General features: G+C 45.2%; 1 protein-coding gene across 1 annotated transcript; it reads right to left on the bottom strand.

The window, feature by feature from the left end:
* Positions 1 to 15772: 15772 nt before the first annotated feature.
* AP1S3 (adaptor related protein complex 1 subunit sigma 3) lies at positions 15773 to 64566 on the bottom strand. Its single transcript, XM_040427999.1, has 5 exons — positions 64440 to 64566; positions 34357 to 34535; positions 25110 to 25218; positions 22429 to 22566; positions 15773 to 16464 (listed from the first exon to the last, which is right to left on the bottom strand). The coding sequence occupies exons 1-5, from the start codon at positions 64440 to 64442 to the stop codon at positions 16429 to 16431; spliced, it is 465 nt and encodes a 154-aa protein (XP_040283933.1). The 5' UTR covers positions 64443 to 64566; the 3' UTR covers positions 15773 to 16428.
* Positions 64567 to 72089: the final 7523 nt, after the last annotated feature.

The raw sequence follows: 72089 nt of genomic DNA, 5'->3' as shown, positions 1-72089 counted from the left end.
GGTGATCAATGACAGGGGGGTGATCAATGACAGGGGGGTGATCAGGGAGTCTATATGAGGTGATCACCCCCCTGTCATTGATCACCCCCCTGTAAGGCTCCATTCAGACGTCTGTATGTGTTTTGCGGATCCGATCCATGTATCAGTGGATCCGTAAAAATCATACGGACGTCTGAATGGAGCCTTACAAGGGGGTGATCAATGACAGGGGGGTGATCAATGACAGGGGGGTGATCAGGGAGTCTATATGGGGTGATCACCCCCTGTCATTAATCACCCCCCTATAAGGCTCCATTCAGATGTCCGTATGTGTTTTGCGGATCCGATCCATGTATCCGTGGATCCGTAAAAAAAACATACGGACATCTGAATGCAGCCTTACAGGGGGGTGATCAATGACAGGGGGGTGATCAGGGAGTTTATATGGGGTGATCACCCCCCTGTAAGGCTCTATTCAGACGTCTATGTGTTTTGCGGATCCGATCCATGTATCCGTGGATCCGTAAAAAACATACGGACATCTGAATGCAGCCTTACAGGGGGGTGATCAATGACAGGGGGGTGATCAATGACAGGGAGGTGATCAGGGAGTCTATATGGGGTGATCACCCCCTGTCATTGATCACCCCCCTGTAAGGCTCCATTCAGACGTCCGTATGTGTTTTGCGGATCCGATCCATGTATCCGTGGATCCGTAAAAATCATACGGACGTCTGAATGGAGCCTTACAGGGGGGTGATCAATGACAGGGGGGTGATCAATGACAGGGGGGTGATCAGGGAGTCTATATGGGGTGATCACCCCCCTGTCATTGATCACCCCGTGTAAGGCTCCATTCAGATGTCCGTATGTGTTTTGCGGATCCGATCCATGTATCAGTGGATCCGTAAAAATCATACGGACGTCCGAATGGAGCCATACCGGGGGCTGATCAATGACAGGGGGGTGATCAATGACAGGGGGGTGATCAGGGAGTCTATGTGGGGTGATCAGGGGTGATCAGTGGTTCATAAGGGGTTAATAAGTGACAGGGGGGGGGTGTAGTGTAGTGTAGTGGTGTTTGGTGCTACTTTACTGAGCTACCTGTGTCCTCTGGTGGTCGATCCAAACAAAAGGGACCACCAGAGGACCAGGTAGCAGGTATATTAGACGCTGTTATCATATTAGACGCTCGCATCTCCAGCCTGCCAGCGAACGATCGCCGCTGGCAGGCTGGAGATCCACTCCAGCCTGCCAGCGGGCACACAATGGAAAAGCCCGGCGCATGTGCAGAGAGAGGAAAGCGGCCGGCTGAGTGCGGGAGCCGGAGCCGGGATTGCGCAGTGACAAGGAGCGCACCGCTCATGGCCGAGACTTGCACGATCCCAGTCTCACAGCAGGATGTAAATCACAGTGAAGGGAGGACGGGTAAGGGTCGGGCTTAGCTTGACTTGAAGCGAGGAGCTGCCCCCTTGACTTCAAACTCTGCTGTTACATAGCACGTGCAGGGGATTAAAGTTCGCTTTTCAAGATTTTGGTGCATCTGGCCGGAGGAAGAAAAGGATCTTTAGGCACATACTGCTGGCTACTTTAAGGTAATGCTGGTGGTTTGGGAGGTGTTTTTTGGGTGACAGGTTCCCTTTAATACCTTTAACTGTCCACTCTGTCCCTTGGTGCTCCCTCCCACACCCCTCATCTCGGCTGACGGCTGAGAGATGAAGTGATAATGTTATATAACTAGATAAATAAATGGACAGATAAGATAGATATGAGATAGATAAATATGAGATAGATAGATAGACAGATAGATAAATATGAGATAGATAGATAGATAGATAGATAGATAGATAGACAGATAGATAGATAAATATTAGATAGATAGATAGATAGATAGATAGATAGATAGATAGATAGATAGACAGATAGATAAATAAATATGAGATAGATAGATAGATAGATAGATAGATAGATAGATTTTTTCTGTGATTTATTTTTATTTTTACATATATAGGGTGTGAGTGCCCCTAAACAATTGGACTTGATGTCTTTTTTAACCCACTCACCATGTAACTATGTAACCCTTCCCAAGGGCTTGTTTATACAGTGTGAACCTATTGACTAAGTCATTTTGTACTAAAATGGGAATGGGTCCCTTTTTTCTCCTACTTGTATCGGTTTTATTGGCAAAAAAGAAGCAAGCAAATACAGAGGCGAACTATACCCATGAAACCAAATCCAAATAGCAGGAAGTCCTTATAAGATATTGTTAAATGCGCAATATTGTAGTAGAAATCGATTTTTAGTGAAGCCATGATACATGCATTGAAGCAGTTTGATTCTGTACTATGATTGCCATGGGCAACTCCAGCTGCTGTGAAACTACAACTCCCAGCATGCACACGTGCATGTCTGTTCTTGTAACTCCCATCGAAGTGAAACGAGGATTCTGGGAGTTGTAGTTTCAGAACAGCTGGAGAGGTTGCTGATCCCCGGATGAGAGAGGTTGTATCAAGATATAAACTTATCCTCTCTCCACAGCACAGGGGATAAGTGATCTATGGGCCCCCCAACCCCCACGTTCAATGGAACGGGGGTTCTAAACCCTCTACGTAATGAATAGAGTGGTTGTTAAAGGGGTTATTCGAAGGGGTTATGTCGTGGAGCAGGTCAGTATGATTCATACAAGGGGCCCAGGCATTAGATCTTTTAGACTTCGGATAACCCCTTTAAACATGTTGCTACTGCTCTATTCCACTCTATAGCAGTCCCCTCTCCTTTCATATGGGGGGACTGCTGCAGACCCTCACAGATAAGATACTTAACCCCAATTCTGAAGATAAGGGGACAACCCCTTCAAACACCAAGATTTTTTTTAGTAATATTGATTGAAACAAAACCTTTACATGTACAGATAGTAGTGTAACACCCACCATTGTCTTTAATGGTTTATGTATGTGCTTACCATTTTGCTGGCAGAACAGAGACACCATGGTAACACTAAACCTGCACAAATCTTCCAAGGTCATTCTATTGACAAGCATTGGTGCTGTCACTGTATACACGTACGCCTGACTCAATCAATTCTAGATTTCTATTATTGCTGGTAACATGGAAACCAATGTATGCAGATCTATTTAATCCGACTTTTCTGTTTAAAATTGACTTTGTAGAAACCATTGAAAAATGAAATCAAATATCCTTTCAATAATAGTAATAACAGAATAAAAAATATTAAGGCATTTACCCTTTCAGGACATATGTAAGACATCATGGATGTAAATGCTTGCCGCACCTAGAATTTAAGATTTGTTCTGATAGCATTTTCCTGGCTGCAGAATTTGGGCAGCAGTACGAAAAGTTTTAATTCCTGGTTGTGGGAGTGTAAGGGAATGGAGGAAGCTGCAAGCGACACCAGGAAAATCCCACCCTGTGCCCCCCTTCCACATGTGCAGGCTCTGGGGACCCCAGGTGGATGGGGAATGGTGGTTGTAGAGGAACTTTTCTTTATGCCATCGCCCCCTTAATCAATGAGAGGGGAAATGTGGTCTTATTTCACATTAGGGAAACTCCTTAGAAGATAAACTGTTGAAAATATAATGACCCCCTGTCATACCATTTGTCCACTCCCTGGATCATAGAGATTTTTGGTACATTTAGGGTAAATGCATACGATCAGTATTGTGTGCAGATGAAGATTTTTTTTCTGCACAGATTTTGACCTACGATGCGGATTTTAAAATCTGCAGCATGTCAATTTATTGTTTTTTTCCTGTCCGGATTTTCTCCATTCACTTCAATGGGGACAGAAAAACTGCATGCGGAAAATTCGCACCAATTGATGCAGATTGAACACACGGATTTCCCTGCGAACACCTGCAGATTTCAGTGCGGATTGTCCGCATGCAATTCTGAACGTGTGCATTTAGCCTTAGGCCACATGTTCAGGTTTTGGAATGCCTATACAGTGGCTTATTCCAGGAGCGTGTCAAAGAGTCTTACATGGTCACTGATTCTTCTGAAACACTGCGGCTTCCCCCAGTAATAACAACAGTGCTTTTCCATGGCTTCCGGGCAATGATTTGATCCATGGGCACTCTCTAAAATGTACAGTTAAAGGTGTTTTCTGGGAATTCAAAATTGATGGTCTATCCTCAGGGTAGATCATCAATATTTAATTAGTGGGGTCTGAAACCCGGCGCTGCCACAAATCAACTGTTTGAAGAGGATGCGGCAATCCAATGATCGCTGCGGCCTCCTCGCAGCTTACCAAGCACAGTGCCATTCAGTGCATAGTGGTTGCGCTTGGTACTGCAGTCCAGTTCACTTGAATGGGACTGAGCTGCGCCTAGGCCATGTGAACGATGAACGTAACGTTACTAGTCTAGGAAGAGAGAGCGCCGCATCACTTCAAATAGCTAATTGGTGTCAGACCACCATGGATGAGATATTGACAACCTATCCTGAGGATAAGCTACCAATATTAAACTCCAAGAAAACCTCTAAAGTTATAGCATATCGCCAGGACACGCCATTATTTTGTGATCAGTGGGTGTCTGATCGCTGGGATCTCCTCTGAGGGGCCTTTGAAATGTTCAATGGGTCCATAAAACATTAAAGAGGCCAAATCGCTAAATCAGTGGTTGGATCTTAGAAATATGGTCTATACCTAACCCGAAACAAAAAACCCTTCGTCCCTTATACTCACAACTTAGTGGTAAAGACACTTTTATTAAGTCAACACCTCTCCTATCCTGGGAACGGGATTTAGATTCTAAGTTCACGCCTATACAATGGCAAGCAACTTTCAAGTATGTTTCGAGCAATATTACCTGTGTGACCCAATATGAATCGTTCGTGAAGACCTCCCTGAGATGGTACTTTACCCCTGAAAGGTTACACCTGATTTACCCGAATGTCTCTTCCTTGTGCTGGAGGAGCTGTGGTAATAAGGGTTCGCTATACCACATACTCTGGACCTGTCCGGTTATTCAGACATTCTGGAAAGAAGTCTTCTCCTTAATCTCCCAAATCACTGACTCAAGTTATTCCCTAAATACCCCCTCCCCCTCCTTAGCATTACTGTTGGTTGGTATCACAGAGGTGCCCATTGCCTTCAGAGGATTGATCTGCCATATCCTCCTTTCGGCCAAATTGGCTATTACCTCAAAATGGAAATCCATACATCCCCCAACAATACAGGATGTAACTCAAAGGGTTAACAAAACATGCCTTTATGAACAAATAATGGCCTTTGCTTCCTCAGACGGTAATGGTAATATTGCTAAATATGAGAAGACTTGGCGAGTCTGGAAGGCGTCACCTTTTTAATTCCCCCCCCCCCCCCTTAACCCCAATACCTGACTGACCACAAGCCTCTACACCATGGGTGTCAAACATGTGGCCCGGCAAAGATATTCATTGCTCTGGTTACCTGGAGGCGGGCGGAGATAAAATAAAAAAGTCAGAGGCGGTCCAGGAGCGGTTGAAGGATGGCGGAGCAGTTGGAGGCGGTCCAGGAGAGGATGGAGGCTGGCAGAGGCGGTCCAGGAGAGGATGGAGGTGCGCAGAGGTAAACGTCACGTCCTGATGTGACGTCATCAGGCTCCGCCTGGAGTTCTGACATGCTGCGGACGGCGCCATTGCGGCTATAGACGCAGGGTACCAGATTCACAAGGTAAGAAAAGTACCGTATTTTTCGCCCCATAAGACGCACTTTTTCCCCCCCAAAAGTGGGGGGGAAATGCCCCTGCGTCTTATGGGGCGAATGCTTCCATTTTACAGCGCAGTTTGCGACGCTGCAGCATCGCAGACTGCTATGTATGAGCCGGGAGAGAGGAGGGGCTGGAGTCCGTAACTAGGGGCGGGGCCCGGTGCAGTCACTGTACTCTTACACCGGGCCCCGCCGCTCACCAAAGTATTTATAAACGTGAATCCTTATCCTGTTATTAAGTTGAACTAACGCTGCCCTCTCCCATGTTCCCATGTTCCCCTGTATCCCCATAGCACTTACTTAAGCTTCAATAGCAGGCAGAGCGGACGGCAGCAGTAACGTCACTCACTGACGTTGAGCGCCTGCTCCGCCCACTTTATGAATGAAGCAGGCGGAGCAGGCGCGCGACGTCAGTGAGTGACGTTACTGGTGCCGTCCGCTCTGCCTGCTATGGAAGCGTGTTCGTAAGTGCTGTGGGGATACAGGGGAACATGGGAACATGGGAGAGGGCAGCGTTAGTTCAACTTAATAACAGGATAAGGATTCACGTTTATAAATACTTCGGTGAGCAGAGGGCCGGTGTATTGGGGGACACTGTTATGAGGGGGATCTGTGGATGACATATAGCAGTGTCATCCACAGATCCCCCCCATAACAGTTCCATCCACAGATCCCCCCACCTCATAACAATGCCATCCACAGATATCCCACCCCATAGCAGTACTATCCACAGATATCCCACCCCATAACAGTTCCATCCACAGATATCCCACCCCATAACAGTTCCATCCACAGATCCCCCACCTCATAACAATGCCATCCACAGATCCCCCATAACAGCACCATCCACAGATCCCCCCACCCCATAACAATGCCATCCACAGATATCCCACCCCATAGCAGTACCATCCACAGATCCCCATAACAGTGCCATCCACAGATCCCCATAATAGTGCCATCCACAGATCCCCCATAACAGTGCCATCCACAGATCCCCCATAACAGCACCATCCACAGATCCCCCATAACAGCGCCATCCACAGATCCCCCATAACAGTGCCATCCACAGATCCCCCATAATAGTGCCATCCACAGATCCCCCATAACAGTGCCATCCACAGGTCCCCCATAACAGTGCCATCCACAGATCCCCCACATGACAGTGCGTCATCCACAGATCCCCCATAATAGTGTCATGCACAGACCACCATTAATTCAAAGCCACCAAAAGCACAACTTTTGGTTAAAAATATTTTTTTCTTATTTTCCTCCTCAAAAACCTAGGTGCGTCTTATAGTGAAGTTTAATATTTGTATATATATATATATATATAGGTCTCACTTGTGTTATTGGGCAACGGGATGTTGGGGGTCAGCAGTCATGAAACAACAATGTTGTTCTATGAAAATGTACGATTTTTTTTTTTTTTTGGATGCGGCCCACATAAACTTAAATTTTGTTTTTTTGGCCCATGTTAGCCTTTGAGTTTGACATGCTTGCTCTACACTATGTTCCCTTCTCCCCCCCCCCTGGTACGTTTGAGGAACTGTTGGTTGTTCTGTAATACATACTAGACGGCTATAACTGTCTGTGTTGTCTTATGTGTTATCTCCCTTGCAAGGGAGTTTAGTTATGTGTGTATGCCTTTATGTGAGCTTCTCACCTGCGTGTGAGGTTTAACTTTGCATGTTTGAAAATTTTTCAATAAAAACTTATTGATTCTAAATCAGTGGTTGGACCACCACAATCACCTAATAATTCAAGATGGAGACAACCCACCTCCTCCACTTTATGTCACACCCACAGGGGTCTTCAAAGAATACTAAGAGTTGTTTGGCAGGGTCTTCAATCTCTAGCCTCCAACTGCAAATTTAGTGAAGATATGACACTGAAAGGGATTATGCCGTTATGTAAAAATGGAAATCAGACATCATATAGCACATGACAGTACCTGTCTAACAAAGCTAGAACCAGCCCTGTACCTCACAGAGATCTCCACATTCATTGCTCCGATTGCTCTGCTAGATTATCTTCAGCTTGGCAGCTCAGGGGGGCGTGTCCTTTGTGTTGCAGCTCTCTTCCTGTAAGGGTCCATACACACGTCCGCAAACGGGTCCGCATCCGTTCCGCAATATCTGGAACGGGTGCGGACCCATTCATTCTCAATAGGGCAGGAATGGATGCGGAGAGCACACTATGTGCTTTCCGCATCCGCTTTTCTGGAGCGCGGCCCCGAACTTCCGGGCCGCAGCTCTGCCAAAAAATAGAACATGTCCTATTCTTGTCCACAATTGCGGACAAGAATAGGCAGTTCTATGAGGGGTTCTGGCCGGGTTGTATTGCGGATCCGCAATACACCACGGAGGTGTGAATGGACCCTAACAGCCACAGCTTCTTACAGAACATATGGCTGGAGGCAGATGAAGATTTAAACTGAACATGTTCGACCAGCAAGAACAAACAGCAGGTGGCGCTATACAGATACATTTTATTGAGTAGTTCACTGGGTATATTACATTTTTAATTGCATGAAATTACAAAAGTATTCAGATCCAGGTGCTGGTTTGAAAAATTTATAATATGTTTCATGACACAACCCCTTTAATGATATAAGAACACTTTTTGGGAGGTTAACAAGTTGCACCCTGTCACACTAGAACTGCAGCAATGATTCATGTACATAAATGTATGTAACGTGGAATCATCTTAGCAGTTAAAAAGCCCATTCCTCGCTGCTACCCACTAATGAGTGAAGGCCTTGATGATATTGCTAAGCAACTGGTATCCAAGCACCAGATCTTCTGCGAGGATAGCGTCTGCAGGAGCCAGCCACCTCGGACAGATCTCGATTTTCTTCTTCTCTGCGCAGGGATTGATTTCTGCCGACTGGACAGGTTTCCGTATGTTTCCAAATGAACAAGTGAATTAAGTTTGCATGTGTTGTGCGCTTACATCAGGAGTGTGAAGCACGCCAGACTAATGATATTATGCAAATCAGACCAAATGGCGCACAGGCCTCGGGTTGTCAGCACCTGCAGTCATTTCCCTTCTGCTGTGAGCGCTATTCAATGACATCCTAACACTGTCAGGGAATGTGCCGTATACGCACAAAATGTTCAAAAGCCAAATCCACGCATTTCCATCCACCGACTATAGGGCCTTATTCACATACAGGTTTATTAAACACTTGACTTTTAAAAAACGTTGTTACATTTGTAACATGCAGGGACGGCCATACCTCCTGTGCAGTTGCATAGGGGCCCTGAAAGAGGGGGGCCCTTGGCTTCTGGGCTCACTTGCTTATCTGACCTGTGGCATGCTTCCTGCAGTATCCCGGCTGTAGGGACCTGCGTGAACCGAGCTGACATTTCCTAGCATCCTATTAGGCGGCAACATGTGACAGAAAGCAGCAAAATGTTTCCTGTCACAGTGGTTGGAGATCGGCATGGACAGAGAGCGCTCAACGGCTGCTTCAGTCAGGGCCTTGATAGGATGAGAGGAACCGTCCACAGCCGCCTGCAAGTGAATCTATCTAAGGGCTGATGCACATGAACATATTGGGGGTCATTTATCAAACTGGTGTAAAGTAGAACTGGCTTAGTTGCCCATAGCAACCAATCAGATTCCTCCTTTCATTTTCCAAAAGAGCTGTGAAAAATGAAAGGTGGAATCTGATTGGTTGCTATGGGCAACTAAGCCAGTTCAACTTTACACCAGTTTGATAAATGACCCCATTTTCTTTCCATGTCCGTTCTGTTTTTTTTTTGCAGACCGTATACGGAACCATTCATTTCAATGGGTCGGGAAAAAAAAAAAATGAAGTTACTCCGTGTGCATTCAATTTTTGTATGTACATATGTCCATTCCGCCAAAAAATAGAACATGTTCCTTTATTGTCAGCATTACGGACAAGGATAGGACTGTTCTGTTAGGGGCTGGCTGTTCCATTCCGCAAAATACGGAATGCACAAGGATGTAATTTGTACTTTTTGCGTATCTGTGTTTTGTGGACCGCAAAATACATATGGTCGTGTGCATGAGGCCTAAGGCTTTCCATTCTTTTGATCCTGCATGCAGGACTTTTTTTCCATGACGAATCAGAAGAATGGAAAAATAAACCGTGATCTGAACTCACCCTTAGGCCTCATGCACACGACTGTATCTGTTTTGCGGTCCGCAAATCACGTATATACACAAAATACCGCCATGCCACCATTTTTTTTTCAAACTCCTTCAGAAATGTCCTATCCTTGTCTGCAAAATGGACACAAATAGGACATGTTTTTGGCAGGGCCACGGAACAGACATACGAATGCGGACAGCACACCATTTGAAATGAATGGGTCCACATCCAGCATCCAATCCACAAAAAATGCTAATCGAATGCGGACCGAACATACGGTTATGTGCATGAGCCCGGAAATGAAAAGATGCAGCAGCAGGCATTGTCACATCTCAAGCCACACCCCTTCCGCATTAAACCACGCCCCATTCCCGCTAAGTTAAACCTCTTGTCAGACGCAGAAAGTGTCTAACACAGATAATATATGTGGTGTAAAACATGTACGCCCTTTTTTGGCCAGAATTCTGGTGTGTTTAGCTTAGTAAATACCCCCCTTATATGTTTTCACCAGAGATTACGACAGTTATTTTGTAAGTGAACACAGTTTTGTTGTATCGTTTTGGTCTGCGTGGCACACTACTGCCTCATGTGTATAAGAAGGAAAAAGCAGATGTCTGAGGTGAATGCTAATGGGAGTGTGGACATGGACACAAGAAAAAAAATATTTATGCAAGACTGAATGAGAACAATGGTTTAAGGCTACATGCATACGACCGTATGTGTTTTGCGGTCCGCAAATTGCGGATCCGCAAAAAAAGCGGATGACTTTCTGTATGGCATCCGTTTTTTTTGCGGATCCGTTTTTTTTGCGGATCCATTGTAATAATGCCTATCCTTGTCCGCAAACTAGAAAAAAATAGGACATGCACTATTTTGTTTGCGGAGCAACGGAACGGACATACTGATGCGGACAGCACACGGTGTGCTGTCCGCGTTCTTTGTGGACCCATTGAAATGAATGGGTCCGCATCCTATCCGCAAAAAAAAACGGAACGGAAACAAAATACGGTTGTGTGCATGAGGCCTAAATGGTAGAAAAATCCAAGATGACTTCAATGTTCAAGGCACAACATTGCCTACAATGGTACAATATGCACCTCTCATCACCCAAAGGTCAAAAAAATTCAAATGGAGGTTACCTAAAATGCATTTTGGTAGTGCAAGGACTTAAAGGGAATCTGTCACCTAGTTTTACCCTACAGACCTGCGGACATGCACGGATAGATCTCTTCTAGCATGTCCGCAATATACTTGTCCCATAGCTCTGTGTGGTTTTATTTAGTTAAAAAAATGATTTTATAGAAATGTAAATTATCCAGTAAGGTGCCCAAGGCATGGTTACTTACGGTTAAGGAGCCCAGCCACGCCCCTGTGAAGGAGCCCAGCACCGCCTGCATCCAGGAATCTCCTCCTTGCTCACAAAGTTACAGTGTCGTATTCTCGCGATGCGCGAGCTAGCACATGCACAGTGCCGGCAAAGTGTTCGTATATTGCGGACATGCTAGAAGAGATCTATCCGTGCATGTCCGCAGTTCTATAGGGTAAAACTAGGTGACAGATTCCCTTTAATGGAAAAAGGTGTTTAGAAAAATTTTAGCTTTTTGATTAAAAGACTCTATTGGGCAATTTACTAACACTGCTCAAAAGTAGGACAGTGTAAACTTAAGCTGCATTTACATGTTCCGATATTCGGGTCGATTATCTGGAACGAGAGTTCCTACAAACGCTCATTTACACTAATCGGCCCGTGTAAAGGTGGCGCATATCACCTGATGAACAGACGAAATGCTAATTGTAGAGGTTAATCACGTACATAATAAAACACAATAAAGTACATATTACAGAATACATTGCCAATATGGCCAATAACACCACTTTATAAAGGCCAAGTAATACCGCTACACTGCTACACCATCCATGACCCAATCATTAATAATCCTGTTTAAGCCCCCACTTAACTTACAAGAGATGTCTTCTCTGGCTGGAGTCATGGTGTCATATTCAACAATAAACAATCAAATATCATAAATAACCTAGTAAATAAAAACAAACCCCATTATGGATGAAATGGCCGCAGTCTTTATTAAATTTTAGGGGTAACATAAACCAAAAGCAAATAAACCATTATAACTTTGAAATACCCATAAATAATAAAGTCCATTACAACTCATCTTTTGTTCACCCAGAAGGCTTGGTGACTAACCCCTCCCAAAATTCCAAAACAGCGACATATCCTTCGGGAGGGTGGACGGGACGAACTTCCAGCTTGAATCTTGACACGATGACTGAATCCTCAATGTAAGTACCGCTCCATAAATAGCCAAAATTCCCGCCACAAAGGGCCCATCACCAATCAAAGTTTAATTAAAAAATAGAAAATATGCCCAGCAACCAAGCAGCAACAGATTTTACCCATAGTAACGCTGGGCAAACTTGCCCAGCAACCAAATTAAACCAATCCTGAAGCTGTCTGACTTGTCACCGGCTTTCTGAAAATCTGAGGAGAAATTAAGAGAAAAATAGGGGGGGGGGGGGGGAGAAAAACCACAAAAAACATCCTATGTTTCAATGACACCATGAGGGGCAAAGCCAATTATGGCCGTGCCCCCAACATTATCTTTCCTTTTGCTCAGTCCTGCACAGATCACCATGATGACATCTCCTGACCACAAATTCTTTCTGCATAATTGAGCACACCTATTTTGTATCAATGCCTCCTTTTATGTCCCTACTTGGTAATCATCCCCGTTTAGGTCCCAGTAGATATAATGACCCCCAGTAGTGCCCTATGTACATATAACACCCACAGTAGTTACCTTTTTACATACAATGCCCCCCAGTAGTTGCCTTTACATATAATGCCCCCCAGTAGTGGCCTCTTTTAATATAGTGTCCCTCCAGTAGTGGCCTCTTTTAATATAGTGCCCCCCAGTAGTTGCCTCTTTACATACAATGCCCCCCCCCCCAGTAGTGACCTCTTTAAATATAGTGCCCCCCAGTAGTTGCCTCTTTACATACAATGCCCCCCCCCCCAGTAGTGACCTCTTTTTAATATAGTGCCCCCCAGTAGTTGCCTCTTTACATACAATGCCCCCCCCCCCCCCCCCCAGTGGTGGCCTCTTTTAAGATAGTGCCTCCCAGTAGTGGTCTCTTTTAGTATAGTAACCTCTCAGTAGTGGCCTCTTTTAATATAGTGCCGCCGCCCCCCATAGTGGCCTCCTTTAATATAGCCCCCCTTTAGTGGTGCCTCTTAAGATATAGTGCCCCCAGTAGTGTCCTAAACCAAATAGAAAAAACAAAACACTGACCTTGCCCCTGCTGTCTGTCCATGTCATTATTCGACTCTGCTGCTACTTCCTCCCCACCTGCCTGCATTACAGCACAGGCACTGTGCTCCGGGTCTCTGGTGGCGTGACCGACGCAAGAGGTCATGATGACGTCATCGCAAACTCCTGAATTTTAGCACTGCCGTCTAGCGGCCTTCAGCCTATGAGGCTAAACAGCAGGGCACAGGAACCAATAGTTGCCATCCTCATCGCTAAACAATGGCGCTCCCCGCGGACCAGTACTAGATGGTCCACGGTCCGATACTGGTCCGTGGCCCAGTGGTTGAGGTCTGGGGATTGCTGTTTTATGCCATTTCCTTAGAGATAGATAGAATTCCAAGAAAGTTGGGATGTTGTATAATATGTAAATAAAAACAGAATGCAATGCAATTTCCAAATATCATAGACCCATATTTTATTCACAATAGATCATAGAACATTTTACCATTTCAAGAAAAAACGTAAAAAAGTTGGGACAGGAACATGTCTACCATTCTGTAGCATCCCAACTTGTAGCAACAGTTTGTAAAGGTCTAAAGGTCTCAGTATGTAAAGGTCTGAGTAATTGCTGGAGTTTTGGAAGAGGAATATTGTCCCATTAATGTCTGATGTAGTCTGATTCTAGCTGCACAATAGTCCTGGGTCTTCTTTTTTCATTTCACAATATGCCAAATGTTTTCTATTGGTGAAAGGTCGGTACTGCAGGCACGTTAAGCACCCGGACTCTTCTTCTGCAAAGCCATGCTGTTGTGATGGATGCAGTATGTGGTTTGGCATTGTCTTGCAGAAATATGCAACTCCTTACCCGAGAGACGTCGGGATGGGAGAATATGTTGTTTTAAACCTCTATATACTGTTCAATATTGATTGTGCCTTTTCAGATGGATAAGCTGCTCACATCATAGGCACTAATGCAACCCCATACCATCAGAGATAGAGGATTTTGAACTTTGCGCTGATAACAAGCTGGAGGGTCCCTCTCCTCTCGAATTCGCAGAACACAGCGTCTGTGATTTCCAAAACTTAAGTTGCCTCAGTCCACTTTAAAAGAGCTTTGGCCCAGAGAAGATGGCAGCATTTCTGGATTGTGTTGACATATGGTTTCTTCTTTGCATGATGTAACTTGTTGTGTATTTTTTGATTGCATAATAAACTGTGTTCATGGACAATGATTTCTGAAAGTGCTCCAGAGCCCATGCAGTGATTTTCAGTACAGAATCATGCCTGTTTTTAAAGGGGTTGTCCGGGTTCAGAGCTAAATCCGGACATACTCTTATTTTCACCCAGGCAGCCCCCTTGATGTTGGCATTGGAGCATCTCATGCTCCGATGCGCTCCCTTGCCCTGCGCTAGATTGCGCAGGGCACAGGCTCTTTTGTTTACAATAACACACTGGCGGGCGTAAGCTTCCGCCCGGCAGTGTGTTCGGTTTTACTGGCTAGGGCTGCGCTAAAGGCCGCCCATCAGTGCCGGTGACGTCACCGGGCTTCCTGGCAGCCCCATGGAGAGCCTGGTACATCACCGGAACTCTTGAAAATGCCTTTGCGCTGCGCGATTTAGCGCAGGGCAAAGGAGAGCATTGGAGCATGAACTGCTCTGATGCTCAAGTCAGGGGGGCTGCCTGGGTGAAAATGGAGGTATGTCCGGGTTCAGCTCTGAACCCGGACAACCCCTTTAATGCAGTGCCATCTGAAGGCACATAGATCACTAGAATTGAATATTGACCGTTAGCCTTGTCCCTTGCACTTGGGTTTCTCCAGATTCTCTGAATCTTTTGATATTATGTACCGTAGATGGTGGGATAGTCAATTGTTGTTCTGAAATTATTCTACAATTTTTAGATGCAGTTTTTCATAGATTGGTGAACTGCTGCCCATATTTGCTTCTGAGATATGCTGCCTCTCTAACATGCTCTTCTTATACCCAGTCATGTGACCTAGTAGCAAATTGCCCCTCCAGTTGTTTTTTCTTACTACCGCTTACGTTTCCGGCCTTTTGTTGCCGCTTTCTCAACTTTTTTTTTCCCGAACTCCTGCTTTTATCAAGTTTTAAATGTGTTAATATTTTTCCTGAAATGGTAGAATGTCTCACATCTGATATAAATAAAATGTGTCTGTGAGATTTGCAAGTCATTGCATGCTGTTTTTATTTACATTTTACAGTGTCCCAACTTTTTTCGGGTTATAGATAGATATGATAGCCAGATAGATATGAATAAGCGCACCGACCTGGTGCTTTTAATCAGGAATATCACAATAGCTGGATGCTCCTTTGACCAGAATCTTGTAGGATACAAGCATGTGTTAGAGTAGGTCCCGTCTGTTAGAAGCCACCTTGCCGTGGGTAGATGGGCCTGACAGATTTTTGATCAATAATATGCGCTAAGAGCTTCTACTTTGTCTCATAGTAAGTATAGCAGTCATGCATTTTACTTTTTTCACATTTTCACCATCTACTTGTGTCTTAGTGCATACAGTGGTGTGCTGCTACGTCTAGTTCTACAGATAGATATGAGAGATAGCCAGATATAAGAAATAGCCAGATATATATGAGAGAGCCATAGCTAGATAGAAGTTCTTCAAAGCACTTTTAAAAGTAAAATACTTGAAAAATCTACAGGTGCAATACACACTGATTATGTAATAACCTTTTCCATTTATTGAGGATATTTGTGTTTTTCAGGATCTACATTAATATTTCATAGATCATTCTACATGAAGAAAGCACTGAGCCTCATTTACTAAAACCAACAGATTCATTGGCCTTCTTGCGTACAGCACCAAATCAGACCTATCAAAGAATAAAATCTGTGCTGTGATTGGTTGCTATGGGCAAGAAGATCAGCCTTTCTGTTAGTTTTGATAAATAAGTCCCAAGATGTCCATTTACACCAAATATGTCAATACGTATCAATATATAAAAAAAAAAAAAAACACATTCCCTAAAGTCCTTGCTTTGGTCAGCATTTTTAGGAAGTCAGTCATTCTGGTAATTACAAGAGCCAAATATACAGTACATAAAAAAATATTTTATTTCTTCTTTAAAAAGCAAGGATTCCTTTGCATATGTCTATTCACTCTGCATACATCTAGGTCCATACAGCTGCAAAGGGCAAAGTAGTCTAGGTATCATGTCCTATTTGATTTTGCGCTGTCCCGTTGCAGGATGGCAGGAGGACCGCCCAGCGGTGCCCTCCTATCTTTTAGTGCAGTTGCCACATCTTCTGCCCAATCAGAAATCTCATTGTATAATCTGCTTCTTCTCCTGTGAATGGAACTTCAAGTAACTCACTTAAAATGTTGGTTTGTTCATGTACTCTTCCATTGTCTAAAAACAGTAAAAAAACAAACATATAAATATTGGTAGTCATTAAAATACTATACTTGCCATAATTCACGTCACAATTATTTTTATCCCCCCCCCCCTATATTTGACACTTATACAGTTCACAATTAATTTGCATATAGTTGCAAAGCGAATTCTACAGTTTGAAGGGCTTTTATTTATTTTTTGGACAATTCTCTTTTGTTTGAATCCCCAGACTATAACCTGAGCATAAGATACTTCAGCAGTACATGTTTAATTCCTTTGCAGGGCCCCTAGAGGAGAAATTAAGTATTATATAGTTCCCAATTAAATCAATGGGCTGTTCAGGTAATAAACCGACATGCTGACTCCTCCAGAACAAGAGATGCTCTTTGTAGTGGCTCTCTCCTCTCTATCAGCTCAGAAATGCCCAATACAATATCTGGAAATTTTTTATTTTATATATTTTTTTTTTTTTAACTCAAGACCTTTAACCCTTTCACTACCGGAGGTTTTTTTCATTTTTCTTCCTTATCTTCCTTGAGCCATAAAGTTTTCGTATTTCCGGTCACATAGCTGTATGAGGCCTTATTTTTTGCGGGACAAGTTGTACTTTCTAATGCCACCATTATTTATGGCATATAATGTAGTGGGAAGCAGTATTTCAAAAGTCCAAATGTGGTGGAATTGAAAAAAAAACAAACCGCAATTCCTCCACCGTTTTATGGTTTTGTTCCCATGGCGTTTCGTTTGAGGCAAAACTGACCCATGCCCTTTATTCTCCGGGTCAGTATGATTACAACGATACCCCATATGTATACGTTTTTTTATGTCTAAATAGTGTAAAAATAAATTTCAACTTTGAAAAAAAAAAAATATGTTTACTGAGCTGTTTAGGGGCTAGTTTTTTTAGGGACAATCTGTACTTTCTATTGATACCAATTTGGAGTGTTTGTGACTTTTTGATAACACTTTATTAAATTTTTTGGGGGTAAGAGAAGCAATGAAAAAATGGGATATTGGCCATTTTGACCCTGGGATATTGGCCATTCGCCGTTTGTGGAGCTTGTGCTCCATCCTCTTCAAAGTTTACCTGCGCGCCATCTACTCTGTAGCAGAGGTGAAGTGTAATTACAACTGCTCAGTCTCATTCAAGTGAATCGGATGAGCAGTTGTAATTACACTACATCCTTTGTATGGGCTCGTACACCATTCTGAGTGGGCTCCCTCAGATATAAAACTAAAGGGACACAGCACCCAGATGTTCCAGGGATCCGCGGGGGTCCCAACATTTGGACCTTCAAAGATCAAAACTTCTGACATACCACTATGACTTGTCAGAAGTTTTTTGAAATGGCAGGTATCCTTTTGATCATTATGTAGATCCCAAAATTTGCACTGATCTCCCACCGAACAAGACTGATAGTTGTAGACCTGGTTTGAAGAGTATTTCCTCACTATTGTGGCCTATCTACTGTGTTCTGTTGCTTCCAAAGATCTCAAATTCAGACTCCTTAGTGTAGAAATTCTTACTCCATGTTAAGCTGGGGTGACACTACCTCTAGCGATTTCCATTGTTCTGCTCCTAGGAAAAGCAGGAAAAGTGCAGGATTCGGCATACTGTATAATGGAACTGAACAGTGCCGAACAGATCCCACTGACTACAATGGATCCAACCGGTTTCTGTTCAGGATGCAGCTTTTTCTTCTGGAGAAAAAAAAAAAAAGTCCTGCACGCAGAATCTGCCATGGAGGCCTCAAATGGAGCTTCTTATTGGCTACAAATCCTTTGAGGCCCAGGGAATTAGTAGTAGTGGTTTTGCTATAGAAGGAAGGATGTATGTTTTTTTAAGTGAAGAGAGAGGACCTTGACCTCCTAGCTCTTGAAAGATGAGCTTTCATCAGTTTACCTGATGGTATCCATTTTGGTGGTCTAGCTGATCTTGCATGTCGATTTAGAGAGACATTTTATCTATATCTTTGAAGAATTTTTTGTTATCTCTGTTTTGTAAACCCTGACACTAATTTTCCTTTGCCTTTCTCCATCCATATGAAAGCTATTTTACCTTGTAACCAATCTCCTCCAAACCATCATTCTTAAAGCCACTGTCCAATCATGGCCTCAAAAATAATATACAAAAAGGTCTATCACAGGCTCACCAGGAAGTCTGTGTATTGAGAGCTAATTTCTTTCACAGCAAGGATTGAATAAAACTACAGATGGATAAACTATTATAAAACTACAGATTACAAAAGAACGAGTGAGACAAAAGACAATTACAGTATACGTGTGTTAGGCTACTTTCACACTTGCGGCAGAAGAATCCGGCAAAACGCATGCCAACTGATTGCATTTTAAGACGGATCAGGATCTTGATCCATCTTACAAATGCATTGCAGAACGGATCCATCTGTCTGTTTGTCATACGGACAAACAGATAATTTTTTCACATTTTTACAGGTCTGCGCATGCGCAGACCGGAAGGACGGATCCATCTTTCCAGTATTTTGAATGCCGGATCCGGCACTAATACATTCCTATGGAAAAAAATGTCGAATCCGGCATTCAGGCAAGTGTTCAGTTTTTTTGCCCAGAGATAAAACCGCAGCATGCTGCAGTATTATCTCCGTCCTGATCAGTCAAAAAGACTGAACTGAAGACATCCTGATGCATCCTGAACGGATTACTCTCCATTCAGAATGCATGGGGATAATCCTGATCAGTTATTTTCCGGTATAGAGACCCTGTGACGGAACTATGCCGGAAAAGAAAAACGCTAAAAGTACCCTTACCTGCCACCCATAAACAGAAGCAAATGCACCTCGGTAAGGGTAACTTGGAGGGTCAATTTATTAATTTTAGATGTGCATGATAAGAAATTTGCATGGGGTAGAAGGTATGTGTCTGAATGTTGGTGTCTCTTTAGGACTGCATTCACATTCAACACTCTGGAGGTCACTGTTAAAGGGGGCAGGGGCCACTATTAAAGGGGCAACTGCTGTGGAGGTCACTGTCAAGGGAGTGGGGTGCTGTGAAACCCACTGTTAAAAGGGCGGGCTGCTGTGAAGGTCAAAGTTAAAGGGTTGGGCTGCTGTGGAGGTCCCATTTTAAAGTGGCGTTGCACTGTGGAGGGGGGTCAGTGTTAAGGGGTGGGGAATTGTGGAGTTCACTGTTAAAGGGGCGGGGTGCTGTAGAGGTCACTGTTATGGGGGATACTGTGGATATCTTTTAACGACATACACAAACATTATAAGAAATAGATGAAATATACCCCCGCGAAGCCGGGTCCTTCTGCTAGTAAATAAAGCATCTTTTTAGAATTTGTTTAGCATTTCACAATTTTGCTAAATGTCAATAAGTATTACTGAAAAACATCAGAGCAGCCAAGTGCATAGTCAGAATTCTAATGCTAGGTGTGGTGCAAGTACGGGAATTCACACTGAATTGTGATTCATCTCTTCTTTTTGAGCAATTTACTAGTTACGCTTTTAAGTCTTCTCTGAATTACTTTATACCAGTAGCCCTCAGAGTGTTGTTCAGATAGAATGTGAATAAACATGGTCAGCAGTAGATGTGAAGAACGCAACGCCATATTACCTCACTACTGCTGAGAACAGGTTGCCCCCAAAAATGGCTGTGGCCTGTGAACTGACAACTAAGGCCCCATTCACACTTCCGCAATTTCGCTCCACGGAATTGCGGACCCATTTATTTCTATGTGCGGCCCGGATCCGGAAATGCGGACCCGCATTTCCGTTCCCGAAAAAAATAGAACATATCCTATTCTTTGCGGACAAGAATAGGCATATGCTATTAGTGCCGGCGATGTGCGGTCCGCAAAATGCGGAACGCACATTGCCGGTGTCCGTGTTTTCCGGATCCGTGGATCCACAAAACACTTACGGACGTCTGAATGGAGCCTAATGAATGAAAGATATTGATGTCCTACCTTCAGGACAGGTCACCAATATCTGATCGGCGGGGGTCAGACTCCTGGCACCCCCGTCAATCAGCTGTTTGAAAAGTCATGGCACTCCAGGGTACAATGCGGCCTCTTCCCAGGCCAGTGACCTCATATTCATTGATCACGTGGCCTATGGGTGCTCAGTCCTATTCAAGTGAATGGGCCTGGGCCACAATACCAAGCACAGCCACTATAAAATGTACGGCGCTGTGGTTGGTATGCTGTGAAGAGGCCTCAGCGTTCACCAACCTCTTCAAACAGCTGAATGGTGGTAGTGCTGGGTGTCAGACCCCCAATGATCAGATATTGATGACTTATCCTGAGGACAGTTAATCAATATCTTAGTGCTCATTCACACGACCGTAGGCCGTATGTGCCTGTATTGCGGACCGCAAAACAACCCATTGACTTGAATGGGTCCACAATCCACAAGATACAGCACGATGCGGAACGGAGGCACAGATTAGAAGCACTACAAATGCATTATCTTTTGCCGTATATTGCGGATCGCGGACCCATTCAAGTCAATGGGTCTGCACCGCAATACGGGATTCACACAGCCGATCCCTTACTCCCAGAAAACCCCTTTAACCATAGCTTTTCTACAGACTCTAAACAAGAAGCTTGGCCTGGACTATCAATCTGTAATGGACAACTAATGTCTAATAAACTAATATCTAAGGCTAGGGCTACACGGCGACACTGGTCTTGCGATAGCTGTCGCGACCAGGATCGCCAAGTAGCAGTGATCCCATAGAAATGAATGGGATCACCACAACAGTCGCAAGAAATCCAACACAGATGGATTTCTTGCGACTGTTATGGCAATCCCATTTATCTCTATGGGATCACTGCTACTCAGCGATCCTGGCCGCACGACCAGTGTCACCGTGTAGCCCTAGCATTAAAAGGGTTCTGCAGCATCTGATCGGCAGGGGTTCGACACCGGGGATCTCCCGCGGATCAGCTGTTTCAGAAATAGCGCTGGCAGTAGCGCTGCGGCCTTCTCGCCGTTTACCTCAGACCCAGTGATGTCACGTCTATTATTACTTGCATGGGTGGGGCTAAGCCCCATTGAAGTAAACGGGGCTTAGCCGCGCCCAGGCCAGCGGTACTAGTCGTGACGTCACTGGGCCTGCGGTTCACAGAGGGAAGGCTGCGGCGTTATATATTTTTTTCCCACTTCATCAAAATGGTGCCCACTTTTCCTATGAAAGTTTTAGCAACTGTAAAAGTAAAAAAATAGAAAACTAGTATAAAACTCAAAAAAAGGAGACCAAACAATTGTATATTTGGAGCCTACAATACTAACAGCTGGGCCTATGCCAACAGCGCCACTGTCATACATAATCCGCATTTTTATTGCATACTTTGGTTTTCAGTCAGGCGTGGTATGTCTCATAGGATATCATGACGTAAATGAACAGGGCACCACTTTGCTAGGACAGGCAGGACTTTAATCATGGCAATAGAAACGCAAAGGATTGATGGCAGAAAAAGACCACAGGATCCATCCAGTCTGCCCTTATACGATTTCATCTTTATCTTAGGATAGATAGGTTTACATTCACTTACTGTAGATTTTCCAGCCACATCTGCCGGAAGTTTGTTCCAAGCATCTACCACTCTATCATTAAAATAATATTTTCTGACATTGGTTCTGATCTTCCCCCAACTCATTTCAGACTGTGCCCCCTTGTTCTGGTGCTCAGTTTCCTGAACCTTATTTAACTTTTTAACATACTTAAAAGGTTTCGATCATGTCGTTCCTTTCTTTACTTAACGCTATCCGAATTATAAGGGTGAAAGCAGATTAACCTGAGTGCATGAGGTCCAAGACAAAAATATCCTACAAAACGGGATTACAGAGGACAGCTTACAGCCTTCTCCGCAGAAGTCCCAGATGGTCGGCATGAGTTTGGTAAACTTAGATATTTCTATAGGTTTCCATAAAGGCCATAAAACAAAATGGTACGGTCAAAGTGTGTAAGGATATCAGTCAGATTCGGGAAGGAAATTACCTCTTGTAACATATCCGAATCTTCAATGGCCCTCACTACAGACTCCTTGGAGGTCTCCTGAATTTCACCGCCCATCAGAAACTCATCCAGTATGAAATATGCTTTCTCAAAGTTGAAAATGATGTCCAGCTCACAGACCTAGGGATAAAAGAACATATAGCAGCGATAATATGAATACTTCTCAGCATTAAAGTAACACACTTTTTCAGAAATACTGTACAGTTAAAGGGGGTTATTCAGACTTTTACTATTATACTGCTATTTGAATGGTTTATGATCCTCAGGCAAATGCAGGCACCTTATTGTTCACAGCCCCTTCAAACAGATGTGCGATAGGTAAATGTGAGAAGATCAAGATGGCAGAGTCTCCAGAATGAAATGGGATTTATGTAACCTTTGCCACTGCTCGGAGATTTCTACTACTAAAATCTGGCACATAATCAAAGGTCTATTTCATTTACAGACTCTTTACTTAGAATCAGGGGTGGTATTACAAATTGTAACCTACACTGCCGGCGGCGGTGTGACTCCGATATGTTAGGCTACTTTCACACTAGCGCTTTTTGCAAAACCGTCATGGATCTGCAAAAACGCTTCCGTTACAATAATACAACCGCATGCATGAACGGATCCGGTTGTAATACGTCTTATATAGCCACGATTCTATTGCGTCTGAGAAAACGGATCCGTCCCCATTGACTTGCATTGATGGTTCAGGGCTCTGCACCACATCGAGGACAGAAAAAACGCTGCTTGCACCATTATTCTGTCCGCGATGGGGACGCAACCAAACGGAACGCACTCTGGTGCATTCCGTTTCATTCAGTTCAGTCTTGTCCCCACTGACAATGAAAGGGGACGAAACGGAAGCATTTTCATCCGCTATTGAGATCCCATGACGGATCTCAATAGGGGAATTGAAAACGCTAGTGTGAAAGTAGCCTATAGCTTACTTTTCACGATTCATAAACTGCTCCACTGACATTATTCTGCAATACCATTATCATTAGCACACATATCAATACAGTATACACAGTGCCCCATACAATGCTCATCTAATACCCCTTAAAGGGGACCTGGCACCATGAAAAAGCTTTCCAATCCGCAGGCAGCATGTTATAGAGCAGGAGGAGCTGAGAAGATTGATATATAGTGTTGTGGGGAAAGGTTCAATGTAAGTTGTATTTTATTCATATAAAGCTCTGCTCTTTCTGTGCTGAGGAGTCACTAAATGATTGGCAGCCGCCCATGTGTGAGCATACATACAGGAAAGGCAGCACCAAGCAGCACTCCCACTGGACAACTAAGTACAGGTTGAGCAGGGATTTCAATCAATTAAAATTACAGGTTTTACTGAATCTTTTCCCATAAAACTATATATCAATGTGCTCAGCTCCTCCCGCTCTATAACATGCTGTCTGCCTGAAGGGGGGTGGTGGCAGGCAATGTTCTCTTAAAGGGAATGGGTCATCAGAAAATGACCTATTGTTCAAATCAAGTGTCTATGTTAAACATTTTTTTTATTTTTGTTTTATATTTCCATATCACCATCTATATTCAAAAAATATCTAAAATGGTGTAGTTTTTGCACTAGCCACTGGATCTAATAGTATAATAACAGTAATAATCTGTATTTATATAGCGTCAACATATTCCACAGTGCTTTACAATTAGGCTACTTTCACACTCACGTTTTGGCTTTCCGTTTGTGAGATCCGTTCAGGGCTCTCACAAGCGGACCAAAACGGATCAGTTTGGCCCTAATGCATTCGGAATGGAAAAGGATCCGCTCAGAATGCATCAGTTTGCCTCCGTTCCGTCTCCCTTGCGCTCTGGAGGCGGACACCAAAACACTGCCTGCAGCTTTTTGCTGTCCGCTTGACGAAACTGAGCCAAACGGATCCATCCTGGCACACAATGCAAGTCAATGGGGATGGATCCGTTCTCTCTGACACAATAGAAAACGGTTCCGTCCTCCAATGACTTTCAATGGAGTTCATGACGGATCCGTCTTGGCTATGTTACAGATAATACAAACGGATCAGTTCATGACGGATGCATGCGGTTGTATTATTGTAACGGATCAGTTTTTGCAGATCCGTGACGGATCCGCCCAAAACGCGAGTGTAAAAGTAGCCTTAGATGTCAAGACGTCCTGTTCTGTACGAGTAACTTTTCAGTAGCCATCATGTTATCATCACAGGCAGAATTATAATGACAAGTAACACCTCTATACAGAGGCAAGTATGCAAACTACAAAATTTTGAATTTTGTTTAAACTACAGATAAAAAGGCACAGAAAATGTTTAGAAAATCTCCAAAAATTCTAAAAATGTTTACCACCCGATTTAAACAGGTCATTTTCTAATGACCAATGCCGATTTCCAGTGTGTACAGCTAAAGGCAATCATCTTGGCATGCACAAGATGAACAAACTCGAATGTACAAAGCCAGTAAACAGGAATAGTCTACAGTATATCCCAATTCAGACAGCACTACCAATGCATCCATCTACTGCTCCAATGAGTCATGCTGCATGTATTATTCTGGTCCTATAACACCGACTAAAAGTTGGACTGAATGTTGTGACTTCGCTGGATAAACTTCAAGCAATCCGACGTGTGAGCATTTTAGTTTCGGACCAACGTAGGAAAAAGATGAAATTATATGCAATAACTTACGTTTCCAAAGTATTTATCCAGTAGCTCCACAAGTCTATGAACAATCTCCAGCGTCAGCAGCTCATTATCTTTATCATCTATGGCACAGCAGAAATACAGACTGGCATACCTAAAAATCAAAAGGCCAATATTAATTTCCTGAACTGCCTTTATTTTGGTATATAAATGTGACGGGTTGGGGGTAATTCTGGCAAGCAGTGTATGTAATGATCAAGAAGGGAACTGAAAACTCTGCTTTGGGCTGCAGTTTTTAGTGATCCAACGCCCCCATCTCTATCCTCCCCCAGGAGTGGGGCTTAGCCAATTGGGTAAAGACCCAAAGCAGCATCCCAAGCTAGCCTTCCTCTGAGACGCCTGGACTCCCCAATCCTGAAACTACCAGTACGCATTCTGGAAAGAGGAGCTACAGGGAATTGTACTTCCCCGCAGCCGCTATCCCCTATTAACCAAACTGCTCCTACTCATAAAGAGACGCGTTTAACTTGAAGCTCCCGGGCCCCAATGATCCCACTAGACATTGGTGTGGCAGAGGGCCATTTGGGATTGCTACCTCTACATCCTATATACACAAACAGTTTGAGACACCTACAGAAGCTTTTATGACATCCCATTCTAAATCCATAGGCCTTAATATGGAGTTGGTCCCCATCTGCAGATAAAACAGCTTCCACTCTTCTGGAAAGGCATTCCACAAGATTTTGGAGTGTAGGGGAATTGTTGCCCATTCATGTGAGGTCAGACACCGACGTTGGATGAGAGAGCCTGGCTCACAATCTCCATTCTAATTCATCCCAATGGTGCTCGATGGTGTCGAGTTCATGGCTTTGTTCTATCACACCAAACTCACCCACTCGCCTTTATGGACCTTACTTTGTGCACTGGGGCACAGTCATGCTGGAACAGAAAAGAGCTTTAAGATTACCCTTGGCTGGATCGAAGGGGCCTAGGCCAACCCCGGAAAACAACCCCATAGCATTATCCCACCTCTACTGATAGCACAATGCAGTCAGATAGGTCACACTCTCTTGAAATTTAAGTAATAGATCCAAAAAAAGGGACGGCTCGAGGTCTGACAATATATGGATGTAGGTGCAACCAACCAACCTGGCTCACCCTGCCAGTATAAATAAAGTTAAGAACAAAAGAATTGTGGGTTAGCACTCAAACTACGGACTATTAAGAGGTCCCCGCCACCACTGACAAGTGAAACTGCTGAACTTTCGGCAGGGAGGAGGGCAGCTTCCAATATCTAATATACGGACATAGAGGTGAGTCCACTGTACCGTTGATGCGGGACGCCGCACAGGAAGATATCGGTACGTAAGCTGTTGTACTCCCTCTTATATCTACCTACATATAGGCTGGCTATTTTATCCATATGGGATTTCATCCAGAAGGAATTCTCTTGAGGCTGTTTAGCCTTGCACATGTTACCAGAGACATTGGGCCATAATATACTACTGCTGAACTCCATGACTAGAGACCTTGTGTTAGCATTCACTAAGATTGGTCCTCACTGACTTTTTGGATGTCTCAAGCAACCTAGTCTTCACATTGCTGCAAGCTTCAGTCCTATTGCTATACTGTTGCAGGTCTTAGTACACACATTGTGATCTACATTGCCTTCAACTTTAGGATTGTACATGTTGCAGGTCTTGATATACATTTTGCCTAGCATACTAGGATTTTATATGCAATATACATGCTATTTGTCCATCAATACTAGGACTGTTTATGTTTGTATTTTATTGTAACATTTTATATTTTATTGACCTCTTAATAAATTGCTTTCTGCCTAGTCCGAAGTTTGAGTGCCCACCCACAATTCTTTTGTTCTCTTGAAATTTACCAAACCCAGACTCGTCCATCAGACTACCAGATAGAGAGGTGTGATTCATCACTCTACAGAACATGTTTTTACTGCTCCAGAGTCCAGTGACGATGTGCTTCACACCACTCCATCTGATGCTTGGCATTGTGTTGGTGATGTAAGGCTTGCATGCAGTGGCTCAGCCATGGAAACCCATCTAATGATTTGTGCTGCTGTTAGTGACAGAGGAAGTTTGGACTCTGCAGTTATGGAGTCAGCAGAGCATTGGTGGCTTTTATGGACTATCCTCCTCAGCACTCGGTGATCCCGCTCTGTAACTCCACTCCACTTCATGACTGACTTGCTGTGGTTCCTAAACACTTCCATTTTACAATAATACCAATCACAGTTAATTGTGGAATATCTAGAAAGGAAGAAATTTCACAACCCGACTTGCTATAACTAGTGTTGAGCGAACTCAAAATTCCGTTATGGTCCATGGTAGCGGAATCCATAACGGGATACTTCGATAACCCGAACTTTAGACGCCGAACTTAAAACACAAGTTCGCTCAACGCTAGCTATAACATTGACATTCTATTACAGTACAACACTGGAATTCATTCACAAGTGTTTGTAATGCCAGACTACATAGTTAGGGGCTGGATTTTATACACCTGTGGCAGTGGGACTGAATGAAATACCCAATTCAGAGGTGCGTCTCTGTTCTAAAAATAAAAATACAGAAACTTGTGTGAGACTTGCTGTACAAGCAATTTATTATTATACAAGTGATGATTCACTAGTTTTACAAGGACCTTAATTAGGAGTATTAATGAGTGCTGCAGATTAAGGTGGTTATTTATTAAGACTGGCATTTTAGACGCTGGTCTTAATATCCCCTATAGCTGGAGGTGGATCCGCTGGAGTTATGTAGAGGCGCCGACCTCTTCACAACTTTGGCGGATCCAACACAGCTTCTAAATGTAAGACAGCTTCCTTGCGGTCTTACAGTTAACCATTTTTCTACACCTAAACCAGGCATAGAAAATGGTAAATGAGATGGACCGCCGTCCCATCCCTTCCACGCCCACTTTCTTAGACCTGGCATGAGGGGGGAAATGTCACAGATTGCACCAGAAATACACCTAATATAGGGATCATAATATATGATCATATGAGTGCAGGACAGTAGTCCCGCAGGCGGCCCGATGCGCACAGTATCATAGTAACCTATGATGCTGTGCGCACAATGTATGTTGCTCCGGGACATATGGCCCGCTCACGGACTGTATGTCTGTCTCAGAGGGCATACGGTCGTGTGCATGAACCCTAAAGGGAATATCTGTAGTGGACTGGGGTGTGGACTGAGAGACTCCCACTACCAACCTGTCTCCCAACCCATACAACTTAAAAAAAATAAAAAATAAATGATCCAACAACTATACCTTGCTGAAGCCATACCATTTCTGGATTTAAGTTCTCACCTAGCTAAACTGAAAAACTGTGTGAGATACTCACCCTCAGCACACCTCTATCATGCACTTCACCATAGCAAGTAAAATACTGTATGTCTTTAGTGCTAGGAGGAGGTGGAAGGGGGGCAGATGGGTCGAGTATTTGCCACATATGCATTGGGGCTTGGGTCCCGGATGTTTTGAGATCCTAGCACCGTCCCTGCCCACAGGCTGAGTATAAGAAGCAAATCAAATGGTTTAAGACTGCCATCTTTAAGCCAGAAAGAAGAGCTGTTCTGTAACGGGAGCTCCAGCTCTAGCAGACCTGGCGATAACTGCTGTTCATTGGGGGTTGGAGGAGCTGTACACAAAACGGACAAACTGATTACCAGACAAGTATCCATTTAAAAGAGGTCATGGATGTAAGTTAAATTGCTTTTTATTCCATTCATATATCTGAAGATTCATAATGAGTTGTATGTGATGTAACCTGCCTACAGAAAATGCGTGCTAGAAGTTTCCCGGGACAATGGGAAGGAATCCTTTGAGAAACCTGTGTGGTCAGGTGGAGATATCAAGATGAGCAATTTCCTGGATAGTCAGTGCGGCACATCAGATCAGTTCCCATGCAGAATTGTTGGCCGTTTCCCTCATCGCTAATGAGCCTTCAAAGTAACGCTTGTTAACGATGAGCTGGCGGTGTAAAAATCCTCGTTTCCTGACATTAGATCATGCTGTGTAAACACGATCTGCAGCCGGCAAACAACGAGTCAGTATGGGGAAGAGCGATGGCATTAGCGATCGCTCCTCTCCGTATTCTGGATTGTCAGGAAGGTACGCTTCCCTCCCGACAATCTGCTGTAATATCTTCTCGTTTAAAAGGGACCTTAAAGGCTATGTACACCTTCAGAGGCAAATTTCGTTTGTGATTGCATTTTACAAATTTTTGGCTAAAAATCATATTTTCAATTAGCCTTTATAAAAAATATTGAGCAGTTCTGTCACAAAGAGTTAACTGTTTTTCTAGCTGTGTGACTGGTACTTTCACTTTTAGGTAGGGTTTTACTTTGTGTCGGTCATCTGATAAACCTCATCTCTGAACTATTAGGCCTCTTTCACACGGGCGTTGCGGGAAAATGTGCGGGTGCGTTACGGGAACACCCGCGATTTTTCCGCGCGAGTGCAAAACATTGTAATGCGTTTTGCACTCGTGTGAGAAAAATCGCGCATGTTTGGTACCCAAACCCGAATTTCTTCACAGAAGTTCGGGCTTGGGTTAGGTGTTCTGTAGATTGTATTATTTCCCCTTATAACATAGTTATAAGGGAAAATAATAGCATTCTGAATACAGATTGCCTAGTAAAATAGCGCTGGAGGGGTTAAAAAAATAAAATAATTTAACTCACCTTAGTCCACTTGATCGCGATGCCCGGCATCTCCTTCTGTCTCCTTTACTGAACAGAACCTGTGGTGCGCATTCATTACAGGTCAAGGACCTGTGGTGACGTCACTCCGGTCATCACATGATCCATCACATGATCTTTTACCATGGTGATGGATCATGTGATGGATCATGTGATGACCGGAGTGACGTCACCACAGGTCCTTGACCTGTAATGAATGCTCACCACAGGTCCTGTTCAGTAAAGGAGACAGAAGGAGATGCCGGGCATCGCGATCAAGTGGACTAAGGTGAGTTAAATTATATATTTTTTTTAACCCCTCCAGCACTATTTTACTATGCATTCTGTATTCAGAATGCTATTATTTTCCCTTATAACCATGTTATAAGGGAAAATAATAATGATCGGGTCTCCATCCCGATCGTCTCCTAGCAACCGTGCGTGAAAATCGCACCGCATCCGCACTTGCTTGCGATTTTCACGCAACCCCATTAACTTTTATGGGGCCTGCGTTGCGTGAAAAACGCAGAATATAGAGCATGCTGCGATTTTTACGCAACGCACAAGTGATGCGTGAAAATCACCGCTCATGTGAACAGCCCCATAGAAATGAATGGGTCGGTATTCAGTGCGGGTGCAATGCGTTCAACTCACGCATCGCATCCGCGCGGAATACTCGCCCGTGTGAAAGGGGCCTTAATAGGTCATAAACACTTATTTAAGCCACATCAGTAAGATAATAACTGAGCTTTAATTAGTGTTTATAAGGTCAGAGAGCAAGGATAAGGAGTCAGTCTTCTCCACAGATGACGGAAAAGACAGAAAATCCAGAGGCAGCTAGTAGAGCATCTCAGCCCTGTACACAAAAAAGGATTCCATATTTTTTATAAAGACCAAATGAAAAAATAAGCTCAAAATAAGTACAATGCAATAATAATTTTAAAAAAACTGCCCCCAAAGGTGTACATAACCTTCAAGTCCTAGCAGGTTTTAAAGGAATATAACTTTGAATGTACATTATATTAGTGATATATTAAAACCAATAAGTTAGCTGTCGCTGGAGATTTCCAGTGCAATATACAGTGGTATCAGATTTAATGCAAGTCACGTGACGAGGAGGACATTAACAGAAGGTTCCCAGGCGGAGGCCTCCAGCTGTCTAATGTAATCATTACAAATCTGAAAAGGTAATTGCAGCTTTAATAGAGCATCAGCAACCTGTGACACTCCAGCTTTTGTGAACTACAACTCCCAACATGCTCAATTCACTTCTATGGGAGTTCTGAGAACAGCCAAGTAAGGGGATATGCTGGGAGTTTCACCATAGCTGGAGTGCCAGAGGTTCCTTATCCCTGGCATAAGGCAAGAGCTACATGGTGACTTTGGCCGTAACATAGTAACATAGTTTATAAGGCCGAAAAAAGACATCTGTCCATTCAGTTTGGCCTGTTATCCTGCAAGTTGATCCAGAGGAAGGCAAAAAAAAAAGCTGTGAGGTAGAAGCCAATTTTCCTCACTTTAGGGGAAAACAAAATTCCTTCCCGACTCCAAACAGAATATCTCCCTGGATCAACGACCACTCTCTAGTAGCTATAGCCTGTAATATTATTACACTCCAGAAATACATCCAGGCCCCTCTTGAACTCTTGTCACAGTCCTGGGGATAAATAGATGATGGGAGAGATCTCTGTACTGACCCCGGATATATCTATACATAGTTATTAGATCTCCCCTCAGTCGTCTTTTTTCTAAAGCGAATAACCCTAATGTTGATAATCTTTCAGGGTACTATAGTCCACCCATTCCAGTTATTACTATAGTTGCCCTCCTCTGTACCCTCTCCAGCTCTGCTATGTCTGCCTTGTTCACAGGAGCCCAGAACTGTACACAGTACTCCATGTGTGGTCTGACCAGTGATTTGTAAAGTGGAAGGACTATGTTCTTATCACGGGCATCTATGTCCCTTTTGATGCAACCCATTATCTTATTGGCCTTGGCAGCAGCTGCCTGACACTGGTTTTTACAGCTTACTTTGCTGTTCACTAAAATTCCTAGGTCCTTTTCCATGTCAGTGTTAAGGCTCGTTCACACGACCGTATGGCTTTTTCTGTGTTTTGCGGGCCGTTTTTAACTGATCCGTTTTTCCGGTTCCATTTTGTTTTTCTGTATGGCATATACAGTATACAGTAATTACATAGAAAAAATTGGGCTGGGCATAAAATTTTCAATAGATGGTTCCACAAAACCGGAACTGATATGGAAGACATACGGAGTACATTCCGTATGTGTTCAGGTTTTTTTTTTACGGACCCGTTGACTTGAATGGACCCACGGAACGTGATTTGCGGGCAATAATAGGACAGCCCTCCTCCCATTCGGCACAGGTGGTTTTAATCACAGTAGCTCGCATAAAGTGGTCATTGACCTGCAGCTCCTGATAGTAGTGGACATGTTGTGTTAGACAACTGTTCACAGTACTGCGTGGTGGCCTTTGTTTTTGTGGCGCTGTGCTGGTGGGTCGGTGGGACCCAGTGCCATGGGTTGCATTGTCAGATAGCAGGGTTGCTATTTGGCTTCTGGGTCCTGCCACCTACTAGGGCAGTGGCGCTTTGTCACCGCATTGTCGCTGCGCCTATTTGTCAGAGTAGGTCCTACTCAAAGAGGCGACCTTGACGTGGTGAGTGGGCTTATGCCTTTTGATCAAAATGTACACTAATACCTCTGGTACAGCATGCAGTATGGGGGGCTGTACACTTCAATATGGCGCTGAGAAGCGAGTTTAATTAGATCATAGCATAGCATTGTGGATGTGCGATCCAGTTCTGTTTTTCTCCCCCTGATAATAATAGGACATGTTCTATCTTTGAACGGAAAAAATGGAAATATGGAAACGGAATGCATACAGAGTACATTCCGTTTTTTTTTTGCGGAACCATTGAAATGAATGTGTTCCGTGACGGAATGCAAAAAAAGTTCGTGTGAACAAGCTCTTACCCAGTGTTTTACCATTTAGTATGTACGGGTGACTTGCATTATTCCTTCCCATGTGCATAACCTTACATTTGTCAGTGTTAAACCTCATCTGCCACTTCTCTGCCCAAGCCTCCAATCTATCCAGATCCACCTGTAGCTGTATACTGTCCTCTTCAGTGTTAATTACTTTACACAGTTTAGTGTCATCTGCGAAAATTGATACTTTACTATGCAAGCCTTCTACAAGATCATTAATAAATATATTGAGGTGAATAGGGCCCAATACTGACCCCTGAGGTACCCCACTAGTGACAGTGACCCAATCTGAGTGTGTACCGTTAATAACCACCCTCTGTTTTCTATCACTCAGCCAGTTACTTACCCACTCACAGACGTCCTCTCCCAGTCCGAACATTCTCATTTTATATACTAACCTTTTATGTGGTACAGTGTCAAATGCTTTGGAGAAGTCCAGATATACGACATCCATTGATTCGCCGCTGTCAAGTCTAGAACTTACCTCCTCATAGAAACTGATTAAATTAGTTTGGCATGACCGATCCCTCACGAAGCCATGCTGATATGGCGTTATTTGCTTATTTTCCTTGAGGTGCTCCAAGATAGCATCTCTCAGAAAACCTTCAAACAGTTTACCCACAACAAATGTTAAACTTACTAGCCTATAATTCCAGGCTCTGTTTTTGAACCCTTCTTGAATATTGGCACCACATTTCCTATGCGCCAATCCTGTGGAACACGCCCTGTCAGTATAGAGTCCGCAAATATCAGAAATAAGGGTCTGGCTAGGACACACAAAAGATAATAGTGGAGCGCTGCCTGATAAAACTGAATGGGTTCACATCGTGACCTGCAAGTTACCGCGACATGACAGCTGAAAGTCCTAACATGCTGCATTTCTTGTTTCAGTCATGTTGTGAACCTTGCAGATCACGGTGTGACCCCATTCACTTACATTAGTAGTAAATCAGGCAGCACTACCCTGCGATCTTTGGCCTCATTGCAGTCATGGGTCTACTGATCAAAACTAATTGGAGTTTAAAAAGGGACATTATCATTGTTATATATGATATATTCGTCCAAGGGAAGGAAATTTCATAAAATAATAAAAGACCCATTACTCACCTGATAAACCTCCTGCCGTTCAAGTGCGAATGCTCTGCAGCAATGACATGCCTGACTACCTATATGATGGCTGCCACCAATCATCAATCTCAGCCAAGCCAACAAAATACTAAAAATCAATGCTATCGCTTATTTTTGGCATCCCCTCCCAATAGCAAATGAATGTAAGTAGAAAGCTTATGTATACGTAAGGTATAGGTACTGCTATAAAGTACATGTCTCACAAAATAAAATAAAAGCCCTAATACAGCTACTTCAATGGAAAATCAAAAAACCTATGGCAGCTGAAATGCCCACAGAATCTCATTGGATCTGTCGAGGAGCCTTGCATCAGGCTGTCCCACCACTGTGCCAGCTTTACCTACTGTTGATGCCGCAGCAGAGATGCTGGCATACGGGGAGAAGGCGGCTGATACTGGTGCATAGGTCAGTGGAAGAAGTTATGTATATGAAATATATACCTTTTGTATACGAGTTTTAAATCCTTCCAGTCCACAAAGCTGCTGGTCTTAGGGCTCCGAGAGAGAATTATCTGCATCAATTCCCGGCTTATCTTGCGTTTCTCTTTCTCTGTCAGCGTTATATACCATTTCTGCAGTCTCAACTTCCCTTGCCGGCTGAACAGAAGAAGGAATCGAATCTACAAGAGAGGTCAGAGGATTATTAAAATAAAAAACCTGAGCCAACCTTGAAGTGTAGTTCATGAAAACGTTGCAGTTCAATACGTTCAGTTACCCATACCTCAGTCAGCCCATCATTTCATTGTATTACAGTTCTCTATTATACATTAGCATTACAGTCTGCCCTGCCTTTCTAGCGCAATTTGTCTATATGAGGATCTGGGGTTGTGGGTCGTATTAATCACCTAGGCAGTATAACGATGGAACTGCCTTTATTCTTTCGTCCACAATTATACAGCAAGTGCAGATAGATGGCCCGGATGAGCTGCACACCAGGACACTCGGACGGAAACCCTCCAAGACCCAGTCCACAATATCCCGACCTGTAGTTCCACTGCCCCGTACCAGGCTCTAACCACCGTCTCCCAACATTTTAGGTTGGCCTACAGCTTTAGTATCACCCGCCGATATATTCTGCAGTCACAGCTGATGCTTATTAAGCACATGGATCCAACTCCAACCAGCAGCACCCCCATCATCCCACCAGTCAGTGTCATAAACACCCTAATGCCGCCCCCTGGTTTGAGCTCATCCCCCTGGGAACACCTCCTCCAATGCTAACTGTGCATTGGTGGATCTATTTCCCTGAGGCAGAGCCCCTCACCTGAGACTACACGTGAGACCCCATGTGAGGACAGCACCACTGGGTCTACCCGTCACCATCTATCCACATAATGGGAGTAGTGGCTGAGAGAACAATGGCTTGAGGCCCTGAGACATTAACAAGGCTAATGGAATGATTATGTAGACATACGGTCCGGCCAGCAGGTCTCACCTCATAACTTCGGGATCTGGAAAAGCAAGGCATATGTGGACTGTGTCACCCACGGCACCCCTCCTAGTGAAGCCAAAGGGTACCGAGGTTGAGTGAGTTCAAGCAGGAAACCCTCTTATCCTCCATTCCTGGTGCACTATCCCAATCCATTAACAAAGTTTATATGCACATTAAAATACCAGAAAACGAATTCACCTTATAAACAACAACAATAAAATTCACTGTAATCGGTGCTTCGTGCTGGAAAACGTTTGCATCGCTTGGAGCTGAGGATTCCACTCTAAGTCCATTGGTCCAGTAATTGTTAGTCCACAGCCAGCTCTCGTAACAGTCTCCATTAGCTTTACTGACTGTTAAAGAAGGTGTCCATTGTCTTCACATTGACAATATGTGAATACTGCAGCCAGTCACTGGTCTCAACAGTGCACCACCTTAAGCCAGTGACTAGCTGCAACGGTCACGTGTTGTCAATGTGAGGTCACCATTGCAGCCAGATGAACAGAGCCCAGCTGGGAGAACCAGAACAGCGTGTGGGATCTGTTATGAAACTAATGGTCTATTTTTTTATTTCAGGCATGCCCGAGTGTTGTCCGGCTTCTCCTTGAAACTGGGCAATCCTTTTACAAGAACAATAAGCCTAGAACAAGTTGGTCAGTCTGCAAGGCCCTTAGGGCTCATGCACACGAACTTATTTTCTTTCCGTGTCCGCTCCGTTTTTTTTGCGGACCGTATGTGGATCCATTCATTTCAATAAGTCCGCAAAAAAAACTGAAGTTACTCCGTGTGCATTCCATTTCCATATGTCCGTATTACCGTTTTTAAAAAAAATAGAACATGTCCTATTATTGCCTGCATTATGGACAAGGATAGGACTGTTCTATTAGGGGCCAGCTGTTCCGTTCCGCAAACTAAGGAATGCACACGGACGTCATCCGTATTTTTTCGGACCACAAAATGTATACGGTCATGTACATGAGCCCTTAACCCCTTAAGGACTCAGCCCTATTTCACCTTAAGGACTTGGCCATTTTTTGTAAATCTGACCAGTGTCACTTTAAGTGCTGATAACTTTAAAACGCTTTGACTTATCCAGGCCGTTCTGAGATTGTTTTTTCGTCACATATTGTACTTCATGACACTGCTAAAATTTGGTCAAAAAAGTTAATTTTTTTGCATAAAAAAATACCATATTTACCATAAATTTTGAAAAATTAGCAAATTTCAAAGTTTCAGTTTCTCTACTTCTGTAATACATAGTAATACCCCCAAAAATTTTGATGACTTTACATTCCCCATATGTCTACTTCATGTTTGTAGCATTTTGGGATTGATATTTTATTTTTTGGGGATGTTATAAGGCTTAGAAGTTTAGAAGCAAATCTTGAAATTTTTCAGAAATTTACAAAAACCAAATTTTTAGGGACCACTACAGGTCTGAAGTCACTTTGCGAGGCTTACATAATAGAAACCGCCCAAAAATGACCCATTCTATAAACTACACCCCTCAAGGTATTCAAAACTGATTTTACAAGCTTCGTTAACCCTTTAGGTATTGCACAAGAGTTATTGGCAAATGGGGATGAAATTTGAGAATTTCATTTTTTTGCCTAATTTTCCATTTTAACCCATTTTTTCCACTAACAAAGCAAGGGTTAACAGCTAAACAAGACTGTATCTTTATTGCCCTGACTCTGCCGTTTACAGAAACACCCCATATGTGGCCGTAAACTACTGTACGGGCACACAGTAGGGCGTAGAGTGAAAGGTGCGCCGTTTGGTTTTTGGAGGGCTGATTTTGCTGGACTGTTTTTTTGACACCATGTCCCATTTGAAGCCCCCTGATGCACCCCTAGAGTAGAAACTCCATAAAAGTGACCCCATCTAAGAAACTACACCCCTCAAGGTATTCAAAACTGATTTTACAAACTTTGTTAACCCTTTAGGTGTTGCACAAGATTTAATGGAAAATAGAGATACAATTTCAAAATTTCACTTTTTTGGCAGATTTTCCATTTTAATATTTTTTTTCCAGTAACAAAGCAAGGGTTAACAGCCAAACAAAACTCATTATTTATGGCCCTTATTCTGTAGTTTACAGAAACACCCCATATGTGGTCGTAAACCGCTGTACGGGGCACACGGCAGGGCGCAGAAGGAAAGGAATGCCATACGGTTTTTGGAAGGCAGGTTTTGCTGGACTGGTTTTTTTGACACCATGTCCCATTTGAAGCCCCCCTGATGCACCCCTAGAGTAGAAACTCCAAAAAAGTGACCCCATTTTAGAAAGTACGGAATAAGGTGGCAGCTTTGTTGGTACTAGTTTAGGGTACATATGATTTTTGGTTGCTCTATATTACACTTTTTGTGCGGCAAGGTAACAAGAAATAGCTTTTTTGGCACGTTTTTTTTTTTTTGTTATTTACAACATTCATCTGACAGGTTAGATCATGTGGTAATTTTATAGAGCAGGTTGTCACGGACGCGGTGATACCTAATATGTATACCTTTTTTTTTTTATTTATGTAAGTTTTATACAATAACTTCATTTTTAAAACCAAAAAAAGTTTTAGTGTCTCCATAGTCTAAGAGCCATAGTTTTTTCAGTTTTTGGGCGATTATCTTGAGTAGGGTCTCATTTTTTGCGGGATGAGATGACGGTTTAATTGGCACTATTTTGGGGTGCATATGACTTTTTGATCGCTTGTTATTACACTTTTTGTGACGCAAGATGACAAAAAATGGCTTTTTTTACACCGTTTTTATTTTTATTTTTTACGGTGGTCACCTGAGGGGTTAGATCATGTGATATTCTTATAGAGCCGGTCGATACGGACGCGGCGATACCTAATATGTATACTTTATTTTTATTTATGTAAGTTTTTACACAATGATTTCATTTTGAAACAAAAAAAAATCATGTTTTAGTGTTTCTTTAGTCTGAGAGCCATAGTTTTTTCAGTTTTTGGGCGATTATCTTGGGTAAGGTATGATTTTTGCGGGATGAGATGACGGTTTGATTGGTACTATTTTGGCGTACATGTGACTTTTTTGATCACTTTTATTACCTTTTTTGGGAAGTAAGGTGGGCAAAATTTCAATTTTCTCATAGTTTTTATTTTTTTATTTTTATGGTGTTCACCGTGCGGGGAAAGTAACATGACCGTTTTATAGATCAGGTCGTTACGGACGCGGCGATACCTAATATGTGTAGTGTATTTTATTTTTTTAATTTTTATTCAGTGATGAATGTTTTTTTTTTTATCTTAACTTTTTTCACTTTTTTTAACTTTTTTTTTGACCCAGACCCACTTGGTTCTGGAAGATCCAGTGGGTCTGATGTCTGTATAATACAGTACAGTACAATATATATTGTTCTGTACTGTATTTTACTTACACTGAACAGATCTATGCTTTTAGCACAGATCTGTTCAGCACCATGGACAGCAGGACGCCTGAGCAGGCGTCCTGTTGCCATGGGAACCCTCCCCGTCTGCTCAGAACTTCGCAGACGGGGAAGGGTAAGCACAGGGCTGAGGGGGGCTCTCTGGGGGCTCTCTCCCTCTCCATCGGGGGGCTGCAAAGGCACAGCAGCCCCCCGATGGAGAGGGAGGGAGCTCCCTGACCGACGACAGTTAACTTTTTTCCATACAGCGGTCCGTACGGACCGCGGTATGGAAAGGGTTAAACGGCTGACATCTGCACAGATGTCAGCCGTTTATACCAGGGTGCCAGCAATGTGCTGGCACCCTGGTATACCCACTAGAAGCCAACGATCATTCATGGGGAGGCGGGCGGGGGATCGCGATCCCGCCTGCCGCACCGCCCCCACCGCATGCGACACCCCCCCCCGCACCACCCGCCGGCATCAAATCGTGCAGGGGTGCAGGGGGGGGGTGAAAAATATTGATTATAGGCACTCAAAAGTTTCTGATCCCCGCGGTCAGGGACCGCGGGCCTCAGAAACTGCAAAAAGCGCAGCAAACCGCAGGTCTGAATTGACCTGCGGTTTGCTGCGATCGCCGACACGGGGGGGTCACATGACCCCCCCTGGCGTTGTCACAGGATGCCGGCTGAAGGATTTCAGCCGAAATCCCGTTCCGTTTAACCCCTCGGGCGCCGGAATACTGAGTTCAAGTTAGGACGTACCGGTACGCCCTGAGTCCTTAAGGACTCGGGAAATAGGGCGTACCGATACGCCCTGCGTCCTTAAGGGGTTAAAGGAACACAGTCAAACATGGATCCTTTGCCTCCTGGTATTCTCCAAGCCGAGCTGGCTCGGTCTCCACTGCACCCCAGGTAGGATTAGTTTCTGCTCCAGCAAGCTGCCTCCCAGCTTCCATGCCTAAGCCTCACTTCCTTTTTCTGAACCTATTGTTCCCATTGTTGTAGTACTGGTGATGAGACTAGAGGAAGGGAAGACCAAACGAATATTGCCAGGGAATTTCAAAGATGATGTGATATTTTAAAACTATAACCCTTTTCCATATGCAACAAGATGAAGGAAGAGCATTTTATCATGTAATTCATCTCTATTAGAAGTCACTTTTTAAACGAATTCTACCCACAGTAAAATGAGCTAGCGCACAAGCACAGGGCGAGGCAGAAACTCATTATCTAATAATATGTTATTAGCTCACACAAGAAACCTCCCATCCTAACTAGAAATTACAATCATTACAGAAGGGAGCTGCAGTCACAACATCAACTCCTCTAATAACTTTCCTCCTTAGATGATCTCTGCAGTCATTTTTCATTTTACTAGGGGTTCACGAGATGCCCAGCACTGACACACTAATTACTTTATAGTCACAGCCACTGGTTCTATTATTTCTAATTAGTGACAACTCCATCCTTTGCCAACATCTCCCTCCTGATGCAATGCAACCAAACCCTCTCTTATTGTTCAGTTTCATTTCATCAAATTCTATATGCTTCACCATTTTTTGTATGTCCAGGATGCTGCTGTCTTTACTAACTCTCATGTATCATCACAGCTTCATTGCTGGACTGATTTCTCCTTCTACAACTCATGAGGGATATCGTCTACCTTGTATGGACAGTCACTGGTGTAAAGGTGTAAGAGAGTCCCCTTTCCAGGGTGCTTTGCTTTCTTACTACACTTATACATAACCTATATTATTCTATACCTGCAAATAGCCTTTTGGGTGATTTCCTATATATCAGTCTGTGTGAGCCGTCTTCCTTGGATGCTTTCTTCCCTCTCCACATTCTGATCTGCCAGGTACAACATCCTCTCCCTCCCTGCTGCTATCTCAAGCACTGAGAGAAGGGAGGGGGTGGGAGCAGAGCTAACTGACGATCAGGAAGAAACAAACAATACTCATTTCCAGTGAATGCCTGTTCAAACCTGCTGTCAATCAGCTGACAACGGAGTGAACGCTAATTTATCCAGTGATCATATCTCTTATGCAGCACTAAAGATTGTAGTAAACAGGGGATGTGCTGCAGACAAAAACTGCATGGGGATGACAATCGTATTACTGATCATTTGTCCCCACATGAAGGATAATTGGTGCCCGAAAATGTAGCTCATGACTGCCAATTGGCATGCTATTATCGCCAACACCGCTGGTTATTGAGCAGAATATCTGCACATGTAAAAGGACCCTTACACACACACACACACACACACAACTGAAATCAGCAAATTCCAGCTCACCTGTGCTGCTACTGGGATGCACGGACATGGTAGTGTTGCATTTTAAACATCAATGGATATAAGGGAAATCCAGCATCTATAGTCCATAGGATAATATCAAGAACTTTATTTTATCATCCCAAAACCATAAATCACAGAACAACCGCACCGACTATGTGTTTCAGACAGCTTTGTTATATTTGAAATGAGTAGGTTATGTGGCTGTTCTGTGATTTACGGTGTTAGGATGATAAAATAAAATTCTTCATCTCATGGACTGTGGATGCTGGATTTTCCTTATATCTATTGACGTTTAAAAGTGCAACACTACCATGTCTGTACATCCCAGTGGCAGCACAGGTGAGCTGGACTTTTTTCTTTATAATTGATTATTTCAATTTTGATTTCAAGAAAAAGCCCCTTGTAGAAAATGAGGGTCAACATCGGATTTTGTGTGTATTATAATGCATCCTCCCACACCCACACGGTGCCAGCCACTGTGCTCCCTCCCACACGGTGCCAGTCACGGTGCCCCCCCCCCCCCAGAAACACAGAGCAGGCCATGGTGCAACCCCCACACAGTGCCAGCCACAGTGCATCCCCCACACAGTGCAGGCCACAGTGCACCCACCCACACAGTGCAGGCCACAGTGCACCCACCCCATACACACTGCAGGCCATGATGCACCCTCCCCCACAGTGCAGGCCACAGTGCACCCACCCCATACACACTGCAGGCCATGATGCACCCTCCCACACAGTGCAGGCCACAGTGCACCCACCCCATACACACTGCAGGCCATGATGCACCCTCCCACACAGTGCAGGCCACAGTGCACCCACCCCATACACAGTGCAGGCCACAGTGCTCCCCCCCCCCATACACAGTGAAGGCCATGATGCACCCTCCCACACAGTGCAGGCCACAGTGCCCCCCCCCCATACACAGTGCAGGGATTGATGCACCCTCCCACACATCAGGCCACAGTGCACCCGCCCCATACACAGTGCAGGCCACAGTGCTCCCCCCCATCCCCCCATACACAGTGCAGGCCATGATGCACCCTCCCACACAGTGCAGGCCATGATGCACCCTCCCACACAGTGCAGGCCACAGTGCACCCCCCCCCCCCCCCATACACAGTGAAGGCCATGATGCACCCTCCCACACAGTGCAGGCCACAGTGCTCCCCCCCCATACACAGTGCAGGGATTGATGCACCCGCCCCATACACAGTGCAGGCCACAGTGCTCCCCCCCATCCCCCCATACACAGTGCAGGCCATGATGCACCCTCCCACACAGTGCAGGCCATGATGCACCCTCCCACACAGTGCAGGCCACAGTGCACCCCCCCCCCCCATACACAGTGAAGGCCATGATGCACCCTCCCACACAGTGCAGGCCACAGTGCTCCCCCCCCATACACAGTGCAGGGATTGATGCACCCGCCCCATACACAGTGCAGGCCACAGTGCTCCCCCCCCCCATACACAGTGCAGGCCACAGTGCTCCCCCCCATCCCCCCATACACAGTGCAGGCCATGATGCACCCTCCCACACAGTGCAGGCCATGATGCACCCTCCCACACAGTGCAGGCCACAGTGCACCCCCCCCCCCCCCCATACACAGTGAAGGCCATGATGCACCCTCCCACACAGTGCAGGCCATGATGCACCCTCCCACACAGTGCAGGCCACAGTGCACCCCCCCCCCCCCATACACAGTGAAGGCCATGATGCACCCTCCCACACAGTGCAGGCCACAGTGCACCCCCCCCCCCCATACACAGTGAAGGCCATGATGCACCCTCCCACACAGTGCAGGCCATGATGCACCCTCCACACAGTGCAGGCCACAGTGCACCCCCCCCCCCCCCCCCCATACACAGTGAAGGCCATGATGCACCCTCCCACACAGTGCAGGCCACAGTGCTCCCCCCCATACACAGTGCAGGGATTGATGCACCCGCCCCATACACAGTGCAGGCCACAGTGCTCCCCCCCATCCCCCCATACACAGTGCAGGCCATGATGCACCCTCCCACACAGTGCAGGCCATGATGCACCCTCCCACACAGTGCAGGCCACAGTGCACCCCCCCCCCCATACACAGTGAAGGCCATGATGCACCCTCCCACACAGTGCAGGCCACAGTGCTCCCCCCCCCATACACAGTGCAGGGATTGATGCACCCGCCCCATACACAGTGCAGGCCACAGTGCTCCCCCCCCCATACACAGTGCAGGCCACAGTGCTCCCCCCCATCCCCCCATACACAGTGCAGGCCATGATGCACCCTCCCACACAGTGCAGGCCATGATGCACCCTCCCACACAGTGCAGGCCACAGTGCCCCCCCCCCCCCCCATACACAGTGAAGGCCATGATGCACCCTCCCACACAGTGCAGGCCATGATGCACCCTCCCACACAGTGCAGGCCACAGTGCACCCCCCCCCCCCCCATACACAGTGAAGGCCATGATGCACCCTCCCACACAGTGCAGGCCACAGTGCACCCCCCCCCCCCCCATACACAGTGAAGGCCATGATGCACCCTCCCACACAGTGCAGGCCATGATGCACCCTCCCACACAGTGCAGGCCACAGTGCCCCCCCCCCCCCATACACAGTGAAGGCCATGATGCACCCTCCCACACAGTGCAGGCCACAGTGCTCCCCCCCCCCATACACAGTGCAGGGATTGATGCACCCGCCCCATACACAGTGCAGGCCACAGTGCTCCCCCCCATCCCCCCATACACAGTGCAGGCCATGATGCACCCTCCCACACAGTGCACCCCCCCCCCCCCCCCTTCCAGGCAGCAGAAGACACAGGTCAGCACTGAAAGCACTCCCAACATGAATGATCTGTACCACATCACTTTTGCTGGGAGTGAGAAGAGCAGCACCTCTGTAGCGCTGTTCATCTCTGCAAAACCAGACAACACAATGGCAAAGATTTATTAATGTGTCTCTGCCAAAAATCTGTCCAAAAAGTGAAGCAAATTAGTTCAATTTGACACATCTAGGGTTTCTATCCTTTTTCCCTGACATCTTTGACAAGGGGCAGGCCTAAGATGCACCATATTGTGCCAAAACTGCAACACAATTCTGGTGTAAAAATCTGTCTCAAAATAAGGCAACCATTAGTTGTTAGAGTCAATGAAAAGTGTCCCTGCCCCAGATGCATCATCCACCCAGTGATAAATCTGGTGCAGGTCTAGACCATTAGGGGGACATTTATTAAGGACTGTGTTTTCTGCACCGGTCTTGATTGCCCCTGCGCAGCCGGAGGATACATTTAATTTACATCTTCTCCAGCAGGCCGTGTGCCAGGCTAGCAGTCATATATAGTTATGTCTTCATTCACGCCAAACATTGGTGTGAATGAAGAGAAAAGTGCCAGGCCAGCTGGCCTCGCTGTCTCCCAGCCCTTGCTAAACCCCCTTTTCAGAAAGTGGCGAGGGCAGCATAGAAGTGCCACTTGTAACAAAATTTTGTCGCAATGGTGTTTTAAAAGTCACAAATAAAGAGCTGCCAACTTTATATTTTTTTTTACGCCAGAAAACTGGCATTATGGGAGAGGGGGACTTTAAATTTCCTCCAAAAAACCAAATCCACCAGGAACGGCAGTGTGGGGAGCTCCTGACTCTCCCAAACAGATGATGTCTGGGGAGACAAGGATGGGGAGAAATTAATATTTTCACCCGATGCTTTTGTTCTTCAGCGAGATAAGTGAACGTCAAAAGCGGCTTTCTCCGATCTCCCCAGGCGAACGTGCATGTGTATAGAGAAGCCGGGAGGGAGATGGGAGAGATAGCCATCAGCCGAGACAGCTATTGAATGTGTATGTCAAGCCTTAAAGGGGTTATCCCACTTCGCATTTTCATACTTGCCTGCTGCCAGCGCGCTGTTCACTTCCTGGATTCATCTTGACTGAAGTCTTCTCCCGGCTGGGCCGCGCGCTGGACTGAATGCACACGCCGCCGCGCAAGCGCCATGGTGACTTATTCCTGGCCAGTATAGTACAGAGTCGGCATACGCATTCGCGGCTCTGTACTATTCTGGCCAGGAAGAAGTCACTATCGCGCATGCGCGGCGGCGTGCACGTTCAGGACAGCGAGCGGCCCGGCCAGGAGAAAAGAAGAAGTCTTCTGCGCAAGCGCGGACACCGGGATTCCGGCGAAGAGCGGTGGAAGTAACCAGGGGAGACCGAAGGACAACAATAAGGTAAGTGGGGATGAATTTTCTCCTAAACGGTGGGAATTGGTTAATCAAATATATTTACAAAAATGATCACTGTCAAATCATTAACAGATTTAACAGCGATCATTATGATGGGTTAACCCCTTTAAGGTGGATTTAGATGGGCAGATGAACAGCAAATGATCAAGAAGGAAGCGTTCCTTCCCGCCCGTAGGCTGCTCATTCAGTGGAGGTGAAGCTCTGCATTTACATGCAGCGATCTCCTTCACAGTGTGTGGACGAGCGGGCACTATTGCGATCCCTCGTTCCCATCCAGCTGCACTGTTCCCGGGCAGCAGATCGCAGTTTAGACAGCACGATTTTGCTGCTAATTTAGGTGCCTGCACGAACAGTTCCACCCGGTGAATGAGCGTTTCGCTTATTCATCGGGCGTTCTGCTGCACCTTTACAAGGCCAGATTTTTGGGAACGAGCATTCGCAGGAACGTTCATTCCTGATAAGCTGCCCAATTATCTGGACGTCTAAATTCAATTTTAGTTTCCGTGCTGATTGTTCATTTTATTTCTACTTGCAGTAAAATAATCAGCGTAACACATTAGATAGAAGTTGGCTGATGGTTGAACAGCAGTTGAACAATCATCTGGTGAACGGTTACTTTGTAGGCACGACCATACCCATTTTAGTCCAAATTGGAGTTACAGTTTTTCAAAATGCCCATATACATTCAATGATAGTGGGCGATGGTCACAAGAGCTTTCTGAGAATGTTCTATCAAAGAAAGATCTTTTGTTCACGAACAATCCTTTTTTGAATGAGCGATCTTTCGTCCAACTATCAGACAATAATATTAAACATGGCCGACTTTTATTCTGACTAGTTTGTCATCAGTCAGCTGAAACGATTGTTCCTTGTTAAATTTCATCCCACAAACGTTCGCTTTGGTTGAAATCGTCCGTTTCGATCAACTTTAGACTAATGTGTATGGCTGAGAGTGACCCGTCCGTGAGTTTACACTGATGGAAATCGCCCATTACACAAAAACATAATTCTACAAGTGGATGATCTTATCCCAAGTGTTTATGGAAACGAGAGCATGTGTCATGTGCTAACATGATAGCATCGCCCGTATTTAAAGACAAACACATGGAAACACAACGTCGCCTTTTGTCACTTGGCTCGCAAAGTCAGCCAAAGGAGAAGTGGTGAAGTATATAAATAGACATAGTAATTATAAAGCACAAAAGGAAAATAGAGAACAAATACCTCCTTATGTGTTCATCCCAGATCTAGAAGTGATGTAGAAACAGGGTTCAGGGTCATTTTGTACTAGTTAAAGAGGTTATCCAATCCCTATAATACCCCCCAAAATGCCGGGCCCCTCATGCTGGTTATACTTACCTCGCTCCCTTGCACCCACGTCGCTTCTGATGCCCACATGGCAGCCAATAGCAGGCCGCGACGGGAACAAGCCTCCAAAGCGCCACCAGCGATGATAGGGAGGTTCAACCCTGTTGCAGCCTGCTATTGGTCGCCCAACCGAACACACTTAATAGATAACACATTTAATAGTAGCAGGTCCTAAGGCTAATTTCACATGAGTAAGTTTTCCATCTGGATGTGTTCCGTTTTGCGAACGGACAGCATCGGACTGAATCCTGACCCAGTCATTTCAATGGGCACATGAGCATCGTTTTTCACTATCATCTTTGCATTCTGAGGAAAAAAATAATAACATGTTCTATACTGTCCGTTTTTCATGCAGCGCTGGCCCCATAGAATTGAATGGGACCGGATGAAAAACGGAAGGCATCAGGGATGCAATGAATTTTTCACTGATGGTTGCTAGGAGATGTGAAAAACGGATGTAAAAAGGATGCAAACCTGATGGAAATAACTGAACTGAATGCAGACAAAACGGAATTGAACTTGCATGAAAAACCATCAATTTTTCACTGAACAGACTTTGACACATTCTGTATCGCTCATGTGAGGCCTTGGGCTACGGCTGCAACAAGACTTTCTCTCTCGATAAATAAAAAAAAAAATTGCTGTCCACAAGTATGAATGTAACTATGTTACTATATTGAATATCTTGAAAAATTGCTCCGCTCAGGAGGGTTGCTCCCCTGTACTTTACACCAAAGCTCTGCTATGCTTGTGTGGAGTTCTCCGGTTTCCTTCCACACTCCAAAGTAGGCTTGAGAGAATCAACCTTTGGATTAGGCCTCATGCACACGACCGTTGTGTGCATCCGTGGCCGTTGTGCCGTTTTCCGTTTTTTTTCGCGGACCCATTGACTTTCAATGGGTCCGTGGAAAAAACGGAAAATGCACCGTTTGGCAGCCGCATCCATGAGCCGTGTTTCCTGGCCGTGAAAAAAATATGACCTGTCCTATTTTTTTCACGGCCAACGGTTCACGGACCCATTCAAGTCAATGGGTCCGTGAAAGAACACGGATGCACACAAGATTGGCATCCGTGTTCGTGATCCGTGGCCGTAGGTTAGTTTTTATACAGACGGATCCGAAGATCCGTCTGCATAAAAGCTTTTTCAAAGCTGAGTTTTCACTTCGTGAAAACTCAGAACCGACAGTATATTCTAACACAGAAGCGTTCCCATGGTGATGGGGACGCTTCTAGTTAGAATACACTACAAACTGTGTACAAGACTGCCCCCTGCTGCCTGGCAGCATCCGATCTCTTACAGGGGGCCGTGATCAGCACAATTAACCCCTTCAGGTGCCGCACCTGAAGGGGTTAATTGTGCTGATCACGGCCCCCTGTAAGAGATCAGGGCTGCCAGGCAGCAGGGGGCAGACCCTCCCCCCCTCCCCAGTTTGAATATCATTGGTGGCCAGTGCGGCCCCCCCCCCTCCCTCTATTGTAATAATTCGTTGGTGGCCAGTGCGGCCCCCCCCCCCCCCCCCTCTATTGTAATAATTCGTTGGTGGCACAGTGTGCGCCCCCCCCCTCCCTCCCTCTATTGTAATAATTAGTTGGTGGCACAGTGTGCGCCCCCCATTCCTCTATAGCATTAACAACATTGGTGGCCAGTGTGCGGCCTCCCATCCCCCCCCGCCCCCCCCCCATCATTGGTGGCAGCGGAGTTCCGATCGGAGTCCCAGTTTAATCGCTGGGGCTCCGATCGGTAACCATGGCAACCGGGACGCTACTACAGTCCTGGTTGCCATGGTTACTTAGCAATAGTACAATAGTAGAAGATTCATACTTACCTGCTGCTGGCTGCTGCTGCTGCGATGTTCGTGTCCGGCCGGGAGCTCCACCTACTGGTAAGTGACAGGTCTGTGCGGCGCATTGCTAAATGAACTGTCACTTACTAGTAGGAGGAGCTCCCGCCCGGACACGAACATCGCAGGTCCCAGGTAAGTATGAATCTTTTACTATTGTACTATTGCTAGTAACCCGCTGCCACCAATGATCGGGGGGGGGGGGATGGGAGGCCGCACACTGGCCACCAATGTTGTTAATGCTATAGAGGGAGGGGGGGCCAATGGGGGGCGCACACTGTGCCACCAACGATTTATTACAATAGAGGGAGGAAGGGGGGGGGGGGCGCACACTGTGCCACCAACGAATTATTACAATAGAGGGAGGAAGGGGGGGGCACACTGTGCCACCAACGATTTATTACAATAGAGGGAGGAAGGGGGGGGCGCACACTGTGCCACCAACGAATTATTACAATAGAGGGAGGAAGGGGGGGGCACACTGTGCCACCAACGAATTATTACAATAGAGGGAGGAAGGGGGGGGCACACTGTGCCACCAACGAATTATTACAATAGAGGGAGGAAGGGGGGGGCACACTGTGCCACCAACGATTTATTACAATAGAGGGAGGAAGGGGGGGGGGCGCACACTGTGCCACCAACGAATTATTACAATAGAGGGAGGAAGGGGGGGGCACACTGTGCCACCAACGAATTATTACAATAGAGGGAGGAAGGGGGGGGCACACTGTGCCACCAACGAATTATTACAATAGAGGGAGGAAGGGGGGGGGGGGGCGCACTGGCCACCAATGATATTCAAACTGGGGAGGGGGGGGAGGGTCTGCCCCCTGCTGCCTGGCAGCCCTGATCTCTTACAGGGGGATATGATATTACAATTAACCCCTTCAGGTGCGGCACCTGAGGGGTTAATTGTGCTGATCACGGCCCCCTGTAAGAGATCGGATGCTGCTAGGCAGCAGGGGGCAGTCATGTACACAGTTTGTAGTATATTCTAACTAGAAGCGTCCCCATCACCATGGGAACGCCTCTGTGTTAGAATATACTGTCGGAAATGAGGTTTCACGATCTAACTCATATCCGACAGTATATTCTAACATAGAGGCGTTCCCATGGTGATGGGGACGCTTCAAGTTAAAAATATACCATCGGATTGGAGAAAACTCCGATCTGATGGTATAAAAGGGACTCCAGACTTTACATTGAAAGTCAATGGGGACGGATCCGTTTGAAATGGCACCATATTGTGTCAACGTCAAACGGATCCGTCCCCATTGACTTGCATTGTAATTCAGGACGGATCCGTTTGGCTCCGCACGGCCAGGCGGACACCAAAACGACTTTTTTTTCATGTCCGTGGATCCTCCAAAAATCAAGGAAGACCCACGGACTAAAAAACGGTCACGGATCACAGTAAAACGGAACCCCGTTTTGCGGACCGCAAAAAAATACGGTCGTGTGCATGAGGCCTTATACTGTAGATCCAAAGTCAATTCGTTCAAATACTTATCCGTACAGCATTAAAATGTATTGGCTCTGTGGAGTCAAAGTTCGTTTCCCCCAAAGTCGTGTAAGACTTCGGTTAAAGGGGTTGTCTCATCTCAGACAATGGGGGCATATCGCTAAGACAAGCCCCCATTGTCTTATAGGAGCGGGTCCCACCGCTGAGATCTGCACCTATATCAGGAACGGAGCCCTGCAGGAACTCCAGTCCAGCCAACACCAAGCGGTCTCCCCATAGAAGTGCATGGGAGCGCACCACACATGAACGGCCAACGCTCCCATTCACTTCTATGGGACCGACACCGCTTTCGGGGCTCCGTTCTCAATATAGGTGCGGGTCCCAGTGGTGTGACCCCCACCTATCAGATATTGGGGGCGTATCCTAGGGATATGCCCCCATTGTCTGAGATGAGACAACCCCTTTAATTCCTACTGTATGCATATCTGTGTATTGAAAAACAATTTAAAATAGCATTAGCAATCCAAACTGGGCTTTGGTACTGGCTGGTACCTCGGTACCAAAGCCCAGTTTAAATTGCTATTTTTAATTGTTTTGCAATACGCAGATATGCATACAGTAGGAATTAACCGAAGTCTCGAGCAAGTTCGGGCGAGAAGAACTTTGGCTCCACGGAGCCAATACATTTTAATGCTGTACAGATACAGCATTTAAATGTAGGTATTAGGGATCGACCGATTATCGGTTTGGCCGATATTATCGGCCGATATTGAGGATTTTGAACGTTATCGGTATCGGCATCTATTTTGCCGATATACCGATAACGTATGGGGAACACAGAACGCGCTGCTCTCAGCGCTCTCTGTGTTCCCTCCGCAGCACAGGGGAGAAGGAAGCAGTGTCTCCTCCCCCTGTGCTGCTGCTGCCGCCAATAGCAGGAGAGGAGACAAGAGGAGGGGAGGGGCTGTGGCCGCTGCGCCACCAATGAAGATAAGCCTTTCATTCATTCATATACAGGAGGCGGGAGCTGGCTGCAGAATCACATAGCCGGCTCCCGGCCTCTATGAGCGATAGCTGCGATCCGCGGTAGTTAACTCCTCAGGTGCCGCGGATCGCAGCTATCGCTCATAGAGGCCGGGAGCCGGCTATGTGATTCTGCAGCCAGCTCCCACCTCCTGTATATGAATGATTGAGAGACTTATCTTCATTGGTGGCGCAGTGCGCCCCCCCCCACCACAAGCCCCCCAGTATTAATCATTGGTGGCGCAGTGCGCCCCCACCCCAATCCCGGCCAATAGTAAAAACATTGGTGGCGCAGTGCGCCCCCCCCCCCCCCACCCAGTATTACTCATTGGTGGCAGTGGCCACAGGATCCCCTCTCCCCTGCTCCTCCGATCGGAGCCCCAGCTGTGTAAGCCTGGGGCTCCGATCGGTTACCATGGCAGCCAGGACGCTATTGAAGCCCTGGCTGCCATGTTCAGCTCCATGCTGCTGTGTGCACAGAGCAGCAGGGACAGTGTGAGCTCCTATTCACCCTGATAGAGATCTATCAGGGGGAATAGGACAAGGGTTCTAGTCCCTAAGGGGGCTAAAAGTTAGTAAAAAAAAAAACCACAAAAATATTAAGTATAAATGAAAAAGACTTATAAAAAAAAAAATACACATTAACAATAAACAAAAAAATACACATTAACAATAAACATATTAATTTTCAGCAGATTTGTGTAGGAATTATTTTTTTTTCTCAAAAATGAAAATTCCCAGATTATCGGTATAAATTATCGGCTATCGGCCTGAAAGTTCACAAATTATCGGTATCGCTATCGGCCCTAAAAAATCAATATCGGTCGATCCCTAGTAGGTATTTGAACAAATGGACTTCAATCCATGAATTGAAGGTTGATTCGCTCAAGCCTACTCCAAAGACATACTAAAAAGGGAAGTTAGATTGTGAGCTCCATTGTACACAGCAAGCAATGATAAGGCCACAGTGTCATGCCAACCCCTGTCTGCTGCCGAAAGCGCCTACAATGGGCACATGATCATCAGATCTGGACAATAGTGCAATGGAAGAAGGTTACCTAGCTTGGTTTATCATGTTTTCCTTAACATTATTTGGGCGGCCGGGTGTGTAGCTTACCTGGAAAAGAGATGGCACCAGGATGAACTATGAAGCTCTGGGTAATGTTCTACTTGGAAACCTTGGGTCCTGGCATCTACGTAGATGTTACTTTGACACAAACTAGATACCTAAATATCATCGTAGACCAAGTACATTTCACAGTAATGTTATTCCTTCATCAGGACAATGCACCCTCCCATGCTGCAAAAATTGCTCATGAATGGTTTGAGGGACATGAAAAAGAGTTCAAGGTGATGACTTGGCCTCCAAATTCCCCCTTTATCAATCCAATCGAGCATTAATAGGAAGTGCTGGAAAAACTACTCCAATCCATGGAGACCTCACAATTTACCGGACACCTTTAGAGGTCTCAGAGTCCATGCTTCAATACATCAGGGTTGTTTTGGCGGCACAAGGGGAATCTACACGTAGATTAAGCAAGTGATCGTATACACAAGCCTGTACAAGGGAATAGGGTTGTCCCCAGCGTCCCTCTTTAATACTAGTTACTGAATCATGCCCATGCACTTTCTACCTTCCCTTTTATATTAGAAAATGTCTTTGATGGACAATTGAACTCTGACTACACCGCACCGTGTGGACAACAGGGCGTGTGTCACTTGTCTGGCGGTTTTTTGCTTCTGATTACTTTGCAAACCTGCATGCACAGGCCTGAGCTTGTCATAATCATCAATTAAAACCCTACCAGGGACATAAAATGCACTATTTCACCAGCAACTGGATCAGAGGTGCAAAAAAAGCCATAAAAATTCGAGAAAAGCATAAAGAACAATTAACTCGTAAGTAATTATTACCACAATAGAGACAGGTCAGTCTGAAGGAGTAATTTGGCATGAGCTGCTCTGTCTTCGGATCCCCGCCGCTGCCCACTGAGGCCATTTCAATAAGAATGAAATATTAGAACCTGCAAAGCCTGCTGTGACACCCCCCACCATTCCAGCAATGTGCCAGCTCTGGCAGAACAAGCAGGAACCGAGCAGGCAGTGGGTGTAATGCATCACCAACCACCACTGCTAAAAATGAAATTTTACACTGAGAAATAAATTCGAACAATTTATCATTTATTCATAACCAATTCTAGCTGTAAACCTGAGAGCAACCCACTGACTGCAGCCGCTGTATGCTGACCGACTCTCCAGGCAAGTGCAATGACCTGAAAATTCCCAGTTAGCACCATATCTTATTATCGGAACAGCTAGTAATTCAAGGGCATTGTTATTTAAAGGGATTGATGGCCTGTCCTCAGGATTGGTCATCAATATTTGATCGGTGGCGGTCTGACTCCTAGCACCGCCGCGACGCTCCAGTAAGAGGTGCGGTCTCCTCACAGCTCACCAAGCACAGCGCCGTACATTGTATAGTGGTTGTGCTTGGTACTGCAGCCCTGGCCCATTCACTCGGTACTACAGTTATTGCGCCTAGGGCATGTGATATCCCTGGCCTAAAAATATGGCTGCAGTGTCCACAGGAGCACCATGCCCTCCCCATACCGCTGATCGTCTGGAGTGCTGGTAGTCAGACCCACCACCAATCAGATACTGATGACCTATCCTAAGGGCAGGCCACCAATATCGAAATCTTAAATATCTAAAGTGAGAAAACCCTTTTGAAGGGTGTACCTCATTTGGAAATACACCCCATTAGGGCAAATGGACATCATACAGGGGCTTCCTTTCTGGAGCCAGAGCAGCAAGCTTCTGTAAAGAAGAGATTCAGCTTTGGCGCCCACTAATGGGCCTCTAGACGATGCGCAACTGAGAGTACAATGGAGCTGATGTGTTGCCTATAGCAACCAATCATATTGCAGCTTTTGTTTTTTTAAGAGCGGAATGTGAAATAAAAGCTGAACTGTGATTGGGCAACATTTTCAAAAATCCCCCCCCCCCCTCCCCATTATTTCCAAGTTAGACTTTATTCGTGACCAGGTCTATGACAGGATGGCCATTGCTTTCTCCATGAGGGTGTCTGTGGAGGGTTACTAGTTGGTCCACATGTCCGTTTTTTCTGCTCTATGTCTCATACGTATTTCAGAGAAAGGGGAATTCCAGAGCACAGATACCATCCATGTTCTGTCACACGTTTTTACGGACCCACAGATTTCGATGGGCATGTTTGGTCTAAGCATCTCCTCTGTTTTTCCACTGACCTGCCATCAGTGGAAAAACAAGGGGTATTCCCATCTGAGACAATGGGACCCGCACCTACATTGAGAACGGACCCCTGAAGATTGTTGGGGGTGCACCGCATATGCACAGCCACTCTCTTTTCATTTCTATGGGGCCGCCGAAAACAGCCGAGCCCTGGCTCAGCTATTTCTGAATGGGAGCGGTGGCAGTGCAAGTGTGGTGCGCTCCCATTCAATTCTATTGGGAAAGCGCTAGGTGGTGGCTGGACCCCAGAAAACCCGGGGTCCTCCAGCCACCATCTTCGCAGCTCCGTTCTCAGTGTAGGTGCGGGTCCCAGAGGTGAGACCCATACCTATCAGACAGTGGGAGTATATCCTAGCGATATGCCCCCCAATGTCCAAGATGGGAATACCCCTTGGGATAATGGGAATACATAGACAGCACACATCCGTGATTCACTGACGTGTAAATAAGCCCGCACTCAGCATTTTATGTAGATTTTAACTATGAAACAGAAAAAGTGGAGTTTTCTTGTGGGATCACAGACCTCACTAGCCTGCTCTCCCCACATACTGTATGTAGGGCACATCTCAAGAACATTTTGATATGATATCTCCCCCCCCCCCCCCCCCTTTAGCAGATACCATTGAGTTTTCTGAGGTTACAGATGAAAAATAAGGCATGATAACGTCTACTCAGAAATTAGTGAATCATGGTGATAGTTAACCTTGGGGTTCTGCCTCAGTTTTGTGTTTTGGGGGAAAAATGCCTCAAAATATGGCTGACTTGCAGGCATTCTTTTATATAATGTGTTTTAAAGGGGTTTTCTAGGAGTTTAAGACCGATGATCTATCAACAGGATAGGTCATCAATATCTCCGACTAACAATTTCTAATTGATCACATGACCTGGGAGTGGCTCAGTCCCATTCAAGTGAATGACCTTGGGCTGCATTACCAAGCACTGCCACTATTCTATGAAAGGCGCTGTCCTTGGTATTCCGTAAAGAGGCTGTGTCGCTCACCGAAATAATGCAGTCTCTTCAAACAGCTGATCAGCAGGGCTGCCGGATGTCAGACCCCACTGATCACATACTGGTGACATATCTTCAGGGTAGCTCATCAATATTTTCCACCTGGAAAATTCCTTTTGCAATATGGAGAAAATACATTGATAAAAAATGCCAACACACATTCCACATTTGTGTTTTTAAAGCTACAGAAAAAAAAGAAATAGATAATGGATGTCTATGGGAGAAAAAACTTCAAAGGGGGTTTTCTGAGATTTTTATACTGATGACCTATCTAGGTCACCAGTATCTGATTGCTGGGGGTCCGACACTCGTGAGACCGCCTTTTCCCTGCTTTTCCTAGGCCAGTGACGACACATTCATCGGTCACGTGGCCTTAGAGCAGCTCAGCTGAGGTGCGATACCAAGCACAGCCATTATACAATGTACGGCGCTGTGCTTGGTGAGCTGAGAGAAGGCCGAGGTGCTCACAGGAGCGCCGGTGCCTTCTCAAACAACTAATCGGCAGGGTTCCCGGGTATCGGACCCCACGATAAGATACTGATGACCTATGCAAAGGATAGGTCATCAGTTAAAAAATACTGGAAATCCGTTTTAAGGACCGTATAGAGGGAGGCTTTTGCAGGCTGAATATGGCAAGTATTCTGCAGAAAAAAAATCACCAGGTGGCTACGTGGAAATTACATCCTACTATTTCAATGGGCGCTTCCGCTGTCGTTCATAGTTTATTGCAGGACCACTCCAAAAAAAGTATATAAATTGCGGCTTCCCATTGAAAACAATGGGAGGCGGTTACCACATGGCCTTCTGGTGGCTTTCTGGTGTGGAATCTGTGCCAAATTCAGCCTGCAAAAAACTACATCTGATCAGTCCCTTAAAGAGGTTTTGCAAAGTAAAAAAAAAAAAAAGACAACACAAAAGTACCTTTTACTGCAGTGACGTATCATCTATTAGTGATGTCACTATAGCGGGCAATGACTGGCTGCACCACTCATATGACATCACTATGGATTACACATCATCATGCAGTAGAGGAAGCAGAGATGCAAAGAAACAGCGGCAAAGAACAGTTAATAATTATAAAAGAACCGGTACAGTGCTTGTCTGTTTCCGTCAGGACCGTAGGCATATTTACAACCATTCGGGGCATTTTAGCTCCCCCAAAGCCCTCCCCTCCCGCCCTCCCTGTCTCACATGCCCTAACCTCAACTTAGCGGAACACCCACTTCTGGACAGGGTAGATTATCATTATCAATTCCAGGAAAACCCCTTTAATCCTGGGCTTAAGGCCTCTTGCACACAACCGTATGGCTTTCAGTATTTTGCGGTCCGTAAAAAACGGATCCACAAAAAATACAGATGATGACTGTGTGCATTCAGTTTTTTGCGGAACGGAAAAGCTGGCCCCTGATAGAACAGTACTATCCTTGTCCGTTAGGCCTCTTGCACACAAAGTTTTTTTTTCCCCGTTTACGTTCCGTATACGGAACCATTCATTTCAATAGAGTCGCAAAAAAAAAAAAAGAACAGAAGGTACTCCGTATGCCTTCCATTTCCATAGTTCTGCTTTTCCATTCCGTTCAAAGATAGAACATGTCCTATTATTGTCCGCATAATGGACAAGGATAGCACTGTTCTATCAGGGGCCAGCAGTTCCGTTCCGCAAAAAACGGAATGCACACGGACGTCATCCGTATTTTTTGCGGATCCAATTTTTGCAAAATACTGAAAAAGCCATACGGTCGTGTGCAAGAGGCCTTATGCGGACAATAATAGGACATGTTCTATCTTTGAATGGAACGGGAAAACGGTAAGTATACCGTTTTTTTTTGCGGATCCATTGAAATGAATGGTCCCGTATATGGAATGCAAAAAACGGAACGTAAACGGAAAAAAATAACTTTGTGTGCAAGAGGCCTAACGGACAAGGATAGTACTGTTCTATCAGAAGACCTAAGCAGTTACTTTGGCCAAGACAAGCATTACTCAACCAAGGGTCGCGGTGTAGCAGCCACACATGGAACTACAGCGCGACACACAAGTTGCTGGAACTCTGACTCCAGACCTGCAGTGTTTTTTTCAATTCTGGAGTTGATGTAACCTGAAAGTCACCCACGACCCCATATACTTGTGAGGCTGCACCTGCAGCACCACACAGTGATATCTGGTTGTGGCTGAAGTTGCCATGTAGCCCCAGCATGAAAGGGTTTTCCTGGACTGGGTAATTGATGGTCCATTCTTAGGACAGGTAATCAACATCAGATGGGTGGTGGTCCAACTCTCAGCACCCCTAGTAATTGATGGTCCATCCTTATGACAGGTCATCAACACCAGATGGGTGGTGGTCCAACTCTCAGCACCCCTAGTAATTGATGGTCCATCCTTAGGACAGGTCATCAACACCAGATGGGTGGTGGTCCAACTCTCAGCACCCCTAGTAATTGATGGTCCATTCTTAGACAGGTCATCCACACCAGATGGGTGGTGGTCCGACTCTCAGCACCCCTAGTAATTGATGGTCCATTCTTAGGACAGGTAATCAACATCAGATGGGTGGTCCGACTCTCAGCCCACCTAGTGATCAGTGGCGTAAACGGGCAGCTGCACTCCAGAGCAAGCACCACAACAGCGCAGCTACTGAGTAGAAGTCATGAATGTATGGTGGAGACAATCTTGTTCACTTAAAACTGGTCATTGATATTACAGTGAATCAAAAGGAAACAGATGAGAAAACGATGGGAACGGATATGATCAACCAGGGAAAAATGGGCCGCGTGTCGGCCGGATCTCCCAGGCCAGCCGTGCTCCTCTGACCTGAACTGACTGCATCATAGTGTATGATGAAACAGCCACTTCATATCTGATCTCTTGTACTGATGATGATGTGAGTACAGTACAACAGATCCACCATCTGATAGGAACAATATGATGCAGTCATCTCAGGTCAGGGGAGCGCAGTCGGTTTGGGAGATGCAGACAACAAACACATGGATCATGTTTCTCGGCCCAAGAACAGTCATGTGAATCAGCCTTAATTCTTACATCTGCCAGTTTTACTTGAGCCTTGAAAACTCACTTCCTAAAGGAAGTCTATGTCACATAGGCATAGTCTCTGGTCTATAGTGGAAAACCGGCACTCTACATCTATCAATAATACTAAAGAAGCAATCTACACAGGTGATAGTAAAAAATATATATTTATTTTTAGGAGGATGGGTTTAAGAATGGGGAGTAGGGGTAGACGTTCTAAAAATGTAGAAGTTCTGAAAAAATGGGATACTCAAGAATAAAAATGATGATCTGCAATATGCGGCAGTGGGGGTGCACAGTGAGAAAATGTGCAAGGTGGGGATATGACAATGCGGTGATTGTCTAGTGATGATTTCCCCCTTTCAATAGGTACAATGAGTTGCTGTGTCCATTAGTATGCAGTCCATAAAAAATTGTCTTTATGTATTACCAGTGTTGGTCACATAGAAAAATATATAATATATGGATAGAACGATAAAAGAATAAAAAGGTAAAAATATATAAGTGGTATATCAGTCGGGTGCTGTACTTAGTGTGGCGTCCCACACATTTAGTAAAGACTGCACCCTGACTGTTTACCTTCTTTGTGGGGTATGGATATCCTGGCTGTTGGAGCGGCCACACAACCCCACAGCAATACCACAAGAGACCCCAACAGGTACTCCCAGATACCGCAACAGCAATCCCAATTACACACTACAGAATACATAAAAACTGGATCCCAATAAACCGCACCCAAAAAGTGAGTACATATAAGCACAACCACACAAGACAACACACGTAGCACCAACAACACATCCCATTCCCTCACTAGCCCCTATCACTGAACACATCACCCCCACGTCACACACCCCTGCCAACATACGCAATAACACACTCTACCCCTATTCAGATACCACCATCCCACAAACACTCCCCAAAAACACATCACAATCAAACACAGTAACACTGCAGCCACAACACAAAAATCACACTAGGCCTCTTAGACACAAAATAATTACCCAAAAAATGTACCACAAAATCCCTAATATTTCCCCAAATACTCAAAAAAAAACAAAAAAAAACGCAGTGCTGAAAAGATGCACCATAAAAAACGCACCATAGAAACGCACTGGCACCGCAGGAATACAAACACATATCTCCAATATGGACCATCAGACACTATATCAGCAATTCTAAATACACATCACCGACAGAAAAACACCACACAAATCACAACAATAGATCCCAAAAAACGCACACAAATTCACACAGGATAACACGCACAGCACCAAAAAATCCTTTCCCCGCTAGCACCCGGGGCAGAACGCACTACCCCAACCACCCACATTATCTATCACCTACGTCACCACAGACACACCCCCCGCTATCACTCAACACAACGCACCATGAAAAAACGCAGCAACACCGCAGGGCAACAACAAAAACAAAAAACCGAAACCACAACAAGAAACCACACAAGGTCTCTTAGATATCAAACATCTCAAACAAAAATACAACACGGACAAAATACCGAAAAAAACCACAGAATCCAGAGCATAATAGAAACCAGCAACCAATAAAGAACAAACCACTAAAAAAACACAGCAGTAGCAGAAGTAAAGTCTCCAAACAGGCCCCAATACAAAAATGCACAACTAGCAGATAACGCAGCGGTACCGCAGCAAACACAGACACTGCAAAAACCGCAAAATCAAAACAGGAATCACAACAAAGCACCAAAGCAATAACCAGCACACACATCATACCGCCAATATCAGTATAAAAAGCAAACAGATACACATAAAAGAGCAAACAAAGGAAAACACCAAAACAGCACTTATCCAGATTTTCGATGGAACCATCACACCCAAAAGTCTGGACCATATAAAATGAGATCCAGTCCAGGTCTTTGAAAGATCCACGGGCAACATAAAAGGCAGTACATCGGCAGTCAGAGGGCTACCACTGATGAAGAAGGCAGCTTAGTCCTTCGAAACGCGTCTGGTGACTTCCCTCTAAAAAACCTGCTAAGAACTTTATTTTGGAAGCGCTTCCACATTACCGATTTCATCCAAGTCCTCTGGACCGAAAAAGACCACCAGCGAAAATCTCAATACCAAATCCGGCAAAGACACGTGAGACGCCAGAGAAGTGACGTCACACACACGCGGCACGCCGAGAAGACCGGGAAAGCAGACACCGCTGAGCGCTGTAAGGCCGCTCCAACAGCCAGGATATCCATACCCCACAAAGAAGGTAAACAGTCAGGGTGCAGTCTTTACTAAATGTGTGGGACGCCACACTAAGTACAGCACCCGACTGATATACCACTTATATATTTTTACCTTTTTATTCTTTTATCGTTCTATCCATATATTATATATTTTTCTATGTGACCAACACTGGTAATACATAAAGACAATTTTTTATGGACTGCATACTAATGGACACAGCAACTCATTGTACCTATTGAAAGGGGGAAATCATCACTAGACAATCACCGCATTGTCATATCCCCACCTTGCACATTTTCTCACTGTGCACCCCCACTGCCGCATATTGCAGATCATCATTTTTATTCTTGAGTATCCCATTTTTTCAGAACTTCTACATTTTTAGAACGTCTACCCCTACTCCCTATTCTTAAACCCATCCTCCTAAAAATAAATATATATTTTTTACTATCACCTGTGTAGATTGCTTCTTTAGTATTATTGATAGAGGTAGAGTGCCGGTTTCCACTATATACCTTTATTGCTATAAACCGCTTTCCTGATTGGGTGAATCAGTCCAGAACCAGAGCACCTACACATTGCAGTGATCACCTAAGCCACCAATAACCCACATAGTCTCTGGTCTGTAGACAGTCTGGCCTGGTCACAAATATCTCCACTTTTCGTGTGAAGATATTGGCAGGATGATGAGGTCAAGCAGCTTTACTTATATTACCTATGTCAAGACAAGAGGACCATCCTTTGGACAAAACAGCACTATGTACCTATTCAGTCACTCCTTCCGCCCCATTTATTTGTAAGGTCTTATGAGGAGGGACTTATCTCGTTTAGGTCACTTTCACTCGGTCAGTACCGTAATTGTAAGCCAAAGCCTACAGTGGAACCTACAGTGAAAAAGTATAATGGAAAGATTGGCGTCTCTTCTGGTTTTAGCATACAAAACACTGATGTAAGATACTGACCATGTGAAGGTGGCTTCAGGCTTCATGCACACAGCCACGTCCATATTTCCATCCACAAACAACAGATCCGCAAAATATAGACAACCTCCATGTTTACGCCACAAATTTCTCACTCCTATCAACGGAAAAGCCTATTCTTGTCCAAGGACCAGAATAAGACAAGTTCTATCATTTGCAGCCTCAAAAAATACGAATGTGTCCATGACCCCTTGGAAAGGAATGGGTAAGCGTGCCATCTCCCAAAAAACTACGGCCATAGGTTCATTGTTTGGATTATGTCATATTACTTGTGCCGCCTCCGCAGTTGTGGAGTATGTTGGCATCACTTATATGATGGTTATCATCTCCAATTGCACACAGCAATACTGATAGAGGGAAACCATCAAAACCAGCGACAAGATCACCCAGCAGGACGCGATTCTCCTGACACTTTCCATCTCTACAAGAAAGCGATCTAGAACAAAGGCCGTCTCCTAAGGGTTTATGGCCGAGCCTCTCGTCGTCGCTGCGGTTGTTAACGTTCATTTTTATTATTATTTTTTACACACAAGACAAGAATAGAGAGATAAAGAACAATCTGATGAATGTAACAATCAAATACTGTCACAAGGACGCGCCGAGCCCCTAAAAAACTGACCCGTGGTGATAATCTCCCTAGAGGACATTGATAGAATGACGGTACTCCGTACGCTGCCATATGTGCCCACATGCCGCACCATATCCTGCCCAAAAAGCCATGCCAATGAGAATTCCTGCGTAATACAGCATCCAATATAATCAGAGGCACAGTCTGGACCCATAGCAGACTGCAGGCGATCTTTACTGGTGCAGAATAGGCCTCTTTCACACCTCCGTGAAGACAACATGATCGGTGGTTCATCCATGAAGATGGCAGTGAAGGATCTGTGTTTCGTCCATGGGCCTGTTTTTCCCCTCCATGGACACCGCTAGGCTGAAAATTAATCCTACCAATGGTTCATGAAAATCGCTGGCAGAACATGGACGGCTTCCATGTTGTGTCTGCAGTTTTCACGGACCCCCAGACTATACAGGGCCTGCTTGTGCGGTAGCCCCACGGACACAGGCACTGAAAGTCAATGGATACCGACCACAGACAGCACACGATTCACTGAGGAGGCCTAATGCTGATCACAGGCACGCAGATGATTGCATCTCCCAGGCAGGGGCGTAACTACCATAGTAGCAGACCATACGACTGCTATGGGGCTCAGGGCAAGAGGGGGCCCAGTTGGGATCATCTCCTCTTCTACTGGGGGTGTAAACCTGGTCAGGACTCTACCCCCTAAAGGAACAACTTTTAGCAAATGAGGCAGCGGTAAAATGGTCCAGGGGTCATTGAAAGGGTTTTAGTCGGAAACCCTTCTGTCCTGTGTGGGGGGCCTGGTTTGATCCTTGCTATGTGGCCCTTACTTCTCTATGGATAACAACCTGTGTGATTACATAACGTAGGAGGGCTTATTTACTACTGTGTACATATGACATGTCTTATTACTATATATGTGGTTTTCATACAAAGATTCAATGTTACAATATCAGGATGATGCAACTGCATTGGATCACACAGGAAAACCAACTGACTCTATGAGCAGCGGTGACAACCAGCGAGCACGTAAACACTTAATAGTATGTCCAATATATATATAGCACATATAGATTGAACAGATCGCCTAGGCTCCGGGGGGGTAACAGCACGGATCAGCCTGAAGTATCAGCGCTCCTATGCTGCTGCTGCTCTATTAAGCCTCATGCACACGTCCGGGTCCGTGCTCAAATCCGTGAGCAGGTGGTCAGTGATGCATCCGTGAAACTGTCTGTGAAGGATCCGTGTTGGGTCCATGTGTACGTTTTTTGCTGTCCATGTTGCATCCGTGTTTTACTGACAGTGAACAGCAGAAAAATCATTTTCAAAGCATCTCTTCCTAATGATCCGTGAAACGCGGATGGCATCCATGTTGCATCCGTGGTTTTCACGGACCCATAGACTATAATAGACGTGATGGATCCGTGAACATGGACAAAATAAAAACACGGACCGTGCTGAAAACACTGATGTCTGAATACACACATTAAAATAAATGGGGAAGTGTGCCGTCCGTGGAGAACACTGATGTGTGAATGAGGCTTAACTGGAAACAGTCAGTGGAAAACTAACTGGGGTACGCCCTGGGCGCTGGTTGCCAGGGGGACGTCAATAAGCTATTTTACCTGGGCCAGGGTGTTAAGATGAGGGCAGTGATAGGATCCTTCGCCTCCCTGGGCTACTTTCACATTTGCGTTGTTAATTCCAGTATTGAGATCCGACATAGGATCTCAATACCGGAATTAAACGGATCAGTTATGATTTTGCACATTAGGATACATCCATTCCGATAGGATGCGGTTGTGTGAAATCAAAACGGGAAAAAACGGATACATTGAAAGTCAATGGGTGACGGATCCGTTTTTTTTTTTCAGTGACAGATCAGATTTTTTTTCCCGTGTTTATGACCAGAAACATAACCGGTTCTCTGTCCGGAATGCTAACGGAAAGGAAGAATGCATGAAGACTAATCGGAGACTTTTTTTTTTCTTTCCGGTATCGAGATCTCAATACCAGAAAACAGCAACTGTGAAAGTAGCCTAAACTGCATGAGACACACAGCAGAGCCGGTGATACGGGGAAGCTGTTCAGCACTTGTCTGAAACTTTGCCTATAATATAGAGATGGGTCTGTACACAGGAGGTTCTGACATTTCTACAGGAAGAAGCTGCAGCCTGGGAGTGACAGGGTTAATGCAGGCAGACAGCAGGCGCCCCATTTAACCCTTTCCACTCTCCCGGATGACCACCTGTGACAGGCAGAGCTGCACTGATCTGTCAGCGGCATGGCTGCACCAATCACAGCGGCGGACACGGACAGGTGCTTCTAGTCCCCGAGCAGCCGCCTACGTGACCTGCCCGCCGCTGTCCCCGCACCTGACCCCCGATCTCCCCCTCTTACCATTTCTGTTCCGGCGGAAAAGGAAGACACAGGTGACAACGACAGAGGTGAGACTGGCACAGCCACTTCACCGGCGGCGCCCCGCCCACTCGTACAGCGCCCCGCCCATCAATACACCTGCCGTGTAATTAGCCACGCCCCTTGCTTTGGGGAACGTCTTGCGATAGTGTGACCCTAGCAACCACTCTGCCTAGCATACGAGCGGCTCCTAGCAACGAGGTCACCCGGCCGCGCCCTCATTCCCCGCCTAACGACTCCCACTTCCTTGTCAGCCTGGTACCACGCACTTGTGTGCACGGCCGCTCCCGCCGGGGTCACTCGCCCTCTTGGTGCTGCGTACGTGTGTCACAGGGTGAGGCTGGGCTGATACATCTCTTTGTCAGGTCACCCCTTTATACACAGGAATTGCAGCAAGCTGTCAGTAATGAAAGTAAAAAACACCTCAGCACATAGGATAAGGCATGGCAAGTTAATAAAATATAAAATAAAAACAACCAAATAGCAATACCTTAGACGAGGCCTCAAAATACATAATAGAAAGGTATAGGGCAAATAACATAAGGGACCACAAGGAGACCGAAAATCTCCTCACTGTCCAATAATCCCAAAAAAACTTGTACACTTTTCTCACCCTCCTCAGTCCTAAAGTGAAGGCGCAGACCTCCCAACTTTTTGGACGGTCAAAGAGGGACCCTTAGGGCTCATGCACACGACAGTATTTTGCGTTCAGTATACTGGCAGTTTTTTGAGTTCAGTATGCGGTACATATACTGAACCATTCATTTCAATGGTTCAGCAAAAAATACTGAAGTGTCTCCGTGTGCATTCTGTTTCAGTATTTCCGTACCGTGAAAAGATAGAACATGTCCTATTCTTGTCCGCAAATCACGGTGCTTGGCTCCATTCAAGTCAATGGGTCCGCAAAAAAAAGGAACACATACGGAAATGCATCCGTATGTCTTCCGTATCCGTTCTGTTTTTGCTGAACCATCTATTGAAAATGTTATGCCCAGCCCAATTTTTTTAATGTAATTACTGTATACTGTACATGGCATGCGGAAAAACGGAAACTAAAAACGGAACAACGGATCCGTTAAAAACGGACCGCAAAACACTGAAAAAGCCATACGGTCGTATGCATGAGCCCTTATGGTTCATTGCATGAAAGATCAATTTTTTCTGCAAATCTATTCACGTTAATAGTTTCCTCTTACGAAATGGCGCAAACATTTTCTTAATATAGAAATTTCTAAAATCCCAACTGCATCAAATGAAATAATATATAAGACGGGCTCAAATATACAGAGAGGAACCAGACAAACACTTTCTGGGTCAATATTGTAAATGTAATAATGCAAATCTATCCCTCAGATCAAAAAAGAGGGATTTGGGTCAAAAAGAGGGACACTTGGGAGGTCTGCCTGAGGCGCCTGGTACAGACCTCTGTGCTGAAGATCTGGCCATCTACATCAAAGAGAAGACTAAAAACATGAAATCAGCTCCCAGCTGCTCAATGTCATCTATCCCTTTCCCTACCACATCTCCTCTGGCTCACTCTCCACATTCAACCCAGTCACAGAAGTAGTCTCCAGGCTCTTCTCCTCTTCTCGTCCTACCACATGCACTACGGATCCCATTCCCTCACACTTCCTCTAGCCTCTCTCCCCAGCTGTCACTACTCACCTAACTAAAATCTTCAACCTCTCTCTCTATTCTGGTATCTTCCCCTCGTCCTTCAAATATTCTGTCATAACCACTTTATTATAAAAAGCTTCACTTGACCCATCCTGCGCAGTTAACTACAGATCTGTCTCTAATCTCCCCTTCGTCTCTAAACTCCTGGAGCGTCTGGTCTACTCTCTACTCTTCCGTTATCTGTCTGTTAACTCTCTTTCTTTGTTCCATTACAATCTGGTTTTCACACCCTACATTCTACAGAAACTGCCCTCACCAAAGTGACCACCGACCTGACAGCTAAATGCAACGGTGACTACTCTTTACTAATTCTCCCTGATCTCTCTGCAGCATTCGACACTGTAGACCACCATCTCCTCCTCACCATGCTCCAATCTATCGGCCTTAAGGACACTGCTCTTTTGGTTTTCTTTCTTTCTCCCTGACTGCTCTTTCATTGTGTCATTCACTGGTTCTACTTCCACTCCTTTCCATCTTGCTGTTGGGGTTCCTAAGGGTTCAGTCATTTGTCCTCTTCTCTTTTCCCTCTACACAGCCCCTATTGGACAGACCATTAGCAGATTTGGTTTTCAGTAACATCTCTATGCCAATGACACCCAACTATAAACAACCCTTGACATGAACCTTGCTGTACTACAGAACACCAGTGACTTTCTGTCATCATGCCCTTTCTTTATCTGAAATTGAATCTCAAAAACTTCTTGTGTTGACTTCCGGTTCCGGCGCCATCATGGCAGGCAGCGCACGGTGAGTTCTCTCCCAACCCTCCCGATAAATTATTACCCCGTCATAGCGGGACGACAGTCCCTACCACAGAACACACACCGGAACCTCCACTATACATAGAGAAGTACTTGAACGTCATGGGGAGTAAGACGAGAGTGAAGGGCACAGGAAAAGCGGGAAAACCCGCACACACCATATCTGTACCAGCAATGGAGACGGAGTCCTACACTCCCTACGACACCGCGGACATCAGTTGGAGAGGAACAAGAGGATGCTGCACAAGTTGATTACATATGCCTAGCCAAGGAGGTGGCGACGAGAATCCTGACCGATTTTCAGGAATCGCTGACGACTACGGTGGCGCAATCTTTTATGCAACTTCAACTTCAGGTGACACAGCATGCACACCGGCTCGACATGGTGGAATCCACCACCAATCAGATGGAAGCCGATCTGACCAATACGCGTACCAAACTTCAGGAGGCGGAAAGCGAAATAAAAAAGCTATGGCACAAGGTGGATGACCTAGAGAATAGGTCCCGCCGCAGTAACCTTTGTATTGTAGGGATTCCGGACTCCACAAACTAGCAAATATCTGTGAAACAGAGCTACCAGAGGCTTTGGGCCTACAAGGATCTTTCAAGGTGGAACGAGCGCACTGAATAGGTCCAGACCTTAGAGAAGGAAAATAAATTTTGCACCGCCAAAACCAAGAGCCCAGGCCACAACAACGGCCACGACAAATTATAGTCAAATATTTGGACTTCTCTGAGAAGGCAACCATTTTACGGGCATATAAGAATAAAAAGGAGCCAGTCAAAGTCTTTAATGACTTTTCCGCAGAAGTCCTGAGGAGGTGTAGAGCTTTCGTGCCACTTTGCACAAATCTATACAACAAAAAAATGAAGTTCTCCTTGCTGTACCCCGCGGTACTTAAACAGTTTGAGCCAGATGGTTCGACATCGATATACTACTCTCCTGAGGAGGCAGCAGAACACCTGAGAAGCAGAAGAGCACCGATGGAAGACTTCAGATTAAAGGCGCAGAGCTCCAGGGGCTCCTGGGAAGCAAGCACACCAGAACAACACATCAAGTCGCTACAGCCTCTGGAACCTTCTAAAGAGAAACGCACAAGAGACAGAGACAACAGTTGACCGCGGCCAGATAAGTGTATAAATGGACAAGAGCCGCTTCTATATCGTACTTTCATTACACTTTCCGAATTTATGTTGCATGAAGTGTTTTCAATGCATGTACTTACCCTTCAGTTAACACATTGGGGCAGGGGGCAGTTTCTGAGCTAAAGTTTATTATACCTGTTATCTTACGTTTGCTGATTGTGATGGAAAAAAGTGAAGTCCACAGACATTCAATTCTAGGGATATGTTTTACTCTCTGGAATGTCTATTCTGTTAATGTTCTGTTAGGGGTAGTGTTATATGGGGAATTGTTATTAAGGGGGCCTTCCTCAGGTGACTATGACACAGGAAATGACACACTAGATAAAACAAAAAGAACAAACACTATTATGAAAATAATTTCATGGAATGTGAAGGGGTTGAAATCCCCTAATAAACGTCCAATGGTGCTGTGTCACTTGAAAGACACATTTGTTTCAGGAAGATTTTTTCAGAATGCGTAGGTTGTGGGTGGGCGAGGTATATGGTTTCACCAGCGACTGGCTCAAAAGCAAAGGTTATTACATTGGTCTGTAAGGATATACCATTTATACCGAAATCTGAGGATTCAGATGCTAGAGGTAGGCTACATCACTTAGTACTCAGCTCCCCAGCAGCCAAAATCTTTTTTTTTTTTTTCAATTTAACATCTTTATTACTATAAAAAGCAAATACACAAAATACAATTCAAGCTTATTATAAAAAAATTTAAATTTTTCCCCTTAACCCCATTATCCCCCCCCTCTGCGATGCGAAAGTACATGAGAAAGTACATCTGGATTAGTGAAAATGCTCCCCCACCCTACCATTTGTATATTTGGGCAGTCCCTCTCCTAGGCCTTTTGCCCTGGTGATTGTGTCTCAGAAAACCGTGACCTAGTTAATAATTTATATATATTTGAAATCTTCATTCTTAATGGTATCTTCCCAAACCTCTCGTTTACCGGAGAAGAATTATCTATTTCTAGCAGTGATTTATCATCCAGACTAAAAAGTGCCGAGCGAAGCTGAAAATACCTAAACCAAGATAGATTCTCTACACTATGTGATAATTCCACAAACGCCTTTATTTCTCCGTTCTTAACAACCTGTGCCATATAAAGGATCCCATTCTTTTGCCAGAATTGATCCCTTGCTATACCATCTAAAGTCTGTAAGTGGATATTGTGCCAGAGAGGCGTGAATATAAGTGATCCCTTTACCCCCAACCATCCTCTAGTAACAGCCCACATTTTTTATAGTAATTTCGTAGTCCCTTTATGACCCCAGTCCCTATTAATCAGTAGCCCAGATTCCAGAAGCGTAAATATATTATTATGTGCAGAGCTTCTTACTAGGCTACTTAAAAAAGTACTATTTGGCCATTCATTGCACATCCATAGCTGAGCAGCAATAAAGTAGCCTTTAAAGCATGGGAGATTTAAACCCCCATGCTCCAGCGGCTTATATAAATATTCTAATTTGAGTCTCACTCGTTTTCTTCCCCAAATCAAGATTAAGATGTACAGAATTTTCAACCTTGGGAGATATCATCATACCCAAGTATTGAAAAGTATCAACAACATCTAACTAGGTTATCAAGGACTCCTTTTGGGACACCGGGTCTATTGGCATCAGAATGGTCTTTGACCAGTTTATATCCAGGCCTGATACTTCACCAAATAGTTTAACCATGCGGATAATTCTTGGGACAGTTATCTCTGTATTATCTGCGAAAAAAAGGACATCATCCGCGTATAAAGAAATACGATCTTCCACTCCTAATGTTCCAAATCCTTTAATTTGGACATCCTGCCTAATAGCCAAGGCCAGGGGCTCAATATAAATATCAAATAGAAGTGGAGATAATGGGCAGCCCTGGCGAGTACCTCTATTTAGATCAATATGGAATGTGAAGGGGTTGAAATCCCCTAATAAACGTCCAATGGTGCTGTGTCACTTGAAAAAGCTGAAAGCAGATGTGGCGCTGCTCCAGGAGACACATTTGTGTCAGGAAGATTTTTTCAGAATGCGTAGGTTGCGGGTGGGCGAGGTATATGGTTCACCAGCGACTGGCTCAAAAGCAGGGGTTATTACATTGGTCCGTAAGGATATACCCTTTATACCGAAATCTGAGGATTCAGATGCTAGAGGTAGGCTACATCACTTAGTACTCAGCTCCCCAGCAGCCAAAATCATTATATACAACATTTATGGGCCAAGTGAGTCAAATGACCCTTTTTTCCAAGAACTCAACCAACGGGTAATATCAGATCCAGTAGTACACAAAATAGTGGCAGGAGACATGAATACAGTAGTGCAACTATCTGAGGATAGAAGACAGACTAAAGTTACTAAAGGTAGTCAGAAGAAGAAAGAACAAACATTACAAAAACTGATAAATGAAACACAACTTATAGATATATGGAGATCTCTCCACCCTGAAAGAATACTTCTCGCATGTGCACTCCTCCTGGTCCAGGATAGATTATATTTTTATGTCACCCTATTGGCGACTCGTACCCTCACAATCGGTATTGAAGATATGGTAATGTCGGATCACGCCCCTCTAGCAGTGAATCTACAGGATCATGTACCTAGAGGAACAGACTATATTTGGCGATTCCCAACTCAGTTATATGAAGACGAAAACTTCCGTTCTAACTTAAAGGAATGGTGGCAAGAATTTATATATAATCACACCACAACCACAGATCCCCAATTGCTATGGGCTACAGGAAAAGCAGTAATTAGAGGACGATTGCTCTCCTACACTGCTCAAAAAAATAAACGGAACACTTAAACAACACAATGTAACTCCAAGTCAATCACACTTCTGTGAAATCAAACTGTCCACTTAGGAAGCAACACTGAGTGACAATCAATTTCACATGCTGTTGTGCAAATGGAATAGACAACAGGTGGAAATTATAGGCAATTAGCAAGACACCCCAATAAAGGAGTGGTTCTGCAGGTGGTAACTACAGACCACTTCCTGGCTGATGTTTTGGTCACTTTTGAATGCTGGCGGTGCTTTCACTCTAGTGGTAGCATGAGACGGAGTCTACAACCCACACAAATGGCTCAGGTAGTGCAGCTTATCCAGGATGGCACATCAATGCGAGCTGTGGCAAGAAGGTTTGCTGTGTCTGTCAGTGTAGTGTCCAGAGCATGGAGGCGCTACCAGGAGACAGGCCAGTACATCAGGAGACGTGGAGGAGGCCGTAGGAGGGCAACAACCCAGCAGCAGGACCGCTACCTCCGCCTTTGTGCAAGGAGGAACAGGAGGAGCACTGCCAGAGCCCTGCAAAATGACCTCCAGCAGGCCACAAATGTGCATGTGTCTGCTCAAATGGTCAGAAACAGACTCCATGAGGGCCTAACGTCCACAGGTGGGGGTTGTGCTTACAGCCCAACACCGTGCAGGACGTTTGGCATTTGCCAGAGAACACCAAGATTGGCAAATTCGCCACTGGCACCCTGCGCTCTTCACGGATGAAAGCAGGTTCACACTGAGCACATGTGACAGACGTGATAGAGTCTGGAGACGCCGCGGAGAACGTTCTGCTGCCTGCAACATCCTCCAGCATGACCGGTTTGGCATTGGGTCAGTAATGGTGTGGGGTCGCATTTCTTTGGAGGGCCGCACAGAGGTAGCCTGACTGCCATTAGGTACCGAGATGAGATCCTCAGACCCCTTGTGAGACCATATGCTGGTTCGGTTGGGCCTAGGTTCCTCCTAATGCAAGAAAATGCTAGACCTTATGTGGCTGGAGTGTGTCAGCAGTTCCTGCAAGACGAAGGTATTGATGCTATGGACTGGCCCGCCCGTTCCCCAGACCTGAATCCAATTGAGCACATCTGGGACATCATGTCTCGCTCTATCCACCAACGTCACGTTGCACCACAGATAGGAGTTGGCAGATGCTTTAGTCCAGGTCTGGGAGGAGATCCCTAAGGAGACCGTCCGCCACCTCATCAGGAGCATGCACAGGCGTTGTAGGGAGGTCATACAGGCACGTGGAGGCCACACACACTACTGAGCCTCATTTTGACTTGTTTTAAGGACATT

Source organism: Bufo bufo, chromosome 4 (assembly GCF_905171765.1).
Source record: "Bufo bufo chromosome 4, aBufBuf1.1, whole genome shotgun sequence".
Classification (NCBI taxonomy): Eukaryota; Metazoa; Chordata; class Amphibia; order Anura; family Bufonidae; genus Bufo; species Bufo bufo.
Note: the sequence above shows the minus strand (reverse complement) of the source record. Positions and strands in the feature narration are given on the sequence as shown.

Bases quoted from the DNA above. Each gene is read 5' to 3' on its own strand.
- AP1S3 (XM_040427999.1), bottom strand. The intron at 25,219-34,356 runs GTATATATTTCA...TTTGATTTTTAG, and splicing joins TTAAAACTCGTATACAAAAG to GTATGCCAGTCTGTATTTCT. The intron at 16,465-22,428 runs GTAATTTCCTTC...TACTGTTTTTAG, and splicing joins ATTCGGATATGTTACAAGAG to ACAATGGAAGAGTACATGAA.